This window comes from Agelaius phoeniceus, chromosome 18, assembly GCF_051311805.1.
Source record: "Agelaius phoeniceus isolate bAgePho1 chromosome 18, bAgePho1.hap1, whole genome shotgun sequence".
Taxonomy (NCBI): domain Eukaryota; kingdom Metazoa; phylum Chordata; class Aves; order Passeriformes; family Icteridae; genus Agelaius; species Agelaius phoeniceus.
This window is the reverse complement of record NC_135282.1, coordinates 9,597,204-9,668,010: the sequence shown is the minus strand read 5'-3', so window position 1 is coordinate 9,668,010 and position 70,807 is coordinate 9,597,204. Positions and strand designations below refer to the sequence as shown.

Sequence of the window (70,807 nt, the reverse complement as noted above, 5' to 3'; positions counted from 1 at the left end):
CCCTTTATTGCTGCCCACCAAGGGCTCCTTGGGAGCCACTCCCTGTGGGATCCATCCCAGGAGCTGTCCCAGCAGCCATCCCTTGGAAAGCACCTGGACAGAATTGACATTAGCTGGGAGTCTGCATCTTCCTGAGGGTGCTGACAGAACAGGTTTTGTCCCCTCCCTTCAAACTCCATCCTGGTGAATCCCACACCCAAACCTCTCTTGCTGCACTCCAGATCCATTTTTGGAGGTTCCTCCTGTTGGAGCTTGGGTGGGTTCTTCTTTGCACATCCTAAAAACCAAACATGGCTGGAACCCAAATATCTGAGAGATTTGGGACTTCTTTGGGATCTCAGCTGAGCAAGGAATGTTTTACATCTCAAATCCATCTTCTGCTTTTGGTAAACTGGCAGCAACCAAACACCCAGCTACAATTTTAGGATTTGAAATGTTGATAAGAATTTAAATTTTTTTACCATGCAATTCAATAGGCTTTTTAATTATCTCCCTTTCAGCAGCTGTCCTTGATCTCTGGGTTTTAAAGCCATTGCTGGGCTCTGCCAGTCCCACATCCTCCCATGGAAAGGGTGAACTTGAGAGAACCCTGAATGGGAAATGGGGCCTTAGGGAGGGCAGCGAGATAATGATTGTTATCTAAACAATCGACTTGTTTACAAGCACCTTTTATAATTAACTTAATTGTTCTAATTAACATTGATTGTTGCTATTTAAGTGGTCATTATCTAAATTGTCATCTAAACTACAGGCAGGTTAGGCTGCACTTAAAATGTTCGTGTCTTTGCAACCAGTTTCTGCTTTTAAATATGGGACTATTTATTAAAACTTTAATAAACGGAAGAAATAAAAGTTCAGTATTTCAATCATGCTGGTTTGCCTTCCGAATTAATTTTTCTGCCTTTGATTTTTTTTTTCCAGCTACAGAAAAATACCTTGTTGCTGGCTTGCATCTGGAATAACAAACCCTATATATACCTGTGCACAGTGGCCCACAATTCCCAAAAAATCCTGATTATCATTAACCCAACGTTTTCAAAGCAAAAGCCAAACACAAAAACAAAGTGTGTTCATCACAGAAGGTGAGAAAATCCATGAGGAATCAGATGGAAAAGTCAGGCTTTTAACACACTCCAGCAAATAATCAATGAAAGAATAATAACTTGAAAAACACCAGGGCCAAGCTCCACCCTGGCACAGCTCCACCAAACCCGTGGGGATGGGCCAGCAGAGGATGTTCCCTGCATCTGAAGAGTTTCTTTTCCTCCTCTCACTCCAGTTCCCTGTCTCTGATGGATGGGAGCCCCAAAGATGCTGAGTGGAGGCAGCCAGGGCTTGCAGAGCTGGGGTTTTGCTGGGTGAAAGCAGAAGGGCTGGAAATGGCAAAGGGATTTCTACAACAGCTGCCAAAAAAATAGAGATAAAAGGGAAAAAAAAAAAAAAAAAAGCTAGAGGTTGTGCTTTCTAAGGCCACTGCCAATTTTTTGAAAGGATAATCCCAGCAGATACAGCATTAGATGACAAAAGTCCCGTTGAGGAAATGCTGCCAAGTTTTTAAACATCAGCATTTAATCTCTTGGCAATAACACCAGTCCAGCTATGGCTTATCTTTATTTTTTTATAGTCACCAACAAGATATTTGCATAAATTATACCAGCAGCATATAGCCTGAAGTTTTATTTACTCTGCAATTAATAGCAGCATGAAAACCTTCACATGGCAAGTACAGGCTGAACTAACAGACAGAAATCCATCCATGGAATATGGAATATGGAGAGGAAAGGGATATTTGCCAAGCACCTGCCTCTGTTTCAAGCTGATTTTCATCCCAGAGCAGCAGGTGAAGGCAGCAACAGGTTAAATCCAGCTCTGTTCAGGCAAAACTGCTCCTGGTTGTTTTACAGATGGAATTTTCTAGGATTTGCAAAGAGGTTTTAAGGAGCTGGGATCCAAAAAGGACTTAGGGCAGGGCTTTCTCAGGGAGCAGAGCATGAAGCCAAGATCCTCATGGCACCCCATGGCAACAAGGATGAGTTGTAAGGAGAGGCTGAGTGGGAAGAAGTCAATGTGGAATGGCTGGGGAGCCACTGAGCTCTGAGCAAGGCAAGAAGCCCCTTGGAACTATTATTATTTATATCCAAAACCTTCAAATGTTGGCTTGCAGGGCCATGACAATGCAGAGAGTGACTTTGCATAGATGTAGATGTTTTTATCTTCATTTTATCTACAAAAGATACAAACCCAAGCCTAGTTTCAGCTCAGCTCAGCTGTCCCACTCTTCCCAAGACAGAAAGCCTGGCTGTGGATCCTGAATCCCAATGCCCAGGCAGGGGCTGCTGTGTGACACTGCTCTCCCATCACTTCATTTTGCTGCAAGTCCTTTTCAGAGCAGGCAGGGATGGGTTCAGAGCACTGGGCTCCCTGTGCAGGGGAGGAGGGACCACATCCTTCCCCTCCCTGCATCCAAAGCAGCAGGACCTGGGGAGAAAAATAGCAGGAGGTCACTGAGTTTTGGAGAGGAAGATCTCTGCCCTGCCCAGCTGGAACATTTCCTGGGTTTTTAGAATCATGTGGTCAACCAGGAGTATTCATCTTTAAGGAAGCAATTCGTGTCTGGGTCCCTGATCACCTTGGGAAGGTGTGGGGCTGCCCCTGGGTCACTCCCCTTGCTCTGGAGATGGGTATTTTCCACCTTGGCTACAGAGAAATGATGGCTTCAATGGTTTATACTCCCAGCCAGTCTCCAAGTAAGGCAAGTGGTCCCCAAGGATGAAGAATTCTGAATTCTGAAGAAGAGGAAGAAAGGCTCCTTCAGAGCCAGGCAGATCCCAGGAAAAAAAGAAACCAAAACCAACAGACCAACCCTGTGCCTTTCCTGAACCTAGTGACAGTGAATTTTTTGCAAGCTCTCCCTTCCCTTACACTAAGGACTTAGGCAGGAATTAACTTCCCAGCAGAGGCAGCCTTTCCTGCATGGCCATGAATAATCAACCCCAAGTTTTCCCAAGGAAACCCTTCCAGGCTGAGCAGACCCTGGCAAGGCACAGGCCATGGGGCAGCTGGGAGCTGAAGGCTCCTGAATTACCAGGATTTCCAAGATCTTGCCATAAACTCATTTGATGTATTCCCCCTGCTTTGGGATGAGGCTCCCATTGCTGGGGATAAAATCCATGGATGTGACTAAGGAACTTTATCCATGCTGGCCATCTCATCCAAATTCAAGGCTTTTATTATAATTGAGGGTTACTCTGATTTATGGTGCTGTTTTTTAAACACCACTTAATTCAGTGGTAGAACTCCTTGTCAGAGGAGGTTGTGCAAGCCAAGAGCATAAATGGGTTCAAATAACAATTAAAAACATTGAAAGATCCAACCTGGGCAATTAATTCCACACAGGGATGTGGATATGACCCCTAGCTCAGGAAATCCTTCAGCTGCAAATTGCCAGGAGTTGGAATGACCACAGGAAAAATCATGAGGGACTTGCCATGGTTTTGTCCTGAGCATTTGCTGCTGGCACCATTAGAGACAGGATTTGGGGAGAGATGTGTCTTTGATCTGGGCCTTTCCAAAGTCTCCAAAGCATGACCTTTAACAGATTTACTCTTTCCAAAAGATTGTGGTTTAGGGCTGCAAGATACAGACCTGTCTCAAAAGCTGTATCTTCTCCATCTGGAGATTGAGCCAGAGCCTCAGGTCAGGAGTTCAGGATATCTTCCAAGCTTCAGCCTCAAGAAGTCCCTCAAAAGTGTGTTTTTATTAAAGGAATTTTCTGTGGTAGGAAACCTTGATAAACAAATGTTGCAAAGTTTGGTGCAGATTTATGATTGCCCAAGCTGGCAATGCTTTTAAAAAAATATCCAGGGAGAGCACAGACACCATTCCCTGCAGATGAGTTTTCTTGCTGGCTCCTTGGCATGGCACAAACCCAAAAAATGGTGAACATTCAACTGGAGAAAACACCTGGAATTTCCCAGAACACACCTGGAATTTCCCAGAACACATCTGGAATTTTCCAGAACACACCTGGAATTTCCCAGACCTCAGCTCAGGGTCTTCTTCAGATGCTCCAGATCCTCTCTTATGTAATAAAAATGGGCTGAAGGGAAGCAAAGTGGGTTTATTATTTATGTTTATGAAATCCTTGACAGAATCTCTTCATCCATGCAGAGGCTCTGTGGGAAAACAGGGTGTGAAGCTGAGCTTATTTACAGGAATTTTTCTGAGCTGTAAATGATGGCAGAAAATAAAACACAAAGGAAAATCTGGCCCTATAATTCATGCACAGGCCTTTTAGTGGGAGGGTGTTTTGCAAGGATAGAGATGTCCTAACCAAAGCTCTCTCTTTAACTTGTTTTTAAATATTTTAATGGTTTTGTTTTAATCAAAGGGCTCATCATCTGAGAAGTCTCAACATTTCATCTCTGAAGTTTTCCCACCCACTGAATTTTTGGCCAGCCCAGGTCTGGAGGGGGCTTCCCTCCAATGTCTTGGGCTGCCTCAAGAAAGCCTCAGCAAATAATAAATGGCAGCCTTGAGGGCATGGAGGGCTGGGATTGCACAGCACCTCCCTGCCAGAAGGCTGGGACAGTGAGCAGCACATTGGGCAGCACAGAGGGGAGGTGACAGTCCTGGAGAGCCACAGGAGGGTGACAGGAGAGACTGGGCTGGAGGGTGGGCAACTGCCAAAGCAAAGCATCCTGCCAGTGCTTGGTACCTCCTTCTATTTGTGCCTTCTCCACCAAATCAATCCCCCCTATTTATAAATCCAGGTGGAACCTGGATGTGCCCAGGCACCACCATAACAACCCAGCTGCCCTAGAACCACACACCAAATACAGGAAATTTCAATTTCCCTTTTGCCAGGGAAATTCTGAGCTTTGTCCAGCTTTGTCAGCAGCTGCAAGGCAGAAGCACAGACCAGAGAACAAATATTTTGGCAAGTGACTAACGTGGCACACAGCTGGAAAATAAGGTATTCTAGTAAAAGAAGTATTTTGGGCTCCCAAGAAGGCGGGATTCCTTTCAACTTTCCAGACAGATTATAGTGGCCATTTCACGTAGCATTTATCACCTTGCCCAGCAATTTACAACCTGCAGGGTTGGCTCTTTTTAGCCCAACAAAACACTCCTGGCTTGGGAGAAGTCAGCAAGCTGGCACAGGTGACACTGCTGAAGCCCTGGTGCAACAGAAAAACCTCATTACAGCAAATTTGTTTAGGCAAATGAGCCAGCTAAGATTTCCTATGGCAGGGGACCTCAGAGCTTCTATAGACCCAGCTTCAAAGCAGCTCCTGGATTTAAAAAATCCCTATTTGGAGAAGAAACAGGAGGGGATTTTGTTTGTGTGCTTGATTTCCTCCTCTATTTCTGATTTAACATGGGAGTGTGTTTGGCTGGAGGAGGCCAAAATACTTTTGCAAAGGCACAGCCTCCTTCCCTCCAGGCAGCCAAGCTGTGGATTTGCCCACTGCTCTCCAGAAATCCATGGCACAGGCAGATCCCTTCAGGCAGGAATGCAGCCCTGTCAAATCTCAGGCCCTGAGCAGGACTGCCCTGACCCTCTGCTCCCTCCCAGCTCTGCTGGGCTCTCCCTGATCCCTGACCCCTGGGCCAGGAGGTGCCACTGCTGCTTGCCTGAGCACCCATTCCCCATGCTGGGGGTGCTCACAGGCCTGGGAATCTGCATCCTATTGCTGGGATCTGCATCCCCATGCTGGGATCTGCATCCCTCTGCTGGGATCTGCATCCCTCTGCTGGGATCTGCATCTCCATGCTGGGATCTGCATCTCCATGCTGGGAGCTTTATCCCTCTGCTGGGATCTGCATCTCCATGCTGGGATCTGCATCTCCATGCTGGGATCTGCATCCCACTGCTGGGATCTGCATCCCACTGCTGGGATCTGCATCCCCATGCTGGGAGCTTTATCCCTCTGCTGGGAATCTGCATCCCACTGCTGGGATCTGCATCCCTCTGCTGGGATCTGCATCCCCATGCTGGGATCTGCATCCCCATGCTGGGAGCTTTATCCCTCTGCTGGGAATCTGCATCTCCATGCTGGGATCTGCATCCCCGTGCTGGGATCTGCATCTCCATGCTGGGATCTGCTTCCTACTGCTGGAATCTGCATTTCTCTGCTGGGATCTGCATCCTCATGCTGGGATCTGCATCCCTCTGCTGGGAATCTGCATCCCACTGCTGGGATCTGCTTCTCACTGCTGGGAATCTGCATTTCTCTGCTGGGATCTGCATCCCTCTGCTGGGATCTGCATCCCCATGCTGGGATCTGCATCCCCATGCTGGGATCTGCATCCTCATGCTGGGATCTGCATCCTCATGCTGGGATCTGCGTCCCACTGCTGGGATCTGCATCCCCATGATGGGATCTGCATCCCACTGCTGGGATCTGCATCTCACTGCTGGGAATTTGCTGCTGGAGGATGCCCAGGTGCTTCTCTGGCCAGAGCTGTCCCTCCAGCTTTTCCCTCCTTGCTGCATCACCAAGCTCAGCACTGTTTTCCGTGTCAGTGCTGGAGAAACCCGAGAACGCTCCGGCTTTGAGCGCTTCCATCCTGGCCTGCACGGAGTATCCCAGAAGAATGCAGCTGTCTCAGGCCAGGATCATTTCTGTAAAGCAGGAGATAGACTCTTTTCCTGATTTATTTATTCATTGCCTATAACAGCTTGTCCACAAACATCCCAGCTTGGTTAAATCTTTGACATGTAAAACATTTCCAGAAATTCTTGCTGCCAGCCGACAAGACAAATGGGGAAGACTTGGCTTTATTAATTTTTTTTTTTTAAAGACTCCTCACTTTTCTTCTGTTTTCTCCTTTCTAGTGTGACTTTGTCTCTGGCTCTCCCAAAGCAAGGCACTCATTTATCAGGCTTGCAAGTTCTTAGGGATTGGCAGACTCCGTGGCTTTTCCTCTTGGCTCGGGCCCTGCAGCCACCATATGGAACGAGTTGCACTTTTTCACTCCTTATCGGGGTTTAGGATGGAAATATTTCCTTGGTTCTTCTCGGGGCATTTCTGCAATTGCACACATGCTGTGAGTGTTTAACCCTGACACTGCTGCTGAGGAGCTGCTCCTGTTCAGATGCCAGCCAGGATTGAAGTGGGAATCTTTCACAGGGAGCTCTGCCAGTGGTTTGATTCTGTTCCTGGTTATTACAAATAGCTCCTTCAATAGTTTTAGAGTTCCATGCACAGAACAGAGGAGAAGCTGTCTGTCTGTCTGTCTGTCTGCTTGTCTCTCTGAAGAGACAACTTTCTCTCCCTCTGCACATTGAACCAGTTCTGCTGCTGTGCTGTTGCAGCAGTGATGTCTGTGAAGGTAAGGAAAGCTTTTCCTCTCCATCCTGCCTTTATGAAGGTGGGTGACAGCTGAAGGCAGACAGCTTTTGAGGCCCAGAACTTCCATCCATGAATCTCCCACTGCTCTGCATCTGCTGGGGGGTTTCTGTCTGTTCCTTGTGAAGCCACATCACACTCAGGGTTTGTTCCAGCACTGCCCACCAGTCAGCCCAGCTGTGCTAACTGGGGCTGAGCACATCCAAGGCAGGCTCTTTGCATCCATGGGGGTATAAGTGCAGTGCTCAGGCTCTCTGCTGGCCTGGAAAGCCCAGGAGAAGGTGGGACAGGGTTGGATTGCAGCCCTCAATCCAATCACTCCACAAACCAGTAACAATATCAGGAGGTAATTTCCTTCCACTGCCAGGGTGATGGTCCAAGGCACTTCAGGAGATGCTGCAGCCAAACCCAGCCCCAGGCAGAGACCAGGAATGGCTGCACCATTCCTGATTTACCAATCCACAGCTCTGCCCCAGTGAGCAGGAGCAAGATCTCTCCTGCTCTCCCCTGTGCCCTTTCTCATGGCAGCAGCTCCTTTTTCTGTTTAACTCCACATCCAAGGCACAGATCTTTCCTCATCAGGCATCCAAGCCTAGAAACCCTTGGATAAGATCAGTGGTGACAGATGTGTGCATTTCTGTTCACAGCTTCAGCTGTACACCAATTTACACATAAAAATAAAGGATAAAGTCCCTAAATCTACAGAGAAGAATCACAGCAAAAATGAGAGACTAAATATGATGCAAGATCTTAAACCATAGTGTCTCTTCCTCAGGGTCTCCCTCATGGAAGCGAGAATCTTCCACAACAAAGGCCTGGGGCTGGACCAGTGCAGTCCTTGTTGCATTTGACAACTTGCTGCAGCTCAAATACATCACTGGACTCTGTAAATCCAGATTTTTACACTTGTCAGTTCTGCTTTTCTCATCCTATGTGGTTCCTGGCCACGTCCAGCCCAGCTCCCTGCTATCCCAAACCAGCCCACAGTGGTGGAATACACAGGCCTTCAGTGGGAAGGGAATTGAACACCACTTTTAGGCCCAGGAATGCTGCCAGGAGCTTGTAAAACAATATTATAAACAGAAAGCAGCCTCTGGTGTCCATAGATCTGAGATTGGTTATTCTTGGTCAAATTTCTTCCATACTATAATTATTACTATTAAATTACCTGATTTGCTTGTCTGGCCTGTGAGGATTTCATGTGAGCCCCGTGTTTTTCCATCAGGCTCAACATTAGTCCCACGCTGATTTCCATGTTCAGTCCAGTGGTTTCAGCAGTAGCTCCAGTGCCAGCACTTCACCTTTAGTGAGCATACATCACCATCAGTCTCCAGAGTTGTTCAAAACCCCAGGTTTCCATGGAAATCACTGCTGATACTTGTCTGCATGTCTGGTTTTCCTTTCTCTGTGCCCACAGTTAATGGAGTAGAAAAGAAACCTACGTGAATCCCAGTTTTTTTAAATATTTCTCTCTTCACAGTGGAAAGACAATAATGTGTAAAAAACTGAGGAGAGGGCTGGAGTCTGATTTTCACATCCAGAGCCCACAGCAGCTGCTTTTCAGGAGCTGGAGCCCCACTGATGCTGTGGCCAGAGAGGTGCTGCTCTCCTTGCCCTGTGTAAGAGGGACAGCAAGTGCAGTTTTCCTTTGTATTTTATCAATATTCACCAAAGAATTTCCCTTCCTTTTGCCCCTCCAGGAGAGCAGTGCAATCTCAGATCTCCTTGGACATTTGGGCAAAGTCAGAGGAAAAAGAAACCACCAAATAATTTCCAACTTTAACCTCCATTAGAGGAAGGCCAAATATTTTAAGAGCCTCATTCAACTTCCCATGTGTTGTCTCCTCCCAGTCCAGCCCCTCACACAGAGGGAGAGTTTGGGTTGATGCCTTGCAGGCAAATGACATTTCCCCTCCTCTGCAAGCCTGGAAGGGCACTGGTAGCACTGTCCAAGACAATTTTTCCCTCATGTTCAAAGGATTGGTTTTCTAAATCACTTTCCAGCCCTTTCAGCAAACAGGAGGCTCTGAAAACACTCAGAAAGCTTCTCTTCATCTTGGTGCATCTGTTCTGTTTCTCCTCCATCTGGCCAGAGCACAGGTACACAGCCCAGAGCCTGGCCTTTGGCCCACATGCTCCTTCCAAGGAATTTTTGGACGCTCAGTGAAAAATCCATCCAAAGCTCACTCTGCAAAGGGCTTTTATTTCCATTTGAGTCCACTTCAAGGGGCTGCAGTGGGCTTAGTGATGTTATTTTTGCTCCTCTTTCCAAAAGGACAGCAGAGCCATCCAAAGTTTGGATTTAGGGAATTATTGGGCTGTTGCTGAAAAGGAAAATAGGAGGAGCTGCCTCTCTTCCCTTGTGTCTCAGGAGCTGAGTCTTGACCACTAATTGTACACCAGATGAAGTCCTCACTGTCATTGCCTAATTCCAGCTCAGACTCCTGGCCTGACTTCACAGGGCTGGATGAGGCAGGAATAGGAGCTGGCAGAGCCAAGGGATGCTGTTCCTCATCCAGCAGGAGGAACAGAGCTCTGGCAGTGACACTGGCACCTCCTGGAAGCAAGATGGGAATGCTGGCTGGGAGATGGCACCTTCAGGGAGCCAGGACAGAGGGCACAAGCTGCCACATCCCAGACAATTCCTGAAGCAGAGCCCCAGGTGCTTCAGGAGAGACAGAAGGAATCCTGTGTACCTGCAATTTAAAAACAAAATCATCATTCCAGTCCAGGAAGGACATCTCTGCCAACTTTCCTCCAGGATCTGAGTTCACAGAGCAGGTGTTTTGGCTTCCCACAAAGCACTTCAGGGAAGGAGTGGATGAGCTGAAGTGTGGGAAACTGGAGAAGCCAAAGTTTTCCAGCGGGGAAGCTCCACAATGAGGTTGAGAAGAGGAAAGCAGCCTCCAGCTTCACCCTCCTGTGCCAGGAGCTTTGCTGCCAGCAGGGACACAGTGACACTGTGCCCCAGGGCTGGGGACAGGGCCACCAGGAGGGCTGGGAGCACCCTGGCAGGAAAGGCACAGAGGAGGAGGAGGAGGAGGTGAAGCACATCCATGTGCTGCAGATGAGAAACCTGAATCTTGCTTTTCCAAAATAAACCCTTGGCCTTCCGAGGCTGACATCCCAAAGAGCCAAGGCAGGATTCCTCCCGTGGAACCAGCCACCCTTTCCATGCACAAAATCTCTCCTCTTTTTTCTCCCTCTCTGGGGCCAGAGGGGAGGAACTCTTTAGCTCTAGATTCAAAACTGCCAATGGCTTTTCCAGGCCTGGGAGAGGAGAGATCTCCCCACACAGAGCACACAGCCTCTGCCACGACCTGGAACTGGACAAGAATTTCCTCTTTCAAGACCATTTCAACCACTTCCTTTTATTTTATTCTCCTGTCTTTGATCCTGGGTGGGGTGCAAGAGGAAGAACAAGGCTTGGATTGTAGCAGAGATTTAGGAAGCTCAGCTCCAGACTGAAGCCCTTCTGATCAAACAGCAGCTGCCCCTTTGCTGCCCCACCCAACAGTGAATTTTACCTGTAGAACCCTTCCATGTGCCACAGTTTTATGGTTTGCAGAGTAGTTGATCGTGCCTGACTCTTGGTGACATCCAGGTTGTGAAGCAGCAGCTCATCCAAGCACAGCAGGATGGGAGCCAGCTCCTTGAAAGCTTTTTTGTGGTTTTTACAGCAGCCATTCCCTTTTCCCTCATGAATTGCCTTTCCTGTTCATCTTTGAATGCAAGAAAAACCAAAACCATTTCAATTTTGACTCTGGAGCAATGTTTTTCTTTCTCTTCACTCACTCAGGCCAGCGAGAAAGTTTCCACAGATTTTCCCAGGTCTCTTCTTCGAAAACAGAGCAGAACAATTCATGGAAAGCAGTGCTTGTGTTGCCTGCTGCTGTTTGCTTTGGAGGGCAGGAGCAGGGTGGAAAAAGGAATTAGATATCCTCATGTAGCTACTGAGCTGCTGGATTCACCTCTGGAAAACAGCTGAGCAGGTGCAGCACTCAATTCACTGCTGGAAAATGAAAAAGCACAGGGACAATGAGCTCCACCCAGCACAGGAGCAGTTCTGGGGAAGGCATCTCTCAGAACATCGAGCTAAATTTGATGCTCAGCACATGCCCAGCAGCAGAGATGGTTTGAAATTTGCTGCAGACAGACACCATGATCTCATCCTATCTCATGGCCAAGGTCTGGATGTTCCCCTGAGGTCGAAACAGATGTTTGATGTTCAGTATTATGGGGTTTTGCTGGTCTGTGGGCAAAGGTTTTGGCTTCACAGAGGCTCCTTCCCTCTCCTGAGTTCCTCATCAACAGCAGGGAAAGCCAAGAGTCTGGAAATCTGCTGGAGAAGCTCCCTGCTCCATCCAGCTCACCAGTCTCTCTAGGTGCTGCATTGGAAGGGGTTTGTCATCTGAAATGAGCAGTAAGAAAAAGCAACAGAGCCCAAGAGGGGCCACAGGTGATAACCCAGAAACCACCCAAAGCTCCTGCTCTCCCAACAGAAAGAGGAGTTTGTGTTTGTCATTGCACCTGGGTGATCGTGGAACTTTCTGCTGGAGAATCCACAGAATTATTTGGGTTGGCAAGGACTTTAAAGCCCATTTCACCCACCCCTGCCATGGGCAGGGACACCTTCCACTATCCCAGGGTGCTCCAAGCCCTGTCCAGCCTGACCTTGGGCACTGCCAGGGATCCAGGTCTGTGCCAGGAAACGATTCCTCCTGTACATTCTCTATAATATCCACCATTTTTCTGACACTGGTGACTCCAGAGCTTCCTTGCACGTCAAATGAAAGGGAGCTCTGGCCCAAATTGCTCCAAAGCCTGGCTGTGCCAGTGGTCCCTGCGCTGTTCACCCTGAGGGCCCAGCCCCGCGAGTTTGGTGACAGCAGAGCTGCTCCAGCTTTGAGGAGCACCCTGCCCCTGTGGCCATCACCAACAACACAGAATTTGCTCTCCCTTTGCTCCAGGGGGCTGCTGGAGCCCCCAGCCAGGCCTGGGGGAGGCTGGGGCTGCTCAGGCTCCTCCTGCAGAGCTCTATCTCTCTTTCTATTTCGAGGGCACTTTCAAGTGCAGGAGGTTGTGTGTCCTTATCACTCCCAGCACCAGGGGCAGGCAGCCCTCAGCCCCTGCCAGAGCAGCCTTTAGGAAACAGCCGAGGGGACACGTTTTTTATTGTTGCTGTGATTATTATTGTCTTGTTGTTGACTTGTTCTCTGCTTTGAAGGAATGCAACCACCCCCAAGAGCAAATAGCAGAGGAGAAGCTGCATTTGTGTTGCTGCAGCCACTGTTTCCCATTTCTGTTTATCTTTCTGTCTCGGCCTACGAGAGGCTCTGAGCAGAAATCTGAGTCTGTGCCAGCTCCCTGTCCTCACCCAGAGCCAGAGCATTGTTTTGCACTGCTGGGGCATCCCTACAAGCACCACATGCTCCCTCTGTGTTTTCTGCTGACCTGTGGAGCCTCCAGGAGCTGAAGGACACATGTTTATTTTTAAAAAAGCCTGGATGAGTAGCTTAAATTTTAAGGGAGAAATTTTAAATTGCTAAAATTAGATGCCAAGGAGTCCCACAGCCCTGAATGCAAGAAGGTCTCTCTCAGGGGCAGAGCTCTCTCCCTGGGCTGTTTTTGGATTAAAGTTAATTCAGATCAAGTTAATTTCAGATGAAGTTAATTTTGAAGGAAAGCATTGGTGGGATGGGGTCACACTGCAGCCATCCCCTTCTGCCCTGGAGAGCACTGCAGATCCTGGGACACACAAGGGGAAGGCTCCCAGGTATATTTTAAGGGCTCAGAATCTTTTCCTGCAGGTTGATGGTTATGGTGCTTGTAGGAAAATGCAGGAGCTGGGTGCAAGAACAGGATGCAGCTCCAGGGACATTCCCCCAGAAAAGCTTCATGGACTCTGCTCTGTCTGGGCTGCTCTGCCCAGGAACTGAGGCAAGGCAGCTTCACATGAACCAAGCCAGAGTGGGAATCTGCTGGAAAAACCCCTTCCAGGATGGAATGGAGAAGATCAGGACACAAATCACAGGTGACAGTTCTCAAGCAGAGCTGTGAGCCCCAAAACACAAATCCCTGTTCCCACTTAGTGCGTGGCATTCCCCTCCTTTCCCTGTGAGATTCCCACAGGGAGTTCTTTTCCTATAAAAATGTCTAACTGCATCTTAAAAGTACATGAGACCTTTGTGGCCTTCTTGGCACCTGCCTCCACCACCTGACTGTACTGCCAGGGAACAGTTTTGTCTGCAATTCCCTTTTTTTTCTGATGGTCCCAGTGCCTTTGGAGCTTCCCAGCATGGAAGTATGGAGCATTGACCATGTGGAGTCTCTTCCTAAGTGGAAAAACTTCAATTTAGGGGTTTAGGTACTCCCATCAGAGGGAACACTTTGGAAGTGGACTCATCCCAGTTCACAGGGCAGTGGGATCCTCCCTCACCACCACAAACCAGGTTCAGTTGGTTTTTTCTTGCATGCCAAGGTGATGCCATAGCTGAATCTGGCCTAAGTACCAGCTGATTCCTTGCTCCAGGGAAGCACTGTCCCACATTCTCCTGCTAGCTGTGGTTTTTATCCCATTGTAGCTTTAGAACTGAAGGCATCAGAAGATTTCTGGGATTTATGAGGCAGCTTTAGGCCTTCCTCCTTTCTCTTTTGTCCTGACAGCCTGGCTTTTCAATATGACCTAAAAACCATTCTGTTGTCTCACTGGATGGCTTCAGAAGTGCCCATTTTTGTGCCAAAAAGAGAGATTATTGATCAGGAATTAAAGAGCTCTCATTGTGCAGGCTCTGGGAGCAGAGCAGAAGGAAGCAGCAGGTACCTGGTGTGGAGTAAGAGCAGAAGTCCCTAAAGCTGCTGGCCCCACTCCCTTCTGGACACATCTGTCAAACCTCCACCTCCAAAAGTGAAATTCAAAGAGATACAACCTTATCAAAGGACAGGGAACACAGCCCAGCCCTTCTGATTGCCCAGAGAATTCCAAATGGCATGGAAACAAATAAAGGCAGAGATTACATTTCAGAAATCTCCACTGAGCCATTTGAAAGGCAGTGCATGTAGGGCTGCACATTCCAGACTCTCAAGCATTGCAAGCTCCAGGGATGCTCAAAATCCTTCACTTTGCCAACATTTATAAGGCATATCTTGAGGCCATTGATCACTCCCAAAAGCCAAAGTTATCAACTTCTCTTATCTGCTGCCTGTCTTTATCCAGCTGGAAAACACTGTGTGCTCATTTAAGCATCCTTCAGGCACGGTCTGGTTATTCATCACACCTTAAAAAGGGGAATTCAGTGCCTTGGCCACGGTGTAAGCACTTAAAAGAGCAGGGATGGATCTCTGCAGCTCCCAACAGCATCCCCTGATCCCAGCTCCACCATCCAACACACAGGGAAGCAAAAAAAAAATAACCCAAAACTCAAAGGGGCCTCCTGGGAGTGAATCCCCAAAATAATCATCTCTTAGCTGAAGCAGGCAGGACTCAAGGACAGGGAATTGCTCCAGGAAGGAGGAGCAGGAGTGACTGGTTTAGGTAAATGTTGGATGGACAGACAGATGGAGACAGACAGATCTGTATTTGTATTTTTCCATACATGTTTGTATTGAGTTGGATGCACTGAGAGAATTCTCCAAGCAGGTTTCTGCCCCACAGCTTCTTTGACCTCTCACTCTGTTTCCCCCTCTCTGAGTGAATAATCTCCCTCATGGAACCTTATCAAGTGATGTTTGACAGTCTGGGAACTCGATTGCATCCAGGAGCTTTCTGTCCTGCACCATAGCAGCAATATCTCCCAAAAACTCCTACTAAAGCCAGGCCCACTCCTCATAAATCACAGGCACACATTGGCTGTCTCTTAATCAATCTTCCCCAGGTGTTCCCTCATTCAACCTCACCACCAGCATCTTGAGGCTTTTCCTGGAAATTCTTTTTTTTTTTTTCCTAAAGCATGCTCATGGCTTTTGGATTTTCTCTTTTCTCCCTGGTAATGTCCTGCTATCAATTTGCTTTTTGCAGAAGTCTCAAGGGCCCATAGATACCTTCTACAAATGTTTGATGAGTTAGAAACTCCCCTCAAAAATATCATTTTGGAATCTCTACCTCTGTTTGGTTGCCCACCAATCAAGCAGATTAAAAAAAAATATTTTATAGACAGCTTAAAATACTTTATATAAATATATAAAGTCAGCTCACTTCACTTTTTCCTGTCTCCACAACATCTCCAGTAGCACTTCCCTGGTACCCAGAGAAAGCTTTTCTTCTTAAAATAGTTTTTATTCTCCAGGAAGAAAAAGTGATTTTTCAACAGAATGATAATTTTTTACCTTAAATTACCTGGTCTATTTGAAGACAGTTGATAAATCACTAAAGAAGCAAAACACTTCTCTGCATTGAATCATCTTGTAATGAGAAAGATTAATTTTGTCATAGCTTCATTGCTGGACAATTTTTTTCTTTTTTGGGCTTTTAAGTGTCTCATGAAAAACACACTGTTTGTAACAGGCCTGCTCCATTTCAGCTTGTAAAAAAATAATTTCAAAAAAATCAATGAAAGCATTTTTAATTTCTATTTTAGGTCAGAGCTCAGGCTTAGCAGCAGCCTGACAAAGCCATGCAGGGCTGGCTGAGGTCCAGCCAGCTGAGGGGACGGGCAGTGAAGGTCGTGGATGCTTGGAAAAGCTCCCAGAGACACCCCCCAAAATTCCCTGAGCTTCCCTGCCTAAACACACAAGGTGATACAAAAAAAAAACAACAAAAAACCCCCAAACATTCCTGAGAGAGCTTTGAGAGCCTTCCACAAAAACAAGTCAAGATGTGATCCAGGGATGTTCTTTGTCCATCCTCTCCAGCTTTTCTCAGTCTCCAGAGGCTCCTGGAGAGCCCTCGGAGCACTGGGACATCCCTGTGCCAGCAGCTGAGCTGTCCCAGCAGGGGCACAGAGCCCCTGGGCACAGGGGCCACTGCCCAGTGACATCTGAAGTGCCTGAGCACAGCCAGGGACCCTCTCCAGGGCTGCACGTGGTGCCCAGGCAGAGCCAGGAGCTTCCCAAATTCCTGTGCTGAGCTGGGACCAGCCAGGCCCTCCCCAGCGGTGTAAAACACCAAAAAGTGACACAAATCAGGGGGGAAAAGCCCTTTTTGTGTGTTGTACCTATTGAACGCCGAATATTTGGGTCAAAAGCTGGAAAACTGGCATCTCTCAGCTTGACTATTTTGTTTTGTGGCTGAGAATAAACCCTGCTGTGCTCAAAGTCACATCCCACTCCCCTTCTCTCACAAGGGACCCCTGGAGCCTCCTGAAACCCCAACAACCTGAGCCTGTTTAGGATGTTTGAACAAAGAGGATTTCCTAGAGGAAAAAAGACCCCTATAAATCCTATTTCTCAGCAGCTTTAATAGAGAGCCCAGCTCCTCTGCAGCTGAGCCTGTTGTGTCTGAAGTATCAGGCACTTGAGATAGCCCAGGGAAGTCGTGGTCCCTGCCCTTTTTATATCTATTGCCTGGTTCTGGAAAGCATCCTGTGAGGAGCCACTTGGACTTTAATAGGATGAATCATTGTTAAAGCCAGCATGTGCTTGGAAATGTTTACATGAGGGGGCCTGAAATGGAGATACCAAGAGGAGGAAAAAAAAAAAAGAAATTCAGCTGAAAGCTGCTGGCAGAGCCGAAAGACACTCGTGTGGAAGGGTTCAGATCTGCTGGTTCCTTGTTTGAAATCAAAGTGGCACCTCAAGTGGAGGATTGCTAAACCCAGTGTTTGGGGGATCTCCAGAGGTTCTTCCCCCTGCTGAGAAATGACCCCAGGACCAGCAGTGCCTGATGCAGAGGGAGGGAATGCAAAGGAATCGACATCTCCTGGCTCTGGGAGCCATGGCATTATTCACTGGTGGGAATGGCTCCTGGAAGGAGATAAACCTGCATTGTGAATCCCCAGAAATCACTGAAAAGCAGCAAAGAACAGCAAAAGAGCAGCCTGGCAGTGCCTCCCTCCTGAGGAGCATCCAAAGCACAGCTATAACTCAAATCTCACTCTAACAAGTGGTATTTCCCTCTGCCACCTGCCTTTAGGAGAATTTCCCATCATCCCCAAAATCCACATTTTTCTTGCTTTTTCTTCCACTCAAGGCATCACACTGGCTGTCTGAGATCAATTCTAGCTTCAGGCCAAAGTTTAGGAAGCATTTTGAGGCTGTTTCTTGCAGCCACATGTGTTATTTTTAAACACCACGTGCACCCAGGGTATTGCCAGATAGGCTGGGTATGTTTGAGGGCATGGTAAAACAAAGCTCCTGAGGGTTGGGGGTGAGATTCCCACCAACTCCAGCAGCTTTGAGATCAAACCCTGCAGGAGATAAACCTTATGCCCCTCACAGACTGCTCTGGGATCTGGGAGCTTTGCCCTTGGCTTTGAGACTTTGAACCAGGGCCAAGCGATTGCAGCTCCTGGTTTAGGGGAAAAGGAAACAGAAAGGAACTGCAGGCTTAAAGGATTAGAAGGAAGAGCTAAAAATAAAGTACCAGCAATGCCAGACCCCCAAATTTACTGCTTTCCTGCAAAGAGGATGGGTTTTCCTGTTGTTTCAGTGAGGGGAATCAGCTTTCTGCGTGACTTGGAAGAGCAGGACACCGAGGGAAAGCTGAGTGCTGTTACTCTCCAGGAGTTGTTCCTGTTGTTCTTCCTGGAACTCATCCTCTGGCTGAACATGAAGAGCAAATGGGTCTTGGGGAGCATTTCTCAGCTACTTCAGCTGATTTCAGTGAAGGGTTGCAGCCCATCAGTGCCAAAAGATGGCACAATTTAAGATATTGTGTCACGGTCATATTTTCTGAAAAATCCCCTTGCCCAGGATTCTTCTCCTGGGAAGCTGGGAAGCCTCAGAGAAAAAGGAAAACAATATTACCTCATTTGCTTCTCCTATGTTTTGCTGTTTTAGAGTGTAATTAGAGATTGTTTATCCAACATGTGAATTATTTTAACTTAATGACCAATCATGGTCCAGCTGTGCTGGGACTCTGGAGAGAGTCACAGGTTTTTAATAAGTATCTTGTTAAGCCTTCTGTAAGTATCCTTTCTCTATTCTTTAGTCTAGTTTTAGTATAGTATTCTATCATATCATATCATATAATAATAAATTAGCCTTCTAAGAACATGGAGTCAGATTCATTTCCTTCCTGCCATGGGGTACCCCGAAAATACCACAATATTGGGCATCCCTGCCTTGACTTTTCCTGCCATGCTGCCCATCTCCTCCTGCCTTTTTCTTCAGCCCTACATTGTCCTTCCAATCTGGTTGATCCTGTCTTGGGGCCTGGATGACCTTTTTGGGGTTTTCCAGATCCTATCTCCTACCCAGTCCTTTTCCAGGGACCACAGCTCAAGGAGAACAGGAGCAGGTGCCACTGGGACAGGCAATTGAGGCTCAACTGGAGGGAATTTTCTGGGAAGGAAAGGAAAAGTTTGAGTGTGGCTCTCTGCTGCTCTGAGCAGACAGTTGGCTCTTGAGAGGAAGCCCAACACTCAGCCCTGAAAACTCTACACACACAGATATGTTACATATTTATCCGAGGCAGAAATTGGCCAGGAAATGGCTATAAAACACACATTTTGAATAAAAGGAGGGAGATTTATGGCTCTTTTGTGAATCTGAGTCATATCTTTCTGCATCCCCCAGGCAGGAATACTCTAATCACTAACATACCCCAAACATGGACGCACAGTGGGCCGGGAATTGCTTCCTTCTGGCCACAGCTCCAGCTAAAGACGTGATAGGGATTGAGCTACTTTATCTGACAGTTGGTAAATGAATTGCCAATTCATTCTGAGCTCGGAGGGGGAGTTTTTCCCCTTGAAAAAAAAGGGTCCTTTTATATATGTCTTTGATCAGGCAGGGCCTTGACAAATTATTTTCCAAGGAATTTCTTGAGCCCTAATGCCATGAGAAGGAGAAAGGGGGGGTGTTGGGGAAAAAAAAAAAAAGTATTTGCTCTCAAAGAGAAGCTTTTATGTCTCCAAAAATCACAGCGATGTAAGGGATTTTCTGCCATTTCCCCTCATCCTCTTGGCTTCAAGGGAAGCAGGTAGCTTGAGGATTTTTCCATGCCATGGAAGCCAGGAGGTGGATGGGGAGGAAGCAGTGCCAGCTCTCCCAGGCTGATCCTTCCCCAGTGAGGGAGAGCTCAGTGAGCTCCAGCACTGACTGAACATAAAGGTCAGGGCCATCAGTGACACTGAGAAAGAGCCCCTTCAGCACCAGCACGAGCCAGGGGAGCAGGGGACAGCTCAGGGTCGTGGCACCACAGAGCTGCTCCTTGCCACGAGTGCTTTGGAAAGGTTGGGAACCAAGGGAGCATCTCCCTGCCAGGGTCACTCCCAAGTGTGAGGAGAGAGCAGCGTTTGCTTGTCTCTTTCTGGAGTCTGGGGGGTTTTCCTGGCTTTGCCATTCTGTTCCTTTTATCCTAGCATTTAATCCCTCTCCTCCAGGCAAGGATCATGTCCTTGATGGAATCCCAAGTGAGTTGCACAAGCCAGGTCTGGACAATGGCTGTGCTTTCTATTATCCCTAATGCACAAATCACTTATTCCCCTGTTCTGCCACTCTTCTGTCCTGAAGGAGAACAGATCCCCACATTGAGCACAACATTCAATTAATACATTTCTGCTACACTGAACAACATCAGGATGGATTAAGCAAAAAAAAAAATTAAAAAAAAAAAAAACCCACATGACTTTTTTCTCTGACCTAACTCTGCATGGGCCCATCTGTCTAAAAGAATATGCCTGGTGGAATTCCCAGTAGCAACCCTGCTATGGACAAGACTGATGGATAAAACCTTCTGGTTAAGGAGTAATTGGTGCAGGGAGTTAGGAGCAGCTAAATTTCCTCAAGAAATGGGCCACTGCAGTTCTCTTGGGACCCTCACAAGCTAAATTCAAGCACCTTCAACAAAAAACCCAGAAGAATTTCAGGTTGAATGTTGAGGGTCCTCAGTGAAATGCCATTGAGCTTGGAGAGTTTCTCCAGTCAATTCATTCTTTAAATAGCACCTGTCCAACTTTTCCTGGCTCCCAAACTCTCCATTAGAAGCCCTAATTTAGGTTATATTTAGCTACTGTCCCATCCCAGCCTGCTGCAGCTCAGGCAGAGTTACCTGTCCTGAAATTCTCCTGGAATTCTGCCCTCTGGAAAAAGCAGGATTCACCTAGTGATCCAAGGGGGTTCTGCTCCCATCCATCAATAACTGATCAAGCTGTAAAAAATGCTAAAAACTGCCATGACCAGGGGAGAAAGGACATCTCTAAAGACTTTCCTGTACTTCATTAACAGCTGTGTCAGCTGAACAAAGATCCAAACAAACCAACTTTAAAAATAATCTCATATCAGGCTCAGAAATGCCCTGGGATGGTGATAATCCTGCTCACACCCAGAGCTCCCTTCCTTATGGGTAAAAACCTTCAAGTAAAGGCATAGACTGAACCCGTGTCTGGAAGACAGTGGGGAGATTTTTTGTTGTTATTTAAATTGTATATTATATTAAATTATTATATTAAATATTATAATTATTGATAATGATTAAATTATATATTGATTATGGTTTATTGTTATTAAATAACAATAAATAATATAAATAGATAATTAAATAATTATTAAATAATAATTAAATATATAAAAGCTTTATTATAACACAGATAGGAATGAGTTGACCCTTTTTGGTTCCTGACTTCCCCATGTTTTATTCCTTCTTTGAATACTCTTTACAGCTAAGCAACAAGCTGGATGCTGGGGTGGCCAGCAGCAGTACTTTGTGCCAAAAACTAAGCAGCTCTGATATTCCCAGAGGCAGCAAATAATAATAATAATAATAATAATAGTAATAATAATAATAATAATAATAATAATAATAATAATAATAATAACAATAATAATAATAATAATAATAATAATAATAATAATAATAATAATAATAATAATAATAATAATTTTGTTTTACCTTGCCCAACAAAACCACATTTGTGGATACATTCACCCCCAAGCCCTCAGTCCCTTGCTGTTAAAGGCTTCACCATGCACTGCTGCAGGTGTTTGCCTCTTCCTCCCCCCATCTTAGGGCTGTACTTTCTGTTCTTGATTCAAGCACCATTTATTGCCCTGGGGCAGATTGCAGCTCATTTCTTCAGGTTCTGGTAGCAGCGAACACCCCTGAGTGAGAGCAGTGCCCAGGTGACATCCACCATGGCCAATTCCCATATTCTCACCACATCCTTTATTTTCCCTTTTACTCACTTGTGCTCCCAACAGAATCACTACAGGGAGCTGATGCAAAACCTCCTCAAAACTCCACCCTCCTCTTCCCCCTGCCTTCAATCCCTGTGCTGGGAGGGCTCATCCATGTGGGACACCTTGGGATTGCCTCCAAGGGATTTTCTCAGATGTTCCCAGGAGAAGTTTGAGCCAGGATGTTCAAACCAGCCCTTCTGACTGACTGTGGAAGATGTTGTACCTTTATTTGTCTCAAGAACACTTTTAAATCCACTTTTCTGTAGCTGAGTCCTAACCAGGTGCAGGGCAAAATCTCCAAACCTCACAGCCGGAACCAGGCACTGGGTCTGAAGGATTTGTTTCAACCAAAAAAAAAGGAAGTAGGAGAGATTGGAGCCCCTGGGTGTGATGGGTTCAAGTGAAACACATCCCTCTGAAATTCAGGTTGGAAAATTTCCTTGAACATTTTGAAGGAATCAAATCTAAATGTGAAGGAAGCATTGCCCCTCTTTGGGGGTGGGAATTTATTCAAACCACTCTCTGAACATTTGCCACTCGCTTCAGCTGTGTCATTTTTATTACTCAAAAATAACACAGCAAAGGCATTGACTTGAACAGAGAAAAACAATTTTAAGAAGCAAACAAACAAATTTAAAAGGCCCCCAAATTAAATATTTTTTGGCCCATGATGAGTTCCAGCTCCACCTCCCAAGTCATGGTTTCTCTGCCTCACTTTTTCTCTCCAGAAAAATTACCAACTTTACAGTATGTTTTAAAATCAAACAAAAAACCAAATACAGGGCAGGGGGGGAAAGACTCAGAATCCTTTGAGAACCTCATATATTCACTGGTGTCCAGGAGCTGGAAATTTTAAGAGAAAAAACGAAACCACACTTTTGCAAATCACATGAGACCCATCATAAAATTGTCAGAGTTGGCAGCACTGTAAAATCTATGATATTGTGGGCTGGATTTATGGACGAGAATCCTGAGGCTCTGGGATATGTTTTTCCCTCAGCCCTCGAGGCACAACAGCAATTTTTGGGAGGTTGGCTCTGCTGTTGGAGCAGCCTGAGGAGCAGAGGGGTGACTTTGTCCCTCCCAAGCATCCCTGCCTGTAGGAAAAGCTTCACCAGCACAGGTTTGGGGGCTGCTGCTGGGGAAAAGTCATCTCAAAACCCACCCAGCACTGTGGCTGGTGAAACCTGAAATGTGGAGTGATTGATAGAGGCAGACAAAGAGCTCTCTGTGCCTCTCAGGGCATCAAAATCTTCCCCAGGTACCTGGCAGGGAGTGTTTGAGCCCAGGGAGGCAGCTGGAAAAACAGCATTGTGACCACAGGCTGGAATTGCTGCTCACTCTTTCAGAGGTGTTCTCAGCACGGGCTGGGTTCTGTGCTCTGAGGAATTGCTCAGCCTGCCCTTGTTTATTCTGCTTCATCCCTAAAGGCCTGTTTGCCTTCTGCCTGGTGATGTTCCATGGCTCCTTTCTTCACCAGGTTCCCTGCTCATGGGGAGGAGGGATCTCCTCTGCCTTCTCCCCCCACCTCAGCAGCTCCCCTGCTCCTCTGGAGCTCCCTTTGGAGCCCAGCTCCCTCCTCCCCGGGGTGCAGCTCTCCTGGACTCTGGTGCCATCATCCCTGTCCCCAGCCCTGGGGCAGGAGCAGCCCAGCCCCAGCACCCTCAGCAACCAGAGGATTGTTTGGGGATGGTCCTCCTCGTGTTTCAAGGTTCTTATTAAAGAATCAAGGAATGGTTTGTGTTGGAAGGGACCTTAAAGCCAATCCAGTGCCACCCCTGCCATGGCAGGGACACCTCCCACCATCCCAGGGTGCTCCAAGCCTGGCCTTGGACACTTCCAGGGATCCAGGGGCTTCACTGGGCACCCTGTGCCAGGGCCTCACCACCCTCACAGGGAAGAATTGCCAGTTTAGCTCTGAATGGGGTGAATTTTGCAAGCTCTTTTGTCCAATTCCTCCACTGACAAATGTCATTTCCCCCCCAATTTTGCTGTTTATTGTTATTGTCAGCATTACTATTCTTGGCTAAGAAATAAATCTATAAGAAAAGAAATCCAAGAAATCACATCAGGCTCTTTGGAACATAAAATCACACTCAGAGGGAGAGGACAACCTTCTTCTTGACAGCTCCTGGTGTTGTTTTGGACCACCTGGGGAAAAGCAGAAGCTCGAGGTAGAGCAGGCACATCCACATCCAGGCTGGGATCACTTTTCCCTTCACATCCTGACTGCTCCCAGTCCCACCCATGGAAATGGAATTGCCATATGGAAATGCCACGCTGACAAACTCCTTCAAAAGAGGAGGAAAAGGCTGTATTGGATCCTCCCACCACCTTTTCTTTGCCTTGATCCCCGATTTTACTGCTGTGACTGTTGCCCTGATTAAGTTTTTCTGAGCCTTCTGATGTTTACACTCTTGTAACAAACTTTCTCACACACTTTCTGTAAATAACTCATTGTTTTGCATTCTTTTATGGAGGAGGAGAAATTTGATAGACTGTTGGTTTGTCCAGTGTCACTGGAGAGGTGGCACTGCCACCCTCCAATCCACTGTCACTTTTGGAAATCCATAAATGTTGGAGTCAGAAATTAAAAATTCTTTTTTTACCTTGTGAGAGCTGCATGTCTGTGTTGTGTTATTTGGTGTCCTATAGTGACAAATGATGATTCTGCCACTGATGGCCTCCCTGCTCCTCATACCAATTAGGTTCCACAAGGCTGGATCCTCAGGGATCTGCCTGGTTTTCCAACCCCAAACCCCATCACAGAATCTCAGCAAAACCCCAAAGAGCCAAAACCCAAACCTGAGGCGCTCTGAGGAAATGAGTGGAGTTGGAAGCTTGAGGCTTTCCTCCCAATGCTCAAGAAGTAATTTTCCATGGGAGTTTAGTTTTCCTTAATCCTCTCTGAGATGCCTGGCAGGCATTTCTGGGGAGTCCTCTTTACTTACAGGGTAACCACAGCCCCTCTAACGACATGGGAATCACTTGGTGGGGATTAGATGATTACATGGTCAGCAGTGGGACAGCCAAACTGGGAAAGGACAACCTAGATGACAGCTAAATAGAGTGTAATTGTTGTGTTCCTTAACTCAAAATGCAATTTACTCATCAGTCTTGGAGCACTGCATGTTCTGTGTGATTTAATGCAACGTTTGGGTGATTCCCTGGGGGTGGCTCCATGCAGACAAAAAGCTTTGCAAGAATTGAGGTCCCAGCCTTGCCCCACGTGTGGTGCCTGCATCTCCTTCTGCCCACAGCAGAAGCTTCACATTTTGGCTGTGTCTGACCCAACACAATCACAACATGTTTTGCAAGCATGAGGCAGTAAAGGCAGACATCCAAAAAAAGAAAGTTTTATTGGAGGCAGTGCTGGGAGAGGCCCAGAAGACCCCGTGCCCCACATCCCTGGGACAGCAAGGGGGGAATATCTCTGTGGAGTGGCCCTACTGATCCTGGGTGGGAAATGCAAGCACAGAGAGCCCCCAAGGCCTTGAGCATGCAAGCTTAGAGATAGAGATGGACACAGTTTGACCTAAGCCCTAGAGAAGGCTTGGAGCTTGAGAATACACTAGTGAAACAGATATGAAATAAGAATAAAGATTTGTAGTTTAAGCAGAAATGTGTTTTGAACAAGTAGATATAGATCTCACATAAGTGAATAAATATACTAAGCAAGATAGCAGAATACAATTAAAGTTTAGCAACAGGACTTGTTATAGAGTTAATAAAAAGTAGAAGATACAGCAATAAGTTTCTGTAGAGTCATATGATTGGACAGAAAAGATGCATTGGGGTAAATCATCTAAAACTTAGCAATTAGCAATTGGTAATGAAGATCTTAGCAAGCTTTGTGGAAGGTGCTGATTGGATGAGAAATTTATAAAAGACATTGTAATTAGAATTATAATGGCTTCTGATGCAAGGCCTCCAATGTATGGCTTCTAAAGTGATGGCTTTGGGTGTGACAGCCTTACAGTCTCACCCTTCCAGGAGACTGATTTTGCAATAAACCACCTTTTAAACACCTCTTCAGCCAACCCCATCTTTCTGCGTCCTGAACAATCCTGCTGCCTTTCTGTGCCTTTGCAGGGTGTCCCTTGGTGTCCCTGCCACGTGGGATAGGCTGGGGACACCTGGGCTCCTTTCATGTTCTTCCTGCAGTGATCCTGACCAGGCTGGGGACACATCCTCAGCTCCTTCCCTGCTCTTCCTGCAGTGATCCTGGCCCAGGCTGGGAGCACCTCCTTGGCTGCTTTCCTTCCCTGCTCTTCCTGAGGTGACCCTGGCCCAGGCTGGGGACACCTCCTGGGCTCCTTCCCTGCTCTTCTTGCAGTGATCCTGGCTCAGCAGCCACACAGAGCCAACCTCTCTGTTGGTCTTCCCAGCTGCAATCTCTTCATTGCTCTGGAGCTGATTTTCCCACCTGGTTTCCAGTTCCCAAAGCATCTCCCCTCCTTCACCAAGGCTGGGACACAGCCCCACAGCTCCCTGGGCCAAACACCTCCCACCAGCCTCCCTGCCCTGGGAACAGGGTGGAAGTTCCACCTCACTGGGCAGTCCCAGTGCCACCCCAGCACCCACCAAGGTCACTCTGAAATCTGCCTTGATGGGAAGGTGACCCCAGGAGAGCAGGGCCCGGGGGACCCAGGCAGTTGTGGAGCAGACAAGGCCACAGCTCAAGCTCAAGCTCAGCCCATCCCTACCTTCCCCCTTGAGATGCTGCACCCCCTCTGCTACAGCAGAAATCAATAACAATTCAATTATAGGCATCGACTTGAAGCAAAAAAAACAGGTAAAACCACCCCAAACCTGAAAATACATTAAGCATAGGTGGGCACTCCCTTGCCATTGAGAGTGTGTGGTATTTATTAGCCATGAAGTGGCACACAAAAATGGGAGAGCACAGCTAGGTAGGGATTATTTTTTTCTCCTTAGCTCCAAGGCTTTGGGTACTTGTCTGTATTCCCTCCCAGATCAGAATTCCCAACATTCCCACCCACATTCCCAGAGGCTCACACGCAGGTATACCTCTTTAGTTAATTAGAATTACTTTTAATTAAAAATATATGTAAATTATATAGAGTGTGCACAGCTTGGAGAGAAAAAAAAAAGAAGAAAAGAAAGCAAATTTCCATTTCAATAAAAATTTGAACCTCTTGGAATCAGCTGCTCTTGTGACATCCTTGGAGTTATTGGAAATCCCACGTATAAATAAATAGGACCAGGAAATTTTACACCTGAAATATTCTGCAGTAGACATTTTTCCTTGCACAATTTTGCTTTTCCTTCTCTTTTTGCCTCCACCGCTCCCAGTCTCTCATGATCACTTTCTGCCCCTTTTAAACACATTTATTTAATATCTCACTTCACGCACCCAGACTGATATCCCTTTTTTTTTAATCCTTTTTCTTTTGGAGAGGAAGCAAAGGAACACAGGAGAAAATGAAAGCCTGGGATTGCAAACAAGCGTCATCATCATTTTGGTGAGCAAACTTTTTCCTCTCAGTGTCTGCATCCTCTCCCCCCTCTCCCCCTGTGGCAGCTGGCTCAGAGCCTGGCTTTCCACATGCTGCTAAAAATCCAGCAGGACTCAAGCTGGGGATGTTTGCAAGCTTGGAAATAACCCCATGCTTCTGTCAGAGACGGCTGAGGGACCAGGAAAGACCAGGAGATGGGAAGAGGAGTGAGAGAATTACAAATGGGAAAGGAGATGAGGGAACAGTTTATGGAATGGTTCCTGGAGAGAATTTTGGGGAATTTGTAAGGAAACACAGCTCCTTGTGGGAGTAATTTCACTCTTGGTACAATGCCTGGGTGAGGTAGGTACTGGATTTATTTATTTGGGGGTTCTCAGTACCTCTTTCTGTTGAAAAGTAAAGATAACACTACCTAAAAAAAAAAAAGAAACACCACTCCAAAATTCACCCTCGGTAAGAAGGGCTGGTGTCTTTTTTCTTTTTTTTTTTCTGAGAAAATGGAAAGAAAAAAATATATATTATTATTTATTATATAACATTGTCAACATCAACACCACAAAAAAAAAAAAAAAAGTAACATCCTAATTGTTCTCGTTCAAGCATTCTGACCATGGTGAGAAAGGCAGCAGGAGTTTGGTGTCCCTTGGAGAACAAAAAGAGCAGAAGGGCAGGGGGGGACGAGGGTGGTGGCAGCAACACAAACTGGGTGGGACCGTGGAGGGACAGAAGTGTGCTGGGCTGTTGGCTTTTCTTTTGAAACAAAAGAAAACAAAAGGGGGGTCAGGGCAAGTCACGGCGAGGCCGATGGCTCCCAGCCGTGGTTCCAGTCAGTGTCCGTCCCTCTCGAGTGCTGGCGGTGAACATTCACTTCAAGGAGTCTTGCAGAACACTTTGTTATCAACAGGGGGATTCTTTTCCTTTTCCTTCTCCCATTTGCTGGGATTTTCCCGTGGCTCTGGCATTCCCTGCCCCCCTGGTTAGCTGTTCTCACTCCACTCTGGCACCATCCCCACGCCGTGCACCGAGTGGTACTGGTGGGGCGACAGGGTTCGAGGCACGCCGTGGGAATAGAGGAATTCTGCCGGCTGGAGGCTGCTGGGAGGGGACTGGATGCCCGTTTGAGGTCCACACTGCCTGACGATGGGCTGGTGAGAGCTTTGGTGCTGGAACATGCTGTGGGTGTCTGCGATTTGGGGCGACGTGTGGTTGGCCACGCTGCCCAGGCGGGGCATGAGCGGCCCCGAGGTGAAGTGGGCAGAGAAATGCTGGTAGGGTAACCTGTCCATGGGCTGCATGGCAGACACTGTGCAACTGCTGTACGAGGGCACGCTGGGCCACGTGTTACAGCTGATGTCCTCCAGGCTGGGCACGGGCTCCGTGGGCGGCGCAGAGCTGGCGTACATGCAGGCCTGGCGCTGCGCCGACTCAGTCCTGTACGATGTGTTCAGTCCCTGCTGCTGAGGGTAGCTGGACCTGTAGAAAGGGTCCTCGTCTGCTGGAGAGGTTTCCATGTAGGGCTTCTTGTAGGGATGCTCGGTGGTGGAACATTCCTCATCTGTTGGGAGAGAAAAGGCCTGGTAACCACCAACGATAACGTGCCCAAGGCTGAACCTCCCTCTCTGCAGTCCTGGTTTTACTGAGGACAATCTGACACTTCCCTTGGTGTAAATTCCCATCATTTCCCTGGAACTGATCTCAATCTATCCTGTGGAAACCAAGCCTTGCACTTGGCCCTCTCTGCTAGAGCAGGGAAGGGATTATCCAGGAGCTCTGGGAAGAAAATCAAGATGCTGGAGGGATCCTGAGGTTTATCTTCCTTGGTGATCCCCCCACATGCTCCCCCATCTCCTTCCTGCTGCCACTTTTACCTGAGGAATAACATCTGCCTGTGACCTCTGTACCCCTGTCCCCCAGGAGGCTCAGATCTGATGCTGTCAACTCAAATCCTTTACAACAAAATGTTTCCATGATAAAGTATAAATGATAAAAAGAGACAAAAAAGGAGATCACAATAAAATCCTCCCAAGAGAGCACCAGCGATGGCACGGTTGGGACAATCAGATTTGGAGTTTGACAGCCCCAGCCTTTAGCTGTGCCAAGGCAGCTGGGCACATAAATCCTCACAGGGCTGTGGGCACATAAATCCACACAGGGCCATGTGCTGGAGCCAAGGGGAACAAAGGAGAAAAGTAAATTTCACAGCTAGAAACAACAAGGCACATCTTGCAGAGCCCTTTGTTTCCTGCAGCATCCCAGGCCAGCAGAGGGAAGGAGATAAACAATTTAGGTGAAATCTCCAGGGTGAGGCCAAATGAATAAATGAATGTGCACTTATTTATTCATTCACAGGGTCATCAAATGAAATCCAACTCTGCTGGAATGGATGGCAAAATTCCCAGGGATGAGCACTTCACCAAGAGATTTTAAGGACAGTGTGGCAAGGGAAGGGGAGCTGTTCTGACATGGATTAACTTTGCTGCTGCTGCTTCAAAAACAAGATTTCTGGTGCAGGCAGGAAAACATCCCACTTGGTTAGAGCTGTCCTGGCTGCACCCTTTGAACAGGGGTCAGATTTGAAAGAAATTTGGAACAAGTTACCCTTTACAATTTTTCTCCACCAAGGTGTTTTGAGCTGTAATTTTTTCCACCCCCAAAATCCAGTGGGGAAACAAACCCCAAGCAGTTGCACAGAAAGGAGGACTAAGAGCACATGCCCCACAAGAGGCACAGAGGTGTTGCTGCCAGGCTGCTCTGAGGGGAATGCTCTTGTCACACCTTCAGGAGGGGCAGGTGGGCAGTGCAGGCATCTTTTGTTTCATCTAAACACACACACATGCACATAACCCTTATTGCCCCGACAGCCACGAGGGCTCTCCTGGAAGCTGCACCCTCTCTGCATGTAAAACAACCCCTTGCTCCCACCCAGGGGTCTTCAGAGTCCAGCTGGAACAACTGCTGTTGTCCATCCTGGTCCCACAATCCCACAAAGGGCAGGTCCTGAGGAACACCATGGGGACATCCCCACAGTGGCCTTTGGCTCTGGAATAGCATAAATTCAGCTGGAAAGCCACAGTCCCATTTTGTTCTTCCTGACAACATCAAAGCCTGGCTCCTTCACCTCAGCAATGCAGAGCCCTGATTATCAAGTTGCTCCTCTGCCTTCCCTGTACACTGGGGTGGGAAGCAGGATGAGATAAATGAGCAATTCCATCCCATTTTTGAAACCAGCTGAAACAATGAGCAGGGAGATGCAGGAATGTGTCATCCTCCTCAATCCAGCTCAGGCCAAATTTATGTAGGAGCAGGGGACAGGATGGGGTGCCCTGAAAGCCAAAAGCTGGAGGCACAGGTGTAACCTCTCTCCTGATCTCAGCTCCATGACAGGAGGTACATCTGGAAGAGCAGCCTGAGCTGGAGCTTTTATGGACAGTGTAAAAAGTTTGGATTCCTGACCCACCGCTGAGTAATAAGAACACTGGGGTGGAAAAACAATGTCTTGTAAAATGCAGCATTGTTCTGCTAATAAAGTTTTCAGCATTAAACCGCATCACTCTGCTGGCACCAGAAATCATTGGCTTGGGGTTTGACTGTTTATTTTATTTTGATTTTTTTAAATATACAACACAAACCAGTCAAACTCTGTTTTTCCATGGTGTAAAACAGCCTGACTTACAACCTGAGCTTGCTGATTTTTCCATTTAGCCCAGACATTTCACTGCCTGCCACAGCCCAGCTGGGCAGAACTGCAGTGTCACAGAACCACTTCCAGAATCTATCACAGGTGAAGAGAAAACAACAAAGCCAACCAGGATTTCACCCCATAAGTGCCCTGTGACCTTCTGTAAGCTCTCAGGATCACTCTGCTGGTCACCCAGAGCCAGGTTCCCTGAGGTTTTATGTGGAAAGGGATTTTAAAGTGTGCAAGGACCTTGTTCCCATCTCCAAACAGGACCTAGGCACTAACAAAAGGTTCCAGGCTGCCCTAACATCATCTGCCTGTCCTCCTGCCCCTCTTCCCAGTGATTTTCCCATTTATGGAGCCTCAAAGTGTTAGAGAGGGAAGAGAATGGTCCATGTGCATCCTGAGGTGGGATGGTGCAGAGCAGAGAGCCTCAGCTGGAGCTGCCTGGGGGATTTACAGCAGTCCATGCTCTCTGGGCTTGTCCCACCCCTCCTCACAGAGGAGATCAGAGCCAGCACAGAGCAGGGCATCCCCAGGGTGTGTGGAGCAGCTTTAGGGTGGAAAGGGGACGTCTTCAATGACAAAAGGAGCACAAGACCAACAGGGCTCTCATGCAATGCCAAAGGCTGCAGTTTCAATTCATCCTCACGGGCTCTGGAGCCTGGACAGTGCAGCTCAAGGGAGAATCCTGTCCCTGAAGGTCCTCTTACCTCCTCCTATCAACATAAGCAGGACACTGGCAATATGTAACTGCCTGCTCAGGGTTTGATTCCCTGACAGCAGCTCCTTGTCTTTTTCCAGGTGCCACTGAGCCCTCAGAGGAGCTGTTTGCTATCCTGGGAGATTTCCTGACCATCTCCCCCTGTTGCTGCTATTCTTGGAAGCCAAGGGTGGTGATCAGCTCTAGGGAGCAGCCCCTCGATGCTGCACAAACCTCAAAAAGCAGGAGGTGCTGCCAAGCAGGGGGAGCTGCCAGCGCCAGGGAGAAGCTGCTCTGAAGTGAATCCAAGGAAAACGGAGCCTGAAGAATGGGCTGGAAACTGGCTCCCTCACAAGGAATTTGATGATCTATCTAATGAAGGAGCTCGAGCGAGAGCACGAGCGCTTCCAAGATTTCCGGTATTTACTACTTCCAGCTGGGCTGTAAATACCACGCAAATGGCTTTTTAAATGGAATTTTCCCAATTCCAATATTCAGGCCACGTAGAATGAAATGCAAACATGGAAAGCCTCTGGACTTCAGGGTGTGCTGGGCCTCCCTCTTCCCCCTTGGTGTAAATCAGGAGAGCTCATCTCCCCAGGGTGGAAGACAATGAAGAATGGGACATGACTCCTTTGGTTTTCAAATCTCACCCGCACTTCCAGGGCGTTAGAGGAGGTTCATCCTGACTTTGTGAGGGACACACAATGGGTGATTATCACTAACTCTGTTGTTTTATCCAGTCTGGATTCCAGCACGGATCTGGCACAAGCCTGAAGAGCCAACACCAGGCTGCAAGAGTGACAAAGGTTGTCCAAGAAGAAAAGGACAAGGCAGATTCAATCAAAATGAACATCTCTAAAGGAGAAATAAGTCCTAAATCCTAGGACATGGAACTTAGGACATGCCAGCCACTCCAGCTCCATCTCACTGTCTGTGATATGGCTGTGTTGTACTGAACACGACAGGGCTGTGGGACAGGGACAATCCAGCCCCCAAAAGCTGGAATCTTTTCCACAGGCAGCAAGCTGCCAGCACTCCCTGCAGAGGCACAGCAGGCACCTCTGACAGGAGAGGGAGTTCAGAGAATGGCCAGCTTGGAAGGGACCACTGTGGCTTATCTGCTCCAGCAGGGTCATCCCAGAGCACATGGCACAGGATTGTGTCCAGAAAATTCTGGAATATCTCCAGAGAGGAGACTCCACACCCTCCTGGGCATCCTGGCTGGAAAGACGTCCTTCCTCATGTTCAGGTGGAACCTCCCAAGCATCAGTTCCTGCCTGTTGTCCTGCTGCTGGACACCATGGAGCAGAGCCTGGTCCATCCCCTGGCACCTCCCTGCAGGCACTGATGGAGTCCCCTCTTAGTCAAGAATGGCCCAGCTCCCTCAGCCTTTCCTCATTAGGGATATCAAACTACAGTGCCACAAGAGTGTGGCTGCTCAGCAAGACCTGGGTGCACCCCAGCTCCCTGAACATCTCCTCCCCATGCAGGGAGTCCCTTGCTCACCCTCAGTGTCCCACAGCCACCCTGCCCTGGGCTCCCCTGCATCTCTCCAGCTGCAGCACAGCTCGAGCCTTGGGCAGCTCATCTCATCTCCAAACATCAGCAGGGTGAGCAGTGTGTCCTCCAAGGAGACAGCCCATGCCTGAGTTTTGTCCTACAGATTCTTTGAGTGAAAAAACAGAGCTGGGTGAGATGTGGCAGAAGTTGGTTCAGTCAACAAAGTGGTCTGTGCACACTGACAGTGCCTGTTCTTGAGGAGAAGGTGGAAAGGCATTGCTGTACCAGCACTGACCTCATCAGAGCAGGAAGGAGATGAAAAATAAATCCTTCCCCAGGGTGATGTCCAAGTCAGGGGGCTGAAGGACACGGTCCTCACCGGTTGGAGCCAGTGGATTCTGCCACATCCCTCTTCTCCCTCAGAGTGCCAACTTGACAACTTTTATAACCTCCCCAGGGAGAGCCTGTTCCAGTTGCCTCCTGTTCAGCATCACAAGCATCCCAGAAATCTGCCAAGTGGTTGGGATTGTGTAAGGCTGGGAGGGAGCAGAGGTTTAGAGGGATGACTATTTAGTCCACAGGATATCTGAGAGAGAGGATAATACAAGGGAAAACCAGGCCCAGTATCCGAACTGGGATGTGGGGCTAAATGAAAGACACAAGGCAAGCTGCCTGCTGGTGAGGCCTTTTGGGCTTGTCCAAGCACAACAATGGGAGAGGGAGAGGTGGAGAACAACCAGAAAAAAAGACAAAGCTCCAACTGCTGTTTGTGTCAGCCTAAAAATCCACATCAAGAGCTGAGACCACTCCTTGATGAGACCCAGGGTTGAAGGTAGTCCATCCTCTCAAGACCAGTGACTTTGGCACGTGCCATCAGTAATCCCAGTATGGGGCTGGGATGCAAGGCAGGATGATCCATTCCCCATTCCTGGAACACTGACCCCACTGCAGTGCACTGGGGTCATTCCCAATGCTGTGACCCTGCCCTCCCACCTGCACTCCAGGAATCACCAGATTAAGAGCTCTGGGATGTGTCCTTCCTTCCTTCCTCAGCCAGGAGAGCATCACCTCCCTAAGCAGGGGAGCCTTCAGAGATAACATCCCCTGGCAGCCCTGCTGCTCTCCCCTAATGTAATTCCATATCAGATCTCCACAGTGAATCCATCTTGCCTTGACAGCTAAGAACAACACTGCCAGCCACAGAGACTTATCCTTGCCTTAGGTCACCAGGAAAGCAGAAGTTGAACAAGGTTCCTTTGAGTTGGGTGAACACAGACCTGTCCCTAAGTGAGCCTAACCCAAGGCTTGGCTCTGATTGAAGAGGAGGCAGAGAAAGTTCAGGAGATGTCAAAGCTGGAAGGAGACTGGCTTGGAATTCACCCCAGAAGATGCAGACAGCAGCTGGTCTCAAAGCCAGCTGAACTGCCCTCTGCCCCTGAGAGCACTTATCCGTAACCACAGCCTTGGGAAAGGAAATAATCCGCTTGAGATAAATCCTAAACTGCCTGAGGAGGAGTCAGTGCTTGGGGAGTGGATAGTCCAACACAATCAATAAGATTTCCAGTCCAGAAAATGGACAGAGGGACAGTAGGAACAGATAAACTCTTGCTTTTGAGTTTTCTGAGGTGGTGAGGCTTGTTAACTGTTAAGCACAAATGTAGGAAAGCAGGAGAACTGTGAGGGAAAACTCAGAAATGAGAGGCTGGAACAGCAAAAAAAAAAAGAGGAATATCATACATAGGATTATTTTCCCATGTCCAACAAAGATCCTTGCTGGTGCTGGAAGGAAGTTCCACGCTCAGTGACATGAAACCTTGGATCACGCTCTGATTTATCCAACCCGAATCGCTCATCTCTAGTGATTTTTTTTTCCTTTTAATTAATTTCACTTCGCAAAGAGCTGCTTGGCAGCCCAGGCTGGCTCTCTGGTTCCCATTAACTTTGTGTTTCTTTCCTCTAAGCCCTGGTGGCTGTTTTCCATTTACCAAAGGCACGGGGAGGGGAGAGAAGAAGGCTCAGGGAGGAGAGCGGAGGCTCAGGCTGCCGGGACACCCAGCCTCGAGGAAGAAGCCGCTGGTGTCGGGCAGGACGCTGCTCCTCTTTGATTAAAGCCTTTGGCGGCTCTGATAAAAGGCCCTTAACTGCTTGTGCCACTCAGGGCATGGCAGAGATAAGGAGGGGAGACGAGGCCTCTGCGGGCCTGTCCCCGCACTGGGCCGCGCAGGCCAAGAGGGCCGGGGAGCTTTATTCCAGGGCAGATAGCCGTGCCTTTTGTGACAATAAGAGGAAGTGAGATAATTGGGGGATTGAGGGAAACCACCCATGGAGACAGCACTTAGCGGGAATCCCAAAACTGGAAGGAAACCTCTGTTGGTTCCTTATCACGTTCTGATGTGGAGGCGAATGATGAATTGCCCCGCGGGGCAGGGACACGCAGCAGGCAGGGATTGTCCCAGGGGCTGGTTGTCATTTGGGCCAGCTTGTTTTGGTTAGTTTTGTAAAAGGGGGAAGAGCAGAGGTGAGAGCTCAGCTCTGGGGATGGAGGAGCTGAGAAAGGGCTCCCAGGAGCTGCAGCTCCCAGCGCTGAGGAGGGATCACAGGGATCACCTTCCAGCACCAGCAGTGGGGCTTTGCAGCAGCCCAGCACCTCACCCCACAGCAGTGCAAGGGTTAAACAGGCCACACACCCCCCTCTGACCTGGGGGACACTTTGGGCATCTCCTTATTCCCTGCCTTACAGCCAGCATGCCCATTTCCAATCCCTGCTCTGGCACATTCTATGTGAGCACAGTCACCTGGAGGGGACAGAAAATGCCACCTGTTTTCCACTGTTTACCTCAGGAAAATATTAGGATTTCTCAGGTTATTTTTTTATACTTTGCATACCTGTACACAGCCCAGATATTGTGCTCCTACAATATCTGGGGGATTCACCAAGGACATGGGAGAGATTTCCACTGCCCTCCTGCCTCCTCTGCCAGCACTTCCCAGCCCTCCCTACCTTAGACTGTGTGTCTGCACATCCCAGTGCTCCAGGGGTTATGTTGCTAAAAATAATGACATGTGTCTGGCTGATAGGGTGGTGCAGGGAAGCGGGAAGGGCTCTGCTGTGGGGAGAAATTCCTGCTGCCTTGGTGCTTTCTGCCTTCTGGTAGCTTCTCCATAGAGGAAATCCCAAGAAGGGCAACAGGGTTGGCAGAAACCAGCTCCTGCCCACCCCTTGTTGCATCCAGCCCTGGAAATCCCCTATTTGTTTCCAAGTAAGACTGATCTAAAGCTTTTGCTATCTCAGTCCTACAAGTGGTGCTGCTTTGAAGCATTCCCATTGCTCTGGGAGAGGAGGGGAGAGACCACAGACCCCTCATGCCTGCCCAGAACAATTATCCCAGCACTATCAGGGGGCTCTTCCCGGCAGGACGAGCTGAGCAGCCACTGGAAAACCCTCACAGTTTGATCTCTAAAGCTCCTAAAGGACCATGGGTATCATGGGTTTCAATGCCAGGCCTGAGCATTTCTGCAGACAGAAAACTGTCTCCCAACTGAGAGACAGCCCTGAGTTGAAAACTGGGCAAAATACAAACTGTCAAGGTATCTCCACTTGGAGATTAACCCTGTCTAAGGGGCTGCAGATAAGTCATCTTTATCTCCAGCACCAGCTATCTTTCCAAATGTGGATTCATGGTGGGTGAAATGCACTGCCAGCCCTCCAAACAGCTCATTCCCAACCCAGCAGAAATGGGATTTTAGAGTTTCCCAGCCCACAACCCTCACGCCTTGCTCATCCTCCAGCATCATTTGTTGCATGCTATTTTTGCCAAAAAATCAACTACTGGAGGAGGGAGACAAAGGAAAATATTTTCTCACTGAATATCTAAAATACTCTCTTTCTTTCACTTTGATGTTTTTCTACCCACAAAGGCAGTTATCCTTGGAGCTGTCCAAGGGGAAACATCAGGGAACAATGCTGACAGTCATGTTGGGAGGGGGAAAACACGAAGCAGGGAGCAGGCAAGCTCTGACCTTTTCTCTTGGTGCAGTGGTAGATCTGGCCGTGCTCCTGGGAGATGGGGTAGGGGTTGGCAGGAGGCAGCAGGTCCTGGGAGGTGCTGGACACCCCATTCTCACACTGGTACTGGGAGCCCAGGTTGGAGGAGGCAGAAAGGACCCTGGTCTCACCGCTGAAGGGGCTGTGATTCGAGGACACTTTTTGTCTCACTGTGCTCCTGGGAACAACCGGGTACTCTTTACTACAAGCAAAGAAACAGAAGAGGAACAAGTCAGCAAAGCAATCAATTAAGAAATAGATCAGAGGATTAATAAATGAAGGCAGCACATTAGTGTCATGGAGTTTGTTTAGGCTTTCAGGGAAATGCAGATACCCCTCCCTGGAGGCTGCAGGCCCGTCACACTTTATCCATGTAGAACTTGTTATTCCCTTTCCTTTTAGTCCCCTTAAATTCAACCACCACTATTTTATACACACACATAAAATACATAAATGCAGTTTCAGCAAAATAAACATGGTTTCTATTTACATATTGTAGCATTTATAAGCTACATACTGTTTGTAATGTATTTGCAATATGCACATGCATGTAAATAAAACCAGCATTTCTGCCAAGCTGACTTGGAAATTAATTAAATATTTAGGTCTACTTTTTTCCCCTTATAGCAGCTGTCCCCATTCCTTTTGCCTGGAGCCTCCAGCCTCCCTGGATGGGAGATCCCTGCACCACAGACCTAACTCAGAAAAGAGAAATAAATAAATGACTGGGATTTGATGCACACCAGAGCCTCAGGATGGGAGGGAAAGCCTGGATTGTTCTCTTGCCCCCAGATCTGGTTTGAAGTCAGGATGCTTTGCCAACACAGGCTGGAAATCCCCTCTCCTCAAAGTCCCTCTGGTGTTTTTTGGAGATGTTTCTCCAAACACATGGGCAATGTGACTACCCCAAAGATGATTCCTGCTCTGCAGGGAGAGCTGAAGCAGAACAGGGGGTCTCAGACACTTCAGGTGAGGTAAAAGTCTCCTCCTGAACCCAAAGGCTTGCTAAAATGCATAAAGATCAGGTAGTACAGCACCACAAAGTGTCACCAGGCTCAGAACAGCCACAAAGTGCTGATTCCAACACAAGTTTTCTCCTCTGAGTCTGCAACCATCGGACCAAGCAGGCTTTGAGGTACCCCCCTGACCTGTCCAAAATCACTGCGCTGGAGCTCTTTAAATACCATCCACAGGCTCACCTGGCCTCTCCCATGCAGAGGAAGAGCCCTGAACCTGCAGTGACACCCCTCAGGGAGGATCTATCACCATACAACTCAGAACTTATTTACAAAATTTAACAATAGCAATCATATAAACCTAGGCCAGCAGGGAGCTTTCATCCAAACCACTGCTGTGCTGGCTGCCAGAAACATCAGCAACCAAGCTGGAATGGAAGGGAAATTCACCCAGGAGCTCAAACCCAAAGAAATGTGGCTCTGGTTGGGCCATGAAAGCTTTCCCAAGCCCAGGAACTGGGGGCTTGCCAAGGACAGCCTGCTCCAAAGGTGGGGTTTCATCTCCTGGAAGCAGCATTTGGTCAGAACTAAAATCCAGGCTGTGCATGAGGAAGAAAAGACAGATGGACCAGGAGGAAGCAGAGATTTATCCCTTGGATAGTGAGGGCAGCAGTGGATACCAGGATTTGTGGTGGCATTCAGAGGACCTGCCTGTGGACACCCAGCATTTAATTCCACCAGGAGATTTAGCTGGAGCACAGCTTTGGTGGCTTCTGGGGAAGGTCAAGAGCTGTGGCCATCAGACTTCAGGGGTGACCCTCAGATCTTCTGGGTTCTAAGGGATCTCCCAGCCCTCCCAGGTGATAGATTTGAGCTGCCTGTTCCACCTTCACACCGTGATCCTCAATGAAAACTATACCAGCATGACACCCCAAGCTGCATCCCCACCTTGTTTCTCTTCCAAGGAGTTCACCTGCAAGGAGGTGACTCCTGGATGTTCCTCCTTAGCTCTCCTTCCTGAGGAGCAGCTGCATGGATTGGCTGGGTTTGTCTTTCTTGGCCCCACACAACCAACATCCAACCACAACCAACATCCAATTCCCAAAAAATGACAGAGCCTCGTGTTGTTTCCCATGGGAGCCTGAGAGCTCCAGTGGAGGAGAAAGAGGGACATCTCATGGCATGATGCCAGGCCATGTGACACTTAGGAACATCTTTCACTGGTAGATTTGGCCAAAGTGGGTAAATCTGGATGAAATCCTAGAGGTGTTTTCCAGCCTCAGTGATTCCATGACCCTTTTCAAATGATGTCTCCTTGGAATGTGATCTCCATGGGGGTTTCTGACCATAAATTCTCAGTGGGACCCCATAAAGGTCAGGCCCTCGCTGTGCCAAGCCCCACACAAACAGTGGGGAGCCATCTCCACCTCAGATACTTCTGATCCAAACCAATGGAGAGCTGAGAGCAGGAAAAAGTGAACAACCTGATTAGGGCTTTTATTTCTTGATGAAAAACTATCTTCCTAGAATCATGAAGGTTAGAAGAGACCTCCAAGGTTGAGTCCAACCTCTGATCAACACATTGCCAACTAAACCAGAGCACTGGGTGCCACATCCAGTCATTCCTTGGGCACCTGCAGGGATGGACACTCCACCACCTCCATGGGCAGCCCATCCCAAGGCCTGACCACCCTTCCAGTGAAGAATTCCTCCTGGTGGCCAAAGGGAAGCTCAGCTCCTTTCAGGCCAAGCAGGAGCTGTTTGTCTGCACCAGCAATACTTGAACCCCAAGTGCCAGAGCACAGGGGTGTTGGGTTCCAGATTCCTTCCAGAATTTCCCAGGGGACAGGAGGATCTCCATGGCCAGAAGAGAGGACTCCTGCTGTGGATACAGCAGGAGCTGGGAGTCACTCAGGAGAGGGAACAGGTTGGAGTCACCAAGTTTCCAAACAGCAATTCCCAGGAGGTATCACAATAACTTCTCTCCAGACTGAAATGTTTCCATTTCAGTCAAAACATGTTGGGTGCTATTTTTGCCAAAAAATCAGCTACTGGAGAAGGGAGATGAAGGAAAGTGTTTTCTCACTAAATATCCAAATATTCTCACAAATATCCAAAATATTAGCTTTCTTTCACTTTGATGTTTTTCAATTCACAAAGGCCGTTACCTCTGTAATTCTGCATATTTCTCCTTATAGGAGCTGAGCTGAAATAAATCTTTGGTATCTTCTAAAGCAGCAATCATCTCAAAATATTTCTATTTTTTCCTGAGCCCACTCAGCATGGATAGTGCACACCTATCATTTTGAAAGGCTGAAGGGCAAACTGAAATGGATCAAATTCTTTTTTTTTTTAAAGTCAATATTCCCAAAGTAGTAGTTGTCATCCCGAGCTATAGTTTAATAGAATGAAAGGTTTCTGTCATATCCAGAAATTTTGCTGTCCAAAAAAAAAAACCTGTAGTGAAGTAAGAAGGGGGAAAAATGTATTAAAGCTTGACTTAAGCAATGTAGGAAATTGTCCACAGAGCAAGGATGAGGTTCTTGATGCTTCTGGGCCAAAATGTTAGTTTTACATGGGATGTTAATGGGCTACTTTCATTTTTGCATTAAAAATTGCAAAACTAAAAGAGATCTTTAAAAACCTGATTGGGAAAAGAATTTACAAAGAAAAACCTATCCCTGGTCTATTTAAAGTCTGTTGGAGGCTAATAATGAATATTTAGTCAGTATATTAAAATAGCAGAACATGGAGGAGCAGCACAAGGTGCTGTGTAATACTTTGATTTTTGTTAAAACTTGGGCAAAGAAATCATGGATGATGTCCAAGACTATTGATGCTGAAGTCTGGACTCTGTTCTTGCCTCCCACCTGGCCAGAGGTTTCCCAAATCCACAGGGCTGGACAGCAGCTCTGCAGAACTTCCCAGCAGCACCCACATTCAAATTCCTCAGAGAACTGCCACCCTACAGATCAGGTCTGACAAGTGAATCCCTCCTGCAATCCCAGATCTCAAATCCCACCTCTGCCAGGTGGAATTAGAAACACACTCTCATTTTCTCTCATGACAACTTTCCCTTTCCCTGGCCAAGTGATGCTCTCACCACGACAGACTCAAGAGTTTTGTAAGATCACTTCTGTCACCAACTCACAGCCAGCAAAGAATTCAAAGGACCAAATTCAAGATGATTTTGCAATCTCAGAACCAGAAATCTTGTTGGCCACTGCAAATTACTAATAACTGGAAAAATGATAAATTCAGACCTGCACAGAGCAACATCCAGTTCACTTTCTTGCTCATTACTACACTGTAAGAGCATAAAAGTTTTCCATATATTTTCATGTGCAGATGTGAAGTTTCCTGATGTACCAGCCAAGGCATAGTAAATGAAGCTGCCAGACAAAAACCTGGTTAAAAACCTCTTCAAAAATCCACAGTTTAGAATCAGGAAGCTCCTGTATTGAAGCATCCAACCCCTACTGGCCCTAAACAAGTTATTTTAGAAGATAGTCCTGATATTACTGCAACAAAACATTGGATACCTCAAGGCTTTCCAGAGCTGCTGTAGCTCATGGCAACAAGGCTTCAAAAGACTTATTAAATATTAGATCCCAAGGATCTGTTGGAGGTCAGGGTGAAGCATGACATGGGAAAGGATTTCCTTTCCATGTTTTTATAGCAGCCTTGGAAATACCTAAACTGTCTGAATCTTGTTCACAATATGAAATCTTAGTGTAAAACCTGGCCCAAGGATGAACACAGGGATTCCTCCCCACTGTTTCCAAATTTCCAAGAGATTTTAACTCCTCCTTGGGCAGTCCCAACAAAAGGACAATTATTTGTCACCCCATCAGTGCTGTCCCCTCTACCCAGCACAGAATCAACCCCCAATTCCAGATGTGCAAACACAACTCAATGGCTTTGGGGTTTATAGTTCCCAGGCCACCAATTGCTGTCCTTCCTGCTGAGGCTCAAGAGCAGGGAAGGAGTGGAAGTCAGCCATAGCAGACACAGCAAAAGGAAGAAGTGAGGGAAAAAGTGCCTGGAATAAACAGATCATCTCCCAGGAAAAAAAAAAAAAAAAAATCAAACCAAACTCAGTTGTCAGTGTGCATTCATTTCAGCTGATTTCCAACATATTGAAATAAAATTGAACCACTCTCAGGAGGCTGTCTGGAAGGGGATAAACTAGAGCAGGAAAGGACGTGGTAGGAGAGGAATTACTGAAGACTTCCTGCAGTCTCAGCCCCTGATTAAACACAACCCCTCTCTGTGTGGGGACTGTGGAGCTGCCCCACAGAGAGTAACACCTGAGGCTGGGTGTGCAGCAGCACAAACCAAAGTATCCAATGAGGAATATGAGAGTCTGTTCAGTGCCCCATTCTCCTCCAACACAGCAAATGTCCTGACCTTATGCCAGGACCTGAGGGGCTCCAAGATCCCTGGGCTGGGATGGGAATCTCAGGCAGCTGAACAAGGCCAAGTGCTGGTGCTGTGCTGGGGCAATCCTGGGATCAGTCCAGGCTGGGGATGAAATGATGGAGCAGCCCTGGGGAGAAGGGATTGGGGGTGCTGGTGGGGGAGAGCTGGACGAGCCCCAGCACCCAAAAACCTCCCATGTCCTGGGCTGCCTCCCCTGCATCATGGGCAGCAGGGCAAGGGAGGGCTCTGCCCCACTCAGGTGAGACCCCACCTGCAGAGCTGCCCCAGCCCTGGGCCCAGCACAGGGAGGACCTGGAGCTGCTGGAGCAAATCCAGGAGGCACCAGGATAGTCAGAGGGATGGAACAGCTCTGATGGGAGAGCTGAGATTGGAAATTTTCTCTGGAAAAGAGAAGGTTCCAGGGTGACCTACAAGAGAGTTGGAGAGAGACTGTTTACAAGGGGCTGGAGTGACAGGAAAGGGGGAAATGGCTTCACATTGACAGAATAGGTTTAGATGGGATATTTGAAAAAAATCCACCCCTGTGAGGGTGGGGAGGCCCTGGCACAGGGTGCCCAGAGAAGCTGTGGGTGCACCTGGGAGTGTCCAAGGCCAGGCTGGACAGGGCTTGGAGCCACCTGGGATGGTGAAGGTGTCCCTGCCCATGGCAGGGGGTGGGATGAGATGGGCTTTAAGGTCCCTTCAACCCAAACTATTCCATGATGATCCTGTGGCCTGTTAGCAACTCCTCTGAGCAGTGCAGCCCAAAGCCATCTCTGGAACCGACCCAAGAACCAGCAATAGAAAGAACCAGGTACAGACCAAGAGCTCTCATTAGCAGAAATGAAAAGATAAATTTCTCCAGAAAAAGATGTTGGAGTAAGAGGAACACAAGAGGAGCTGGAGAATGGATGTGGGCCAGAGGCAGCACCTCATCCCTTCGTGCTGGGCTGAGCTGCTGCTGATCAAACCCTGCTGCTGAGATCCCAGAGAAAGGTCAGTGACAGAAACTGCAGCTGCCCTGTGTTTCTTGAGTGGCTTTCTCACTTCAAAAAAGCTGTGAGTAAGTGAGGTCTGCCCAGCTTGCCTTTGGACTTCATCTGAATTCTGTCAAATTCTACACAACACATTTCAACCAGGATCAGGAATATTTCCTGGGGGATGTGTGCTGGAGGAAAGCATCCCCTCCCCAGCAGATATTATAATGCCAAATCTCACACTGAAAACGTTTCAGACAGAGAGTGACCCCTGGGAGATTTCAGTGACAGAACCTGGGAAATGGAAGTGGATTAAAGATGCAGTGAGAGGACACAAGAAGAACGAGGTGGTTTGCAGCAGACCAAAACTGGTATGTTTGAGTCAGCCTGGTGCCCACCAGTCCAACAGGATGCTGGAGTGCCAAGGAACACCAGAGCTCATCCATTTCTTCTGCTGGCACCCCAAAATGCACTGTCATCTCTGTCCCACTGGCTCTGACTCACTGAGCTGATTTTGTGTCCTCGGTGCCTGGCCCTGTTTCTGCTCTCAATGACGCATGGGAATCTCTGGAATAATTCCTCTGGAGCCAAGAAGATTGCTGTGGATCAATGCCAAAGGCAGCAAACTGGCTTGTGATCCTTGACAGAGAAAACACAGCCACAACATCAGACTGTGCTGTCACTCTTCCCTGTCATGTGCAGCATTCTGGATTTTTTGTCACTTTTCAAGGGCTCAAAGTACCCATTGAGGGAGCCAAGAGCCACCATTTCATGGCATCATCATCTCCCTTAAAACCTTCCCAACAGAAGCTTCAAGGGTTGAACTGCATTAATTTACAAAATGTATTAAATTACAAAATAACCAGGGCCTTCCAGAAGCTCCTCAGCCCCCATGAGAACCACCACAGACAATGGGAGCTGCAGATGAGCAGCAAGAAGTGGTTACTGAATTGACCAGAATTGCTCCCTCACAGTACTCCAGACCCACACATGTAGTAAAACTCACATCCCTCTATGGATTTTCCTTTCTTTTAAATGTTCAATAAAATAAAAAACTCAACCTCATGCTCAGAAAATTGAAAGCTTTGAAAAACCTCCTCTTCCCAAAGGGTCCATCCTACCAAAGAAGCTGCTGAAGGCACTTCTTGTGCTTCAGGAAAGAAAGGCAGTGGGAAGAAAATTAACATTCACTGGAATTTGGATCTCTCTGGAGCTCGTGGCTTCTCTTTTTCACTTAAATCCTCTCCTGAAAGTCTTCACACCACTCCTGAATGAAGTCCTACCTGGACAGACTTATTACCATCTTTCTGGGAAATAAGAGGAAAAAACCAACATGGGAGGCTCTGGAAAGGAGAAAGCCATGGAGAGGGATGGACTCAAAGCCATGGTGAATGTCAGGTCAGAAGCTTCTGGTACAAAAGGCTCTGAACTGTTATAAAAATGTGGGGGTTTTCCAGATACTTTTTCCTAATGAAGGAATAGCACTAAAAATGCATCCCACCATATTCTCCAAGGGGAGAATCCCCATCATTCCCCTAAAACCAGGATAGACTGACTAGTCCATCACTGGGAAACGTCATAAACATACATTTATATATTAAAATATACAACATATAAATTTAATTACATTTTAATGTATATTTATATGTTAAATCTATATAAACCCACAAAAGGCAGGGCATAGTTCTGCAACGTTCTCAATCCTGAATGGTTCTTTATCTCACAGACACAACCTATTTTTTATAGCTACAATTTATTTATATATATAACTGATTTTATATATGGTTTTATATATTTTCATATATAATTTTGAATATATTCATGTATCTACATAAAAAACCCACAAAGGTGGGCACATATTTGCAACCTTGAATGGGTCTTTATTTTACTATAATCATCTTATCCTGCCCTCCCTTAAAAAAAATGCCACCTTTGTAAAGGCACACAGCCATTCCTCTGCTAAGTTATTAAAATGAACATCAGAAATTATCCAGTAAAGGCAAGGATTTTAACCCTTCCAGCCCTGAGTGGGTATATAAATATATTCCAAGTGTTTCTGTTCCCTGCATCAGCAACCGCAGCCCCTGCATAAAAATGCCAATCAATTTTTAGCACGGGCTCAGTGTGGCTTGATGCCATGCTCTTCATATGGCACTGAGCCCTTCCTAAGAGTCCTCCCTGTTCCACCTCCTCCCTCCTGCTCCAGAAAAAAAAACCCCCTTGAATCCAAACCTTCAAATCTTTCCAGTGGCTGTAATGAAAGGGTGGTTTGGCAGCAAAAAAAATATTGGCAGGGGGGAGAGCACATCATCACTCAAGTTCCAGTAGAAGCTGGGAGACTGGCACGGGGTGGGGGGAGCTATTTCAAGGGGTAGTGCCACCATAAATAAATAAATATTGACAGATCCTGCCAGGATCTGCTGGAAAGGGCAGGCAGGGAACACAGAGCACATTCAGGAGCCCATGGAGATGATTTTGATGGAGCAGATTAAGTGCTGCCTATACCTTTCTTTATACATCTATCTTGGCTTTTCTGGGGCTGAGTCTGAACATGTTTGTACACAGGAGGACATTTGCCCAGTTTGGGTGGGTTCCAGGCATGTTTGCAGGAATTATTTGGTGCCTGACAGCACAATTTTCCTGGCTATGGAGGGCCACGCTCATATCATCAACTACAACAAGCAGGAGTGACCACCTACAGCTGGCTCCTGGGTGGGCAGTGGGAAAAACCCTCCCATCAGAAGGTCCCAAAGCAGGTCCCTCCAGCAGGAGCCAGAGGATAAAGGATCTGAGTGGCTCCTCCCCTCCTGGAAAATGCTCTTTTGAGAATCTCCATCTGTCTTAGCTAGGATCGTGGGTATGGCACCGTTCCTGCAAAACATTTGCACCAGGAAGCAGCTTGACACATGGAGAAAGTTCCAAGTGAAGGTAAAAGCACGAAGTTAATTACCAGCAGGGCCTGACATTTAGAAAAGGACATTAAACAGGATTTTCAAACAAGATTTAGGCTTGCTTTTCAGCTTAAGTACTTGCAGCCAAACCCGAGATTCTAAAAGGCCTCCTCAGCCACCTGGCCCTGGAGATCCCAACATTTTCTAACCTTTCCTTCTTCAATCTGAAACCACCACACCTCTGCTCCTGCTCTGCACATCCAGAACCCAGCAGGCAAACACTCCCCTCCTGCCAAAGCCCCTCCAAAGCCAGTAACAACAGAGCACAGGACTCTCCTCCACCACCTCCAGAGGCAGCTGGAGCAGGCTTAAAAGCCCTACTCCCAAAACAAGGCTGGGAGCTTTGTCTTTAAAGCACTGTCACCTGGGAGAAAGAACACTCTGGTGGCTAGATCTTCTTCCAGCTACTCCAAATTTTTAATGGGTCTAAGTGCAGCCTCAGAGAGGAGAGTTTAGTACAAAGCTAAAGGCTGCTCTGGATGGGGACGTTTCTGAAAGAAATGCAAAGTCCCTGTGGCCAAGACAGCATCCCACAAGTGAGCTCCTGCCTCTGCCACCCAGCGATTAAGGAACTCCCCAGGGAGCAGAAGGTCCAGGATTTTGGCTCCAGGTCCTGGGAATACTTCAACAACCTGATGTAGAGCACCCATGCAGATGCCAGGGCAGGGAGTGGCACCATGTCCTGGCTCAGGGATGTGCCAAGCAAGGCCCAGGTGGCTCTGGTGACCCTGGGAGGGTCCCCATGAGGGTGGCACACGTTACCTCTGCATCCTGGACATCCTGTGGAGCTCCATGTCATCACTGCCACGGAAGCCTTTGGCAAAGGGGTTGTTCTCAATCTTCAGCTGGGTGATCTGAAAGGGAGGAAACGCAGCAGGGTCACGGCCAGGGACAGAGGGGACAAAGGTTATTAAACCCAAGGCAGGTGGGATGGGAGGGAAAACACAGCTTGCAGGAACTCCAGGCATCCCTCAGCTCAGGCACTGACCATTCCAGATGGGCCTTTCCCTGGAATGCTCCACAGGAAAAATATCTCCTGTCAACAGCCTCTCGCTTCTCCCAGGCTTGTCCCATAACCAACATGTGGGACTGCTCACACACATTTTTCTCTGGAGAAAATCTGCTTTCTGAGAGTTTCATTTTGCTGTTGGGACAGAAAGGGCTTCACTGCTCCAAGGACCAGGGATGGAAGTTGGATCTGAACAAATCCCAACAAGTATTTTCTCATCAATGCACAGACAAGACCAAAAGCTCACCTCTCAGACCCTGCACCCTCTCTCCCAGCCCAGTGAATCTCACCCTTTGGGTGTCTCAGACCAGCTAAATGTGCTCCAGGTGCTCTGCCTCTGCCATCCTGCCCCACAGCTGGCAGCACTGCATGGACTCATTACCTAAATTACTTTGAGGGCAACTTCACCTGTGACCATCAAACCCTTAAGGATTTTTTGTCTCCCCATCACTTCCAGTTTGCTCACTAAGTGAGAGTCTAAAGTTTAGCCAGATTAATCCCCTCAGTCTCAACTTTCGTCCTCTTAAAACATCTAAATTTAAGATTTAAAGCAGCTTCTAGACAGACCATGCCCTTACCCAGGGACTGTGCTGCTCCAAGAGGTTCCATCCCTCCTCCACTACTTTTCCTGAGGGTTTTGGTGAGCAGGGCTTGTCATTTAAGCCAATATTCATTGTGGACCAGCAACACCCTCAGCTGCCCTGTGGATTTTGCAAAAACTCCCTCTGCCTGCCAAATCTGATGGAAATACTTTGGTGCCTTGGCAGAAGAGGACTGAGCCTGGACCAGGTGTGATATTGCTGCAAAGACCCAAAGTTTGTGCAGAAGAGGGGAATTTTCCCTTTTTTTCCCTCTTTTCTCCATCCCTGCCTGGCAGTCTGAGCTCTCAGCAAGGAATCAGGAGAGACACTTGCCCAGGAGGAAAGAGAACCCCGTGTTTGCCACTGGAGGAGCTTCACGCTCTCACCACGTTTTATGGAAACCCCATCCTTCCTTCCCATTGAGAGCTGGCCAAGGGGAAGGAAAGAGCTCAGGATCAAGGCAGGGAGAACAGAGAGAGGTTCATGCTCACAGAGTCAAGCACAAACAACCAGGCCCACCTCCCTGCCAAAATCCAGAGAGGAAAATCTGGCTCGCCCAGTGTCAATAGCAAACCTCGCCAGGTGTATGCACAACCAGATTATTTTGCTCTTTTCTTGTCTTTTTGCATATTTTTTTCCAAGGGCTGCTTGTTTATTTGCCATTTTTGCCTTATTCAGCCCCAAACTTCTCCCAGAGCCCCCCACCACACTTACACTTATCTCCACAGGCATTCCCATTAAATCAGGACCATACTTCAGCACATAAACAAGCCCTTGGCACTTTTGGCACTTTTTTTTTGTCCCTCATTTCAGATTTCAAAGAGAAGGTAAACAAACAATCTTTTGGGGTCAATTTGCCAGTTGAGCCATTCTCTAGCAATAAAACAGAGGTGCATTTTGTAATTAAAAGCCCTGAATTATTACACAACCAGCTGTGTATTTTGCAAAGCAACTGCCTATCGGTTTGAAGGTGGTGACTCTTCTAGAATGAATAATAGGCATTATTCAACATTTTGAATGTTCCTGAAGCCCTGTAAATGTAGGAGTTGTCCTCTCTTGCCGACCCCAATGGCAATATTTGCTCACATAAGTGAAGTCCTTCAGTAAGTGAGGATTTACAGGATTGGCACCAGCACACAAAGGCACAAAGGGCCGGATTCATCCCAACCTGACCAAAGGCATTTTAACCAAGGCGCCTGCACTGGGAGCCTCAGCTCCCTGCTGGAATCAAGGGAGGGACATGGGGACTGCCAGAGGGCTCTGGGGTGGGTGGCAGTGCCTTCACAGGTCCCCAGTGCACTCTGGTCACTGGAGGAGGAGCCAGCAGTGCTCCAGCCCCTCGTTTAAGCCCCTCAGTTGAATGCCCCGTTTGATTCTTCAAGGTTTTAATGACCCACGAAATAGCAGCCAAAATATCAAAATGGGACCTCAATATTGCAAATCTGGTGGTTTAGGAGAAGAGAAATCCCCTAACCCATACCAGGAACACACTTACAAGCGAAGGTGTTGATGCTGATGGCCAAAATCCCCAAGAGAATCACAGCCAACTTCAGCCTCCTTAAAATTAAGGATCTGCTGCATTGAAGGCATCTGAAAACCAGGGACTAAAGATTTAGAATTAATTCTCAGAGCTTTGGTGTCCTTCAGATGGATTGGAGCTCCCAGAACAAAGTTTCCCCAGGTGACACCTCATGGCATCAGCCACCACAAAGCCAGGAGAGCCCAAGCCAGATTTAACAAAACTGTACACAACAAACTAAAAAACAGAGAAAAAGTTGGTGAATCCCTGCTTTAGCAAACAACCTGTGGAAGATATTTCACTTGGCCACTTTTTTGCCTGACTTCCCAACTATTCCAGAGGTGGAAAAGCAAACTCAGGGGTGGAAATAACCTTCTTCTAGATCAGCTTTGCCACAGCAAAACTGAGTTTAATTGACTATAACTCACAGGGGGGCAGAGGGGGAGAAAAGCTGTCAGAAAGTCAAATGACAATTACCTCATGAAAAATAAAACAAAATACAACGTCCTGCGAGGTCATTAAGACAGAGTGCCCAGGGCTGAATTGTGCAGCACAGGTTCAATAAAACTGAAGGGCTTTGTTTGTGTATTTGTTTCTGACAGCAAAGTTTCCCTGGTTCTGAAGCAGCCACAGACCCTTGGAGACCAGAGCTTTGCAGGGTGAAGCTTCCCAGATTTCCACTTTTCAGGGTTTGTCTGACCTATGGGTTCATCTTCACTTTAATGGGAAGTGACAGTTCCCAGTGGAATTGGGAATCCCAAAGGAACCCCTGGGCTGCTCCCCTGCACTCCTTTCTCTGGGCTAATTGGCCACAAAGCTCTTCTGCTGAGACCTTCCCAACAGCATCCTCAGCTCCAGCAGGACAAAATTGAGCTTTGCATGGAGTTAGGTCGAGGAAAGATGCTTTACTTCTTTTTCCTTTTCCACAGACATGCATTTATATGGAATTTGTGCCTAAGGGCTCACGAATATCATTATGGCCAAAATCAAAACTACCATTTTGTAGTATTTTTTATCAAGAACTTAATATTTTTCCTCAATTGTTTCTCACTTTAAAAGTTGTAACAAAGTTAAAACTTTGTTAGGGGTGATGTGCTCCACACCAGGTGTTCTGGACTCTATTTTATTTATGTATTTTGCTAGCAACTTCTTTTTTTAAGCACTTAAGCTAAGGGAAAACTCTTCACCCTGATCTTTTTGGGCTCTTCTGAAACTAAGAAAGGTTGGGCATTCTGGAAAAGGAATGTTCTTCAAGGAATGTGGATCCTGAATTTCTGGATTCTCACTCAGGTCTACTTAGAGAACTTAAAACTGATTGGAGGGGGAAAAAAATTCACCATTTAGTGATGAAGAGGTGCAGATGATCACCCTTGAGAGGTGCAGAGCACTCATGGAGCTCCCCTCTCCGTGGGGATCCAGTTCTCCCTGGCCTGCAGGTGCCCATGGTCCTGCTCAGGGTGGCACAGAGGGACCTGGAGCAGCTGTGCCAGGGCTGGAGCTGGCAGTGCTGGGAGCCACAGGAGCTGGAAAGCACAGAGACTTCTCTGCCAGGCTCTCAATGAGCCCAGGAAGGAGCCAAGGCAGGATGGAGGAAGCCAAACCAGAGGAGTGGGAAGGAGAGAAACAGATGCAGACAAGTTGGCTGCTGAGCCCAGGGACACCTGGGCCAGGCAGAGGAGCTGGATGGGGAGCTGGGACTCACAGCCCCAGGAGAAGGGAGGGGGCAGTTGCTGGCAGAGGGGAGAAGATGCTGAACCCAAAGCTGTGAAGGAAATGGGAGGGACTGGGAGGCTGCTTGGAGGTGCTGGGGTGAGACAGAGGGGCCCACTGAGGAGTCTGCTGGGACACAGGGACCAAGGATGGGAACAGAGACCTGGCACAGAGCTCTGGGGGAAGGAGGTGAGTCTGCAGGCAGGATGGATGCCAGATCCAGAGGGAGCCTTGGCCAAACTGGAGGAGAGGGGCTGCTTTGAGGACCAAAAGGGTCCAGGGGCTCAGGGCTGGCTGAGCACCCCATCCCAGGGCTGGCAGGGAGCAGGAACAGGACTGGGAACAGAAGGTGACAAGGCTGCTTCAGCCAGAGTTGGAAGAGTTTTCCACGAGATCCCTGGAAGGAAGCACTGTCCCAGCAAGGCCTGGAGCAGCAGTAAGAATCATGAGGAGCAGCAGAGAGAATCAAAGAGAGAGCAGCAGCTCCCTGCCATCCTCAGTGCCCCAGAGCAGCAGCTCCCTGCCATCCCCAGGGCTGCACAGAAGCCACCAGGTCTGGTGATGAAGAGGAGCTACTTGGTGTCACCTTGCTTAGCCCCAAGGAGCTCTGTCTCTCCCAGCCCTTGGGGGAGCCCTCTTTGGAGAAGAGTCTGCCCTGGGTAAGGAGAGGGGCTGTCCCCTCTCTCCAGCCAGATGGAGAAGCACAGGGACAATGAGCCCAGGCAGAGCAGGGAGAGCCTGGGGGCTGCACAGGGGAGTCCCATGAGATGCCAGCCAGGCCACCCCACTGGTGGCCTCTGCTGAAGGGGTGGAGGTGGCCACCTGCAACCTGAAAATGGAGCTCTCAGGAGAAAAAACCCACACCCAAGGACCTGCCCACCTCCAGCCCTCAAGGACAGTGACAAGAAGCCACATGCTCAGAGGGGACACCAGCTCTCCAGAACTCCCAGAGTAGAGCACCACTGACTCACCAGCATGATTTTAGCACTGGGTCTTTTTCTTTCCTTCCTCCTCCTTTTTCTTCCCTTCCCCCTTTTTTGGGGAAGGATGAATCTCTCTAGTCAGAAACCCCACCAGATACCTGGCAGTGAATCAAATCTTTGGCCATGCCCTTCCCTGCTCCTCCCTGGTGCACACCGCATTTCTGGGTGCCTGGAACATCCCACCCGGGGCAAACGTTTCCTTAAAAGAATTTTGGCTACCAAGAATGTTAAATAACTTAGGGTGGGGAAAAAAATAAAAAATCAGCATAAAACCGGATATCCTGAGGGGGGGGAACCAATATAAAGCCCAAGTCCAGCTAAGGGGGAAAGTAGGTTGTAAAAATTAATGAGAATAATTGTTGTGAATTCTTGCTTTTGAAAGAACCCTCGTGAGGGGAGAACCTTAATTATTTCTGTCTATTAGGTTCATTTCCTGGTCCTAAGCAGAGAGCTCATACCTAATAAATATGAGCCAGTAACACAATGATTTAAGCTACAGCAAAATGGTGCTTAACTGCAGGGAAAGTTAATATTTGGGAATCAACCTGATTGCAAGCACCCATTGTGTAAATGGCAAGGAAATGAAATGTGCATGTGACCTTTTTTAACACCTCAGTATTTCTGGGGTGTTTTTAAGGGTAGCAGAGAGGGGGGAGGTGACCAATGGAGCTGCTGACAACTGCCCTGAAAACTTCACCAAAACTCTCTTCATTGCTTAAGCCTCTTTTTGGGGAGTAGGGCTGAGGAGAGGGAGATCCTAGGGTGCTTAAATATCTTTTCAGGCTGTCTAAAATATCAGGGGAAATAAGCACAAGCCCTGCACTGGGATTGCAGCTGTGCTCTTGAAATAAATTGACCTATCTGGAAGCAGGCAGGTATTTCTATAAGCTGTGTAAGCACGGACTCAAATGCATTTTGGGGTGAGTTACACAGTTCATTCTGTAATAGAATTCAGCTCTAACAGAGCTCTTGAAACCTAAACCCCGTGCAGGGATGAATTTGTGTGTGTGTGTGTGTGTGTGTGTGTGTAAAATACATTGGTGTATAAAACTCTGTGTAAAATATGTCAGAGGCTGGGTGGAGTGGTTGGGAAAGATTGCATGAGGGATGAGCTACAGGTGAGAGACAAAAATGGGAAAAAAATCAGCAGTGCACTGACAGCAAGAGCTGGGGATGCCCCACATGTTGGGGGCTGCCATCCTTTATGGCAGGGGGGAATGCAGCCTGTGTTACAAAAGCAAAATCTGGTTTTCCAAGCAACCTCAGCTGTGAAAGCTGAGCTCAGGTTTCAGCTGGGGGAAAAGACCCCAACTCAGTTTCACCCACCTCAGCTGGGAGATGTTTCTCCTTGGCATCTGCATCAACCCCAATATCATTCCCCATCTGCACTGGGGTGAGCTCCAACTTTTATTCCCTTCCCTGCAGGGAGATGCCATTTAGGGAAGATCATCCCCTGGTTTATTTTTATGGCTCTATCTTTCCCAATTGGGATTTTATCTTGGGGCTCCAGCCACTCTTCCCCTGTTCCCCCCTGATTCCAAGCAGCACAGGGAGGAATGTGTGTGTCAGGGGGCAGAGGGATGTCAGAGCCTGTAAAACGTGTCAGGGGTGTGTAAAATGTGTCCTGGTGTGTCTGTGGGGATTCCTGCCTGTGTCAGATACACAGATGTCATTTCTTATCACACAGATGTTGCTGATTTACAATCAAATATTCCTGCTCCTCCTAGCATGGCAGTTTTCCCAAACTACTGTACTTACATGTTCCTGCTTTGCTTTAGTTTTATTTGCATGATCATTTCTTTTCCTATAAACCAGCCCCATTTTTCTTCAAAGGAGAGCAGCTCCATTCACGTCTGTTTTCTGCTCGGGAAATGCCTTTAAAGCAGGCAGTGTGTCCTGTTTTATTAACTCCCACTTCTATTAATATTATATTCTTTCTGCAAATCCATCAAGCAGAAGTTAAACTTGATTTTATAGCATCCACAGTGGAGTTATAATTTAAGGCATAATTTGGCAAGGACTCAATTTGGATTGGGTTTGCTTGTCCCAGCCGTGCCAGCAGCTCCTATTTTAAAGGGCAGGGAAGTATTTTCCTTTCTCCCTAGTTATGGTGGAACACTCTTTCTTCTCCAGCCCAGCTCTGCTCTCTGCAGCTTGCTGGTCAGCTGATGGATGGAGGAAATGCAATCATTTCACACAGCTTTAGGAACCTGCATTTCCAGGAAAGCATCCAGGATTTCTTTGGGGTGCTAAATGACTTTTCTCTGTTTGAAAAACAATTATTCTATGGGGTACAAAGGAGCCATCCTACCTGCCTGTAAGTACAAGTTTATAGTAAGTGCTTTTTATGTGATTAGGAGAGGAATTTGCTTTTTTCCTGAAAGAAATTGAGTTTTCATGGAGCTGTGGCAAACGACAGTTGGTGAAAGAATCATCTGTGGAGAACCACACTGCCTTCAACACTCAGCCTTCCTCCTCCTCCTCCTCCCGTGCTGGGCGGGGAAGCCCAAACCCAAGCAGGGAAGGAGCGGAGGGGCAACAACAGCACCAAGAAAACCCTTATTCCACCCAAGCCAGCAGAAGACAAAGCCATCCCGTTATTCTCGTGCTTTGTTTGCTGATCCCGGGAGCTGAGCCTCCCTTTCCTGCCCGGGCCTCCCGGCTGCCGAGCCCCCCGTGGGCAGCCGGGTTATCAGCGCCCGGCCGCGAGGGGAGCGCCCGGCTCCCTCCTCCAGATTAGGAGCCTTTGACCCACGGCGAGGGGGGGAAGATAAAGCAAACTTCCTCGGTTGGTCGTCTCCATGTAAGCAAAGCATCCTGGTGAGCTCATTCCCCCCTCCCCGGCTCGCCCCGAGCCTGGCTTTGGATGCTTTGTGCGGCCAGGAATAACAGAGGGGATGGGATGGGAGAGGGGAAAGGGAGGAGGAAAATGGGAGAGGGAAAGGACAAGAAGAAAGGACAAGGGGAGGAAAGAAAGGGGAAGAGAAAGGAGAAGGAAGGAAAGAAAAAGGAGAAGAAGGGGACAAGGAGAGGAAAAAGAAGGGGGACAAGGAGAGGAAAAAGAAGGGGATGAGAAAGGAGAAGGAAGGGAAGGAAAAGGACAGGGAGGGGAGAGTAGGAAAAGAAAGGACGAGGATAAGGAGAAGAAAAGGAAGGGGACAAGGAAGTGGAGAAGGGGAAAGGAGAGGGAAAAGGAGGGGGAAGAAGAGGAAAAAGGAAGGGGGAAGAAGAGGGAAGGGAAGAAAAAGGAGAAGGAAGGAAAGAAAAATGGAAAAGAAAAAGAAGGGGTGAAAGAAGCAGCAGGGAGGGAAGAGGGGCTGAGTGTCTCAGGAAGAGGGGCTGAGTGTCTCAGGAAGAGGGAAGGAGCAGGATGCGGTTTGCGGGGCGGGGGCCGGCCCAGCCCCTCACCTTGTGGTTTTGGTAGGAGGTGACGGCGATGAAGGCGGTCTCCGGGAAGACGTGGGTGCAGAAGGCGGTGTTCTTGGAGCCGAAGCCGTTGTTCTCGTCCGCTTTCACGATGTGAAGCCGGGGCTGGTATTTGTGCATGGAGTTCAGGATGATCTGGGCAGGGGGAGAAGGAGAGGACATCCCGTGGGAATGGAGGGGGCACAGCACGGCGCATCCCCCCCTTGCCAGGGCAGGAGGAGAAGGACACACATCAGCAGGAACCCGCAGCCCCTTCCCCAAAACGTTTGCCCTTTTCAGGAGCCCCTTCCCCAAAACGTTTACCCTTTTCAGGAGCCCCTTCCCCAAAACGTTTGCCCTTTTCAGGAGCCCCTTCCCCAAAATGTTTGCCCTTTTCAGAAGCCCTTTCGAAGGGCAGATGGAGGTGCTGGGGTAGGGCCATGGATCTCTCCAGAAACTCACTCGGGGAGCCCAGCAGGGCCGGGAGGTGCTGTCAAAGGTGCTTCCTCACCTGCTCCCCCCACACAAACCCCTGAGGGGCCAGAGCTGCTCCCCCAACACGCAATGGGGGCAAATGGGGGCATCTCAACACCCCCATCCCATGGCAGGGGGGTAAAGAGTGCAGAAAGGGCGAGGGAAGGGAGCTGGGGAGATTTGGGGGTTTAGGGACATCCCTCCCGCCAGCCACCCGCACAGGACGGTGGCGGAGCCGGGAGGGGCTGCGGGGGGTTCCAGATAAAAAGCGGGCCCTGCTCGGTACCGGGTTAATCCCGGGGGAGGATGGGGGACGGCGGGGGGCCGCTCGGGCCCGATAATGACTGCCGGACCCTGGCGACAGCGAGACGCAGCGCGTCCCGCCGCCGCCTCCCCCGTCCCGGGGGTTTAAGCAAATTGCTTTGACATCCAGGAAAGTCGTAGACATCAACGGTGAACGATCTAATGGTTTTTAATTTCATTACAGCGACTCTAATTGAGAGGCTCCTGGCGCAGCTCCTCCTCTGAAGTCCCTTATTGTCCCCTCAGCGTCTTCGGTTTGTTTGGAGGGACTTTTTCCCCAGAGCCGCCTGTTCCCAGCGGGGATGCCTGGCCCCTTTCCCCCGGGCCGGATCCCCCCCCGGATCCCCAAAAGCACCCCCGGGGCTGGGATGGGTTCCCCCGGCTGCGCCGCTCCCCTCCCTCTTCCCGCAGGAAAGGTCCTGATCCCTGGGAAGCAGCCCCTGCAAACCCCTTCTGCAGCACCTCCATCAGAATTAAAATAAAAATAAAAATTCGAATTATAAAAAGAAAAATGAAATCAAGCCCCGCAAATGGAGGTGCAAAGGAGAGCTTGTAAATGATGCTCAGCATTGGGGTGGGCTCGGGACTCTGCTGGCTCCTCTCCCCCAAAGCCCTCTCACTTCTTGGCTACCGCGTGGGCGAGGATTTAATAGCACAAAATTTATCATTAAAAAGTGAAGAAGAAGAGAAAAAACAGCTTGGAAAAAATGAAACTGAAGTGTTGAAACGAGACTGGAGAAAAATCCACTCTTGGAAAGGGCTGGCAGGATCTGGAGTCACATATTCGTTCAATTATATATTTTATATATATATATGTACACACACATATATATATATTTTATTCATACATGCACATATATATTTGCTCAGAGGAACTCGCATCTTTGGAGACCTTCGAAGGAGGGCTGTTCCTGGCTGCAGAATTCACACAAATTTTCACGGCCCCACGAGTCTCGCAAAGACTTTTAATGCCCAAGAAGTTCTAGCGGGATTTCAATTTCTCTAATTGTCTTTAATTATTGTTACTTTTCCTTTTTTCTTTTTTTTTTTGATCGAGGGATCCACATCGTTTTAGGTCCTATTTCCTCCGCTAATTATGCCTGATTGATTTTACCTGTTAGGCAAATTCTCGGTGGCAGCGGGCGGATTTTAACGATTGGGGACTCTCCATGCGATTAAAATCCGAGTGACCAAATACTCAGTGAAGCCAGGAGAGCTTCACCCACTCGCCAACTCCAGGCCCCGGGGGTCTGTCATCAATTCCCATCTATTGAAGGTTTATGCTTCTAATTTTTGGGGGGTCCTCAGTGAGGTTCATCCCGCCCTCTCCGGGGTGAAATAACGCCCCAGGAGCCCTGGGTTTGAGAATGGGTAACACTGGCAGGCCCTGGTGCCAGGGGACACCCGCCATGGGTGCTGCACAGCACGATGCCCTTGTCCCAGCCTCGGCACTTACATGTCCGAAGGGATCCAGGTGGTTGTTGGTGAGTTTGAGCTTCTGGAAGGAAACCAGCTGCCTCATCCAGTGCGCTCCGGTGGCGGGGGAGTCGGGGTGCACGTACAGCCTGCCGGGCATGGCCGGCTCTGCCTTGCCTGTCACCGACCTGCGGGGACACGGGGCTGAGCTGCGGCCGCCTGGGGACGGCCCGTGGGCTCCTGCCCCCTTCAGTCCCCTCCCGTGGGCTCCTGCTCCCGGCCGTCCTCTCCTGGGGCTCCTGCTCCCCATGCATCCCCTCTTGGGGCTCCTGCTCCCCATGCATCCCCTCCCGTGGGCTCCTGCCCCCTCCAGTCCCCTTTTGGGGCTCCTGTTTCCGGCCATCCCTTCCTGGGGCTCCTGCTCCCCGTCTGTCCCCTCTTGGGGTTCCTACTCCCATCCGTCCCCTCCCGTGGGTTCCTGCTCCCCGTCCATCCTCTCCCCGTGGGCTCCTGCTCCCTTCAGTCCCCTCTTGGAGCTCCTGTTCCCGGCCATCCCCTCCTGGGGCTCCTGCTCCCCGGGTGTAGCCCCCCGTGGGTTCCTGCTCCCCCTCTGTCCCTTCCTGGAGTTCCTGCTTCCGTCCATTCCCTCCCGTGGGCTCCTGCTCCCGGCCGTCCTCTCCTGGGGCTTCTGCTCCCCGTCCGTCCCCTCTTGGGGTTCCTACTCCCATCCGTCCCCTCCCGTGGGTTCCTGCTCCCCGTACATCCCTTCCTGGGGCTCCTGCTCCCGGCCACCCTCTCCCGTGGGCTCCTGCTCCCTTCAGTCCCCTCTTGGAGCTCCTGTTCTCGTCCATCCCCTCCCGTGGGCTCCTGCTCCCTGTCCATCCCTTCCTGGGGCTTCTGCTCCCCGTCCGTCCCCTCCCGTGGGCTCCTGCTCCCCGTCCGTCCCCTCCCGTGGGCTCCTGCTCCCCGTCCGTCCCCTCCCGTGGGCTCCTGCTCCCCGTCCGTCCCCTCCCGTGGGCTCCTCCCGTGGGTTCCAGCTGCCCCTCCGTCCCCTCGCACCCAGGTACCCCGTGCAGGGCAGAAAAGGCATTTCCAGCACGGCTGGCTCGGGGAATTACTGAGCTCTTTGGCACCTTTCCCGTCGGAGATGGCTCTCGCCGCTCGCCCGTTTAACCCCATCCTTCCCCTAATTAACGGCCAGGAGGAAAAAAAAACCCAATCCTTAAAGACTTTCCTGCCCGGCAATATTCCCTTCCTTAATATAATTAAACCATCAGCTCCACAATAGCAAACAACCTCATCGTCAATCAGGATTCGTTAATTGCGACAGAATTCCTGCGGTTTTTCCTTTTTTTTCGGATTTCTGTCCCATTTCTCCCAGGAACACCCCACTGTGCCCAGGTGAGGCTCCTGCAGCCCAACATTTTGCACGGAAAAAGAAGGACGAGCCGCTGATTGAAGGATTTCTCGCCCCCGGGCAGCCCCAGAGGTCTCGTCCCTGTCCCCCAGGCGTGCCTACCATTTATTATCCGCGAATTTGTATCTGTGGTCATCCGCCGGTACAATATCCATCAGCAGGATGTACTTCGTCTTTGGATTGAGTCCAGTGACCTTCACTTTGTAACTGGGGAACATCCGCCTGTTGAATAAATAAATAAATAAATAAATAAATAAATAAATAAAAGTATAAAACCAAAGTTTGCCAAGGTGATTTCGTGTGTGCGAGGAGGTGACATTGGGGGGAACATTTAACAAAAGGGCTAAACCCCGGTCCCAGGTGGATCTTCCCCACCGTCCCCTTGGCGTGTGGGACAAGTTTGGGTGGTGCTGGGTCCCATCCAGGCGAACCGGGTGATTTATCAAAGCAAAATCGGAATTTCGAGGCTGGCGGGTTTGTTCATTCACCTCCTCGTGTGTCTGCTCGTTTATTCGTATTTTTACTAATTATTTCTTTCACTAAAGTTTTGAATCTCCGGGTTTTTTTAACAAATCTGAGCGTGAGAACTTTTGGAAGCAAGTTACTTCCCTCCCTCCATAAACCACGGGAACGGGAGAGGAAATTTGCCAAAAAAAAAGTTTTAAAATAAAAGTTATAATATAGATACTCCTATAAAATTATATTTATATATCTTTCTATAAATGTATATGTTTATAGAAATATGTTCTCGTATATTACATATATAGAAATATAAACATTTTAAAATACATTTATATGAACACCTCGAGGTTCTAGGGACAGATACGGAGCAAAAAAACCTGCACGCACTCAGGTGGAAGAGAAAATCCGTGAACAGCCGTGCGATCACCCCGAGACAGCAGCAAACACACCTGACAAATCCTTGGAAACCCTCGGATACACACAAGGCAGGGGCTTTTCGAAATATTTTCCATTACTGCAAGGCAGGCACTTAAACCACTGCTGTTATTTTAGTTCGAGCTTTCCAAATATTTAAAAATAAAGCAGATGAAAATGGAGCCCTGGACTTAAAACAGGCATAAACAACAAAAAAAAAAAAAAATCCACAAAAAAAAAAAGTCCCACACCTCTAAAAATACCGCGCCCTTCTCCGAGGCTCGGGATCTTATCGCTGCCGTGGGGCACCTGGGCTGGGCTTTAATTCGGGTCTAAAAAGTTGTAGGAGGGGGGTGAAAAGCGCCCAACGAAGGCAGCGGGTGTTGAACTTAAACTTTTTAAGGGAGAAGAAACCAAATTCCACCTGGAGATTAATCTGTAACTCCATGGAAAACACCTGAGCAGCGCGACCAGGGACTTCAACGAGAACCACGGGCAATGATGTAAATAAGGAAACCGAGCCCGCATCTCCCCTCGAGCCCTGCCTGTAAATGTCTCTTTTATTGCTCTCCAGATGAGATCTCTGTCCACAGAGATTTTTGTTTGAAATTTCTGCAAGGTGGTTTCTGTCTCCCTTCGAGAGTTGGATTTTTTTTTTTTTTTGTCCCCGTGAACCGGGGTTTTTATCGGGAGATCCCAACACCGACTTCATCCCATGTCCCCTTGGCCACAAACCGCTCTCAAATCCATTTTTGCAGCAGCGAGGTTCAAGGGGAAGGCGAGATCTATTCGCTAAAACTTTACCCAGCCAGGTCGATATTTATTTTCCCCCTCCCTCTTCAGGCAAATTTTGGAAGCCCACAGCAAATACCAGCTGACAGAGCAAAATGAAAGTTTGATTCTGCCCTGTTGATTGCGTCCCTACAACCTGAAACTATTCCTACACGTGGAGACTTTTTCCCTTTTTCTCCAAGAATTCTAATTGAAAATCACAACGAAAAATCCTCCCTCGGGCTGCTCCCAATTTGTTGATAGGACTGGAGAGACTTTTTTACTGCGTCTCGCTGGCCGCTCTTCAATTTAACAACCCTCCACCACGTTAATATCCAGGATAATGTTAAATCCCCTCAAAAATACCCTCGTCCACATATAAATATCTGCGGATCAGGTTTACACAGCCGGTCATGGAATCGATTAAACCCCAATAAAGTTGGATTTGCAAGGCTGCATATTTTGCCGCACACCCACGCAGATAAACACCCGCATAGAAACACACCCACATGATATTTATTTGCCGACGCATCTATCTCTGCATCTAAACAGCTTTATTATCTCTCTATAAACAGTAGCTTAAGACCGCCTAGACTTTTAAAAGGGGTGAAGTGGCTGAGATGGGAATATTCGCTCCACAGTGAGCAGAAATAAATAAAAAACTCTGTAAAACGCATAAAACTTTGGGGGGAAGCAGAAGAGCCAAATTGGATCAATAATAATAATAATAATAATAATAATAATAATAATAATAATAATAATAATAATAATAATGGCCCAGCGAGCTGCTCTAAACAAGGTTTGCTTTTTGGCCAAGTGGTTGCAACTCGCGTTCGCCTGGAAAGTTTCCAAAGGCCTGAAGTCGGAATTAATGACCCAACTGTTCTGGTTAAGAAAGAAGCCAGAAGAAACAATTTCTGCCGCCTCTCTGCAGGCAGGGAGGGCTCTGCACGGCCGGGCAGTGGCACCCACACACACACACACACACACACGGGCTCGGACACGAGAGGTGGGACCGTCCCCGTGCCAGGGAGGTGCCCGGTGCCCCCCAGCCAGGCGGGGGTGTCCCCCCGTCCCCGCAAACACCGAGGGGACCGCGGAGCCCCCCTGCTCTTACCTCCCGGCCTTTGTTATGATCATCTCCGTGCCCACTTCGTGGAATTTCAGCCACAGCTCGCGTTCGTGCAAAAACACCTTGATGCCCTCCATGCCCTGCGGAGCGGGGAGGCACAGAGCGTCACCCCGAGGGGAGCAGGGACAGCCCCGAGAGCCGCGGGGAGAGCCCCGAGGGCAGCGGGGACAGCCCCGAGGGGAGCAGGGACAGCCCTGAGAGCAGCGGGGACAACCCCAAGAACCATGGGGACAGCCCCGATGGGAGCGGGGACAGCCCCGATGGGAGCGGGGACAACCCCGAGGGCAGCGGGGACAGCCCGAGGACAGCGGGGACAGCCCTGAGAGCAGCGGGGACAGCCCCGAGAGAAGCGGGGAGAGCCCTGAGGGGAGCGGGGACAGCCCCGAGGAGCGGGGACAGCACCGATGGGAACGGGGACAGCTCCGAGGGGTGCAGGGACAACCCCGAGGGGAGCCGGGACAGCCCTGAGGGGAGCGGGGACAGCCCCGAGGGGAGTAGGGACAAACTCGCCAGGGCAGCCGGGCCCTGCACGGACCCGCCGGGAGCTGGCAGGGAAGGGCCGGGCTCTGCGGGCCGAGCTCGGGGCACTCCCGGGATAGCCCTGCCCAGAGCAGGCCGGAGGGTTTGAAGGCCGGAGGGTTTGCAGGTCGGAGGGGTTTGCAGGCAGGAGGGTTTGAAGGCCGGAGGGTTTGAAGGCCGGAGGGTTTGAAGGCCGGAGGGGTTTGCAGGCCGGAGGGGTTTGCAGGCAGGAGGGTTTGAAGGCAGGAAGGTTTGAAGGCCGGAGGGGTTTGCAGGTCGGAGGGTTTGAAGGCCGGAGGGTTTGCAGATCGGAGGGGTTTGCAGGCCGGATGCCCGGGATGCCGCTCAGGGCAGGCCTGGAGCGGGGTCCTGCGGGGCTCTGGGGCGGGGGGCGATGGCAGAGAGCCCCCGGGCCGGCTCCCACCGCATCCTCCCGGAGAAATCCCCCGGCGCCCCGGCCCGGCTGCTCCCAGAGCCAAGCGGAGGAGATTGACACCGTCCCACGAGCGATTTACAGGCCAGAGCGGCGTGGGGTGTCACCCTGCTCCCGTCGCCCCCTGATTTTCTCTTTCCCACCCTGCGCTTGGGGCAGATGCCACCGTGGGGACAACACATCCCTGCAGCCGGGCTGGGAGGCACAGGGGACACCCCCGGCCAAACCAAGCCCTTCTCCCCGTCACTAAAAATGCCCCTCAGAATTCGGGGGTCGCTTTCCAAACACCCCCGGTGCCCGCTCTGGCCCTGCCGAGCCTTCTGTGCACCCCGTGGGCAGCGGGGTCCATCGGGGGTACCTGCCGGGGGACCCCACGGCAGGGACCGCGGTGAAAATCTCCTTTCCCCGCATTTCTCCCCTGCCAGGGCTCCCAGCACGGGGAGAAGCCGAGGGCTGGCTCGGAGCACGGAGCCCACATAGCGCCAGGGGGGCCAGGGCTGAGGGAGGGCACCAGGGACCCCCCAAGTGTCGCTCTGGGGGTGCCCACGCGTGGTCAGCCTGTGCTGAGTGCCCGCTGTGCCCACCCGGGTGTCCGAGGGTGCACAGATGTGGATATGTACAAAATATACACATTTATATATAAATATAAAGGCATCTCCGCCCGTGCATTTGCCCACTCGGGCTCGGACACTGGTGGGTGTGGGGGTGCCGCTGCAGGGCGGGCTCCCCTCGCTGTGTTTTGGGGTCCTGCTCCCCTACTGCTCCTCCACACCCCCAAAACTCTCCCGGGCACATCCCCGCAGCTTTGGCTCTTGAGCACGACCTCAAATAACACGAAAGGAGGGTGAGCCCACGGCCAGGCGAGGCTTTGCTCTCGCGTGGGGCCTAAATTCACCCAACCCCCGGCTGGCGAGGGGGCAAACCGCGGGGAAAAGGGGGAAACGAGCGAATGGAACAGGGATGGGGTGGAAAAGGGGCAATGAGCGAATGGAACAGGGATAGGGTGGAAAAGGGGGCAAACCAGCGAATGGAACAGGGATGGGGTGGGAAAGGGGCAATGAGCGAATGGAACAGGGATGGGGTGGAAAAGGGGCAATGAGCGAATGGAACAGGGATGGGGTGGGAAAGGACAAATGAGCGAATAGAACAGGGATGGGGTGGGAAAGGGGCAATGAACGAATGGAACAGGGATGGGGTGGGAAAGGGGCAATGAACGAATGGAACAGGGATGGGGTGGGAAAGGGGCAAACCAGCGAATGGAACAGGGATGGGGTGGGAAAGGGGCAAAGGAGTGAATGGAACAGGGATGGGGTGGGAAAGGGGCAAAGGAGTGAATGGAACAGGGATGGGGTGCAAGGGGAGCAGCGTGGCGCTTACCTGCTGGGTGAAGGCTGCCTGGGGTGAGGTGGGTGACTTGCTGGTGTTGCCCAGCTGCGTGTCCTGCTTGCCCTCGGCCTGCAGCTCCTTGGCCTCCGGATCGGCCGGCGTGCTGGGCAGCCCGAAGCCTTCCTCGCTATCCGCCATGTTACGAGCTTCCTTCGCCGAATCCCCCACTGCAGGCACACGTCGGGAGAGAGCAGAGATAAGAGACGCACAAGTCAATGCTGACGTTTAATAAAAGATAGATTTTGATCGGGCGGGGTGGCTCCGAGCGAGAGCAGCGCCGGCCGGGGCTGCCCCGACCATCCCAACACTCACTTTAACACTCACAAGGCCCTTTAACTTTGGGAGAGGGAGAAATAAAGACTTTTATTTATTATCGCAGCCCGCAAGGGATGATAGGATTTGGGGGGGGCTGGGGGGGGTGTGGGGAGGGAGGGGAAGGGGGAGGCGGTATTATTGAATGCATCTTTTGGAAAAGGTAAACAGCGCGTTTTTAGGGCTGCCTGGCAGCACGCGGGGAGCGAGGCACCCGAGGGGCTGCGGAACGAGCAGCGAGCGGCACAAACGGAGCTCTGGAGCCCCCACCTCGAATCCCCCCGACCTCCAGAGGCTTGGCCACCTCCAATTCCTCCCGGCTCGCTGCGGCCCGGGGGGTTGAAAGTCTCAACTTTCCTCGCAGGGAAGTGGAAGCGTTCACCCCGCTCCGGTTTGGAGCAGGAAAACGCCACTGACACACGAGGCCGCTTCTAGCACCCAATTCCCAAGGAAAATTCAACTTTTTGCACCTCTTATAAAGCAGGAAAAATTTTTAAAAGCCTGTTCTTCTCTTAGCCCGGGCAGTTACAAGAAAAGCAAAGGATGGACGAGAAAATTATAATATAAAAATGCAAATAAATCAATCGGACAAACGCTGTGCGAGGTAACGAGGACTCGGGCTGGTGAACGGGAGGTGGAATTGGGGCTGGAGTGAACTAAGCCAGAACATTTAGGATAAAACTGCACCAGCAGAGAAAACGAGCTTAAAAACGAGCTTTATATCTGATGTGAGTAACCGCAGTGAGTTTTAAAACTGCATTTTGACTTAGCTTTAAAGGTCTATCAGGAATGGTAAAAGTTTCATAGCAACACACACAAAAAAAAAAAATCCACCAAAAAAGATAAAAGCCATGGAATTATCTGTTAGGTTTTTATTGTTTTTAAGGAGTTCGGAACTTTAGAAAAATATTTCTTGCATGTTTCAAAGAAGGGGATTCAGTTCTGAAAGGCCAACCATATGGAGGCAATATTGGGTTTAAATACATGAGAATGTTGTTAAATGAGTTCCTCGCCCTGCAACGATATTTGAAAGCTGCTCAAAATCAAGCAGAGAGAGCGAGAAAAAGGCAATTCTCCTTTAAAAGCGAAGGAAAATTGGGAGTGGAAGGGAGGGGGGAGAAAATGATCTTCCCCGCTAGTGGTGGGGAACGCACACACGGACGGATATAGAATTTAAAAGGACAAAAAGCGAGGGGACTCCAGGTCCGCACCCCTGGGGCTGCAGCTCGTGCGGACACGGCCCGTGCCCGTCCCTCCCTCCTTCCCTCTCTTCCCAAAGGTTTTTTCCCGGCCCCGGAGCCGAGAAAGGCGAAGCGAAAGCGCGGAAAGTGCGCGGGGCGCTGCGGGAGCCGCCGCTCCGGGCCCGGGCCCAGCCCGTGGGGGCAGAGCCGCAGCTCCAGGGACCATTTAAGGATTTTCTCTTCCCCTCCTCCTCCTCCTCCTTTTTTTTTTTTTTTTTTTTTTTTTTTTCCTCCTGAACTGTTGTGGTGTCTTGTTTGTTTGGGTTTTTTTCCTTGCTTTGGGAAGTGCCGCTTATGCATTTTTTAATCGATTTCCCTCCAGCTTGGAGCTATGGTTCCCCTAGAGCTGGCAAGGTTAGGGGGTAGAGCGAGGGAAAATAATAATAAAAAACCCTAAAGCATGTTTATTAAAACAAAGAGGGACCCAGCCATGGCAGCGCAGCCCAGCCCAGCGAAGCCTCCTCGATGCTCTCCGTCCCCAGACATAATTAAGGAGATATAAAAATATTCATAATTTTAAAAACAGAGGGTGTGACGACAAAAAATAACCCCACAACTAAGAGCATTTGGCGATCCGTGGCTTCTAATTTCTTTTTTTTTTTTTTTTCCCCTTAAAAGAGCTTCTGAGAAGAAATGGAGCTTGACAGAACCAGGCCGCGGTGGCTGGATGAAAAATGCATCTCGCTTTGCTAAAGTAGCGCCGAGTCGGGTTTGCGAGAGGAAAAAGCTCAAGGGGGGGGGGGGGGAAATTTTATAAAATAAAATAAAATAAATAAAATCATCACCCTCTGCTTTTGTTCCGGGCCCCCCTCCCAGCCCCGAGGAGCGCTGGGCAGAGCAGCCCCCGCTGCTTTCCCCGCCGCTCCCGAGGCCTCGCGGTGCCCCCGGGCAGCCGCTCTCGCTGTGCCTCGCTCACGCACCCGCACACACGGAGGACAGACCGACCCCGACGGACAGACATGGCAATGGAAGAGCCGTTACCTTGCTCGTTGAGTTCCATGCAATCAATGCATCTCCACATATATAATGTGTGGCTCTATTTCCCCCGTTTGCAATGGAAATTACAATGGGATCAGGCTTCTCGTGTGCATATTTCCTTTTATTTATTTATATTTGCGGATCAGCATGTGAAAACCCAGCCTGGAAGAAAAAAATCTATCCAATGCAAGCCTGCTTCTCTCTCTCTCTCTCTCTCTCTCTCTCCTGCTCTCTCCAAACACTTCCAGGTTGTCAGACGCGCTAGAAAGGATCCTGAGACCAAGATAAAGCCCCCGCCCCCACCCTTTTCTCAGCCTGATCTGATGCAGTTCTCCCCAGCCCACTCTTGCTGCTGCCCAGCTAAAAATAATTTAAAAATTAAAAATAGTCATTAAAAAAAAATTTAAAAAAAAAAAAAAAAGAGAGAGCGCGAGAGGGCGAAAGAGCGGAAAAAGAAAACAGCACCCTCTCGGAAAAAAAAAAAAAAAAGAAGAAGAAAAAAGTTTCTGGCGGCTGGTGAGCCCCGCTCCTCCGGGCAGGTTCGCGGCGCTGCCGCCGTGCGCGGAGCCGGGCGCGGAGCGCGGAGGAGCCGAGCGGAGCGCGGAGGTGACGTGGGCTCGTCCAGCTCCGCTCGCCAAGTGCCGGGACCCACTGCCCAACCAGCTGGGATCCTGCTCCGGAGAGACTCCCTCTCCCACAGCCCTCCCTCCCGCCCCCTCCCCCCCAAACCTCCTTTTCCAGCCTATTTTTCTGGCCGGCAAACAAGAACAAGGCACAAAGACAATCATCAAACTCCCCAGCAACCCTCCCCCTCTCCTTTACCTCCTTCCCCGCTCCCTCCCTCCTTCCCTCCCTCCCTCCTCCATCCATCTCTCCCAACCAAAGAGAAAATTCAGCGTCTGGGAATATCCTGCCCCCCCAGCCCTAAATAAATCGCTGGCTGCGCTAACCTCGCACCACCCCCAGTTCCCCCTCCCGCCCTCAAAGGCAGCCCGGAGGTGTGGATTTAAACCCGGCTCTAAATTTGCTGCTGCTCACAGAGGCCTTTTATTGGGGGGTGCGGGGTGTTCCCCTAAAATAGATTTTCCTAATGAGTGCAACCCCCCAAAAAAACGCGGCGCAGCGGGAGCGAAGGCCCCGGGCAGTGTGCGCGGGGCTGTGTCCCTTGTCCCCGCTTGTGGCCGCATCCAGGCTCCTTCCCCTGCCCTTTGCCATCCTCTTCCTCACCCCTGGCCGCGCTGCCACGGCCGAGGGCCGCAGCCCCCCGGAGCTCAAATAATCAAGCCGTCAGCGTGGAGAGGGGCTGCGGGTTTATCTGCATCTTCCTTCGCTCTCTCTTTTTTTTTTTTTTTTTTAATGTATTATTGGGAGGGTAAAGTTGAATAGGTCAGCGCAGGGTAAACAGCCTCCCTGTCGCATTCTGCAGGCTGAAGAGAACCAGATTGGCGAGGCGGATTTTTGATAAGACTCGGAATAAATGGCATGGTTCAGATCTGCTCTGCCCACCCTCCTCCTCCTCCTCCTCCTCCTGCTGCTGCTGCCCCCACCCTCTGCTCGCCGCTCTGTCCCATCCAAAAAAAAAAAAAAAATCTCTCACTCTTTTCTGCCTCTCAGACAATTTCTCTCTTTTTGTTTTTTTGGTGGTTTTTTTGGCGTTTCGAGGAAGTTTTCAGCAAATCCACCCTCGCTCCCAGCTCTCGCAGGGCGCGATAACACCGGAGCCCTCTGAAAGTTTGAGGTGAGGAAGGGGAAAGTCTGGGGGCTCTGAGCGGCTCTCGGGGAGGGGGGTGCGGCTGCGGGTGTAGTTTGGCATCTCCCAAACCCTTCCCATGTGCACGCCAGTCCCAGCAGCTACTTGAGAAGAAACAGCCAACAGTAAACGCTCGCAAATAAGAATAATAAAATAACTGCACTTGTAGCCGCAGAGAATAAGCCAGAGAATGCTACTTAAACAAACAGAGCGAAGCTTGTCCCATATTTCATTATTTTTCGAGGGGAAAGGAGCCGTGGAGCCCTTCCAAACACAAATAAACGAGGCAGCAAAGCGGGCGCTCGTTGCCCTGCGGGGAATGCGGTGAGGAAGCCCCGGCCTGGGGCGAGCGAGGGCTCCGAGGAGCCTTTCCCTGGCCTGGGCTCCGCTCCGAGAGGTGCAAAGCCGGGGGAAAGCGGGGAAAGGCAGTGGGGACAGGCGGGCAGGAGGTGCGGGGGAAGCCGCACGGGGAACACGCGGGGAGCGCGGCCGGCCCCGCACCGCACGCGTGCCGCCAGCATCCCCGAAAGGACAGCGGGCATTACTTAAAAAAACCAAGCAAAAGCAACGAGGAGAAAGGTTTCTGACAGAGAAAAAATAGCTTCCCTCCCCTGGGCGGAAAGGAAGGGAGAAGTGAAAATGCTGAAGTTCGGAAGAGCGAACCCGAGCACGGCCGCTGCCTAGAAAAGCACTCACCTCTCCAGTGCCAAACTAGCTCTCAAACACCTTGAAGACAAGTTGAAAACGATGCAAATAAATCGAATTTATTTCCGTCTGCAGGTTGGGGGGGGAGGAGTGGACAAGGAGGGAAAGAAAAAAATAAAAAGAGAAAAAAAAGAGAAAAAAAAAAAAAGAGGAAAAAAAATTAAAAAAAAAAAAAGCAGCTGGGGAAAAAAAGAACGGCAAATTCAGGCTCCCCCAGGACTGGAAGGGCAAGGCGAGGAGCCTTCCAGCTCGAAGCCGGTTTGTGGTCTCAGACAAATTAAATATTACTGTTTATTACCAGCCATACTCCGATAAAATAAAGAGAGTTGAAGGCGATAGCTGCTATCTCACGAGCTTTGCTCCTATAGGACACGGAGACGTCACCAACCACGCAACTGGCCTATTCTGTCATGGTTGACTGCAGCAGTAATGGAAGGTTAATTTGTATTATTCTCCTCTTTTTAAAGCTCTATCAGGGAGATTCCTGTGCCTTTTTTTTTTTTTCTTTCCAAAAAGAAATCCATTCGGTGAAATGCAAAATAACCGTGGCTGGGTGTGTGCGACCTCTGTATGATGTATGTTTATATATATAAATATAGATACTCACGAGGCAGACTTAGACATGAGGGTGTGAGGGGTTTTATAGCATATCCGAGCAGGCACGGAGCCGCTGGAAACGTCAGGGAAACCCCCTCATCCTCGAGCAGAAAAGGGGGAAAACAGAAGCAAAACTCCCTCTTCACCACAACTTAAATAATCCAACGGGATTGGCATTATTCAGCTGAATTTCTTTTTCTAAACAAATAATTCTGTGAGAGTGAGCAGGAAACTTGTCCAATGAACGCTCAGGCGCCTCTGGAAGCAAGCACGCTGGGCTATATATAGTAAATGATAACCTGGTTATTTGCACGGATTCAAGTGTGCTTCGGGAACCAATTATTTGCTCTGATTAAATAAAAAAATATAGGGGAAAAAATGGGGGGAAAAAAAAAGTAGCAAGACCAGGCGATTATTTGCCAAATGAGATTGACAAGGGGAAAAAAATAAAATCAAAACCGTCCGGATCCCTTCAAGTGCAGCCAGAGATGCCGCTGGCGCTGCCCCGTGTCCCAGCTCACCCTTAATCTGGAGGAATTTTAGGATGCACACGCGGTGGTAGCAGGAAAATTTCACTCAAATTAAAAAAAAAAAAATAAAAAATAATAGGAAAAAAGAAAAGGAAAAATAAAAGAAAAGAAAAATGCACACACACGCATAGAGAAAAAGGTGCTAAAGCGTTTTTTCCTCCGACAGAAAAAGAGAGGAGGAGAAACAGGGAGCGAGGAATTAAAGAGCAGCAGCCAAGGAAGAGCGAGGGGACGTGCGGGAGCCAAGGTGAGTTCCCAGCGGGCATCGCAGCACCCCCGGCCCTGCCCTGAGCCCCCCGGCCCAGCTCCGCGGGCTCTGGAGGAACCAGGCCCGCCGGAAAAGCACCAGCGAGGATGGAGGAAAAAAATTAAAATTAAGGGGGTTAGGGAGGAAAAGGCCCCTTTAAACCTA

The 70,807-nt window shown here is 49.2% G+C and overlaps 1 protein-coding gene across 1 annotated transcript; it reads right to left on the bottom strand.

Moving 5' to 3' along the window:
• Positions 1-28,089: 28,089 nt before the first annotated feature.
• On the bottom strand, positions 28,090-66,856 carry TBX5 (T-box transcription factor 5). Its single transcript, XM_054645947.2, has 9 exons — positions 66,817-66,856; positions 64,274-64,449; positions 61,930-62,024; positions 59,268-59,387; positions 57,789-57,936; positions 55,559-55,711; positions 47,111-47,202; positions 37,018-37,244; positions 28,090-28,667 (listed from the first exon to the last, which is right to left on the bottom strand). Exons 1-9 carry the CDS (start codon positions 66,854-66,856, stop codon positions 28,090-28,092), a joined length of 1,629 nt encoding a protein of 542 aa, XP_054501922.1.
• Between the last annotated feature and the right edge of the window lie 3,951 nt (positions 66,857-70,807).

Coding starts and splice junctions, on each gene's coding strand:
- TBX5 (XM_054645947.2), bottom strand. CDS start 66,856: ATGTGGAGATGCATTGATTGCATGGAACTCAACGAGCAAG. Junction 59,388..61,929: donor ATCATAACAAAGGCCGGGAG/GTAAGAGCAGGG, acceptor TTTATTCAACAG/GCGGATGTTCCCCAGTTACA. Junction 37,245..47,110: donor AGGATGTCCAGGATGCAGAG/GTAACGTGTGCC, acceptor CTTTGCTTGTAG/TAAAGAGTACCCGGTTGTTC.